This window comes from Gossypium arboreum, chromosome 2, assembly GCF_025698485.1.
Source record: "Gossypium arboreum isolate Shixiya-1 chromosome 2, ASM2569848v2, whole genome shotgun sequence".
Lineage (NCBI taxonomy): Eukaryota > Viridiplantae > Streptophyta > Magnoliopsida > Malvales > Malvaceae > Gossypium > Gossypium arboreum.
The window spans coordinates 23,027,745-23,089,620 of record NC_069071.1 but is presented as its reverse complement, the minus strand read 5'-3'; the positions used below and the strand labels follow the sequence as shown (position 1 = coordinate 23,089,620).

At 34.8% G+C, this 61,876-nt stretch overlaps 2 protein-coding genes and 1 non-coding gene across 17 annotated transcripts; all 3 read left to right on the top strand.

Annotated features, from left to right (window-relative positions):
- The first annotated feature begins 4,486 nt into the window (after positions 1-4,486).
- LOC108467067 (protein MLN51 homolog) lies at positions 4,487-12,120 on the top strand. 15 transcript variants are annotated; one of them, XR_008277490.1, is made up of 12 exons: positions 4,489-5,424; positions 6,955-7,057; positions 7,177-7,379; positions 7,478-8,295; positions 8,786-8,900; positions 9,296-9,418; positions 10,041-10,096; positions 10,199-10,256; positions 10,368-10,438; positions 10,520-10,599; positions 11,331-11,417; positions 11,517-12,120. XR_008277490.1 is itself a non-coding variant. In XM_053024500.1 (10 exons), exons 1-9 carry the CDS (start codon positions 4,892-4,894, stop codon positions 10,393-10,395), a joined length of 2,037 nt encoding a protein of 678 aa, XP_052880460.1. In that variant the 5' UTR covers positions 4,500-4,891; the 3' UTR covers positions 10,396-10,438; positions 11,544-12,120. The 15 variants fall into 15 exon arrangements, 3 of the variants coding, with proteins under 3 accessions (XP_052880460.1, XP_017623034.1, XP_017623038.1); XR_008277500.1 differs by having other exon boundaries at positions 4,501-5,424; positions 7,177-7,325; XR_008277493.1 differs by having other exon boundaries at positions 4,501-5,424; positions 11,331-11,412.
- Positions 12,121-12,525: 405 nt separating this feature from the next.
- Positions 12,526-16,691, top strand: LOC108466241 (uncharacterized). Its single transcript, XM_017766582.2, has 5 exons — positions 12,526-12,734; positions 13,589-14,683; positions 15,185-15,963; positions 16,051-16,107; positions 16,185-16,691. Exons 2-5 carry the CDS (start codon positions 13,738-13,740, stop codon positions 16,458-16,460), a joined length of 2,058 nt encoding a protein of 685 aa, XP_017622071.1. The 5' UTR covers positions 12,526-12,734; positions 13,589-13,737; the 3' UTR covers positions 16,461-16,691.
- Positions 16,692-28,686: 11,995 nt separating this feature from the next.
- On the top strand, positions 28,687-28,793 carry LOC128289843 (small nucleolar RNA R71). The gene has a single exon (XR_008279486.1). It is a non-coding gene; the product is annotated as a small nucleolar RNA R71 (small nucleolar RNA).
- Positions 28,794-61,876: the final 33,083 nt, after the last annotated feature.

The window sequence follows — 61,876 nt, the reverse complement described above, 5'->3', positions numbered from 1 at the left end:
GATTGAAAAGTTTTAAATTTAGATGAAATTTTATGACTTGGCATTGTATGTTAGTTTAAGTTTAAGTCTGGTAATGCCTTGAACCTTGTCCCGACGTAGGATATGGATAAGGCGTGTTACATATAGGCTGTTATAAGATTGGATAAAAATCGGCTTGCATGATTTATGGTTAAAAATGGTGAAATTGCAAGTTTCGGGTTTAGGGACTAAATTGCACAAAAGTTTAAATATTAGGGTTAATTTTTTAATTTTGCAATGGTATGGATTATAAGCTTGAATTAAATATTTTAAGTAATTGAATGGTTTAATTGATTGGAAAATTATTATTTAAATCAAGGCACACTACAATTGAAGTTAAATCGAGGAAAAGCTTAAGTTTCAGATTAGTTGTCGACTCCATTTTAACAGCAGTTCTAGTCGAGGTAAGTTCGTATAAGTATTAAGTTATTATAAGTTATTTTGTATGTCATGTTTATAATTACTCTGTTATAAATAATTATATTTCTAGTTATACAATATTCTGGTAATATAGACCAAAATATGATGTTAATTGAATTGAATGGCATAGTGCTTTGGTTTGGATCAAATAATAGAAAGGGGAATTAAGGTAAAGGAATTGTATATTGGAAAAAATAATCATAGAAAGCAAGAATTATGGTAAATGGATTTTGGATGGATTATTATGTATAACATGGATGATGGTATTGTATTTAATAATTAAAGTGAGTTATGATAAATTTATGAACATGTAAATTTCACGAATGGTTATATAAGAATGAAGGTTAGAGATAAGGATATGGAAAGAGAATCATTGAGCCTAGAGAATACTTAGGATACAAATGATATGCCATTAGGAAGTATATGTATTGGGTGCTAGTTCTGGAGGTCCTACCAATGGCTGAGATCCAGCATGTGTTGCGGATTCTTCACAGCTCGTGTGAGCGCATCAAGTAGCTACTGTCCTGACTAACAGCTCGTATGAGTAAGCCCACTTCATAGCTTGTGTGAGCATTATTGAAAAGGAAAAGAAAAAGGGAAAGGCTACATTTACATGAAAAGGTGTTTCGTGTATATGATGTTATTCAAAAAGTTTCAATGGATGAGAAAAGGTCAATGGAAAAGTATTTATAAAGACTTAATGTTCATATGATATAGATAGATGAATATGCATATACAAAATGAAAATGGATGATAATTTAGCAAGTGATGGATGAAATATGCATGAAATCCATTTCTTAATATATGTCATGTTATATAGATGTATTGTTTATTTATTATCTATTAACCATATGATTTCAATGGAAAGTATGTGTAAAGGATATATGTGTATGGGTGATGGATCATGAATAAAGCCTAAATGTTTATCATGTATATGCCATAGGTTATTTAGGATTTATATGTAATGATATATATTTACTAACCTTATGAGGTGATGTGTATAGGAAAGGAAGTTTGGCATAAGACATGATGAGAGTAGGTTTGGATATTTAATTTAATATGTTTGGTAAGTTTAAGTTTCTGCTTATATGAATTTACTAAGCATTAAATGCTTACGTAATCGTTTCCTCCATTTTGTAGATTATCGGAAAGCTCAGTCGGTTGGAATCTCGTCGGAGTATCATCACACTATCTATTCGTTATTTTGGTATTTATGGTTATTTTGGTTAATGGTTATAAATGGCATGTAATAGGGTTATAAGTGTAGTTTTGGTAATTGGTTCATTTTTAAATGGTCCAAGTTCATTCATTTTCATATCTTTCAATGAAAGCTTAAATGATGTGTATTCATATGAGATATTAGTAACTATTCATGCCCTCATGTGAGTAGAAAGAAGATGATTGTGTGATATGTTTGATATGGTTATTTGGCATGTATAGGACTTTGTGTATTGGTAGTTTTTGGATATGTTAATGGTCAATTTGGTATATATTTGCTTTTGATGTTCATGTTTGGTTTAATGGACTTTTAATGCCTTGTCAAGTTAGGTCATTTTTTGCCTCTTTTAGGTACTTGAAATATAAGGTCCTTTTTGGTATGTTCGGAATGGCTTGTAATTGGTCATATGTGATATCCTTTGGTAGGTAATTGAACTAAGTTTTTATGCTTGAAATATGACAATATTGGCATATTTTGGTTGATGATGTTTTCGTACAATTATGGTGCCTTTTAATGGCATATTGGTTAGATGAATTAGGATGTTTGAAATTGTATGTTAGGTGTGTGTGAATGATGTTTTAAATTCCTTGAATGTATGCTCAAATGGTATAGATGGTTAAGTATGATTTGGTCTTGAAATGGCTTGAATTTAGGGTCAAATTATGGATCACAGGGCCTAGGAAACGATCTGTCTCACGGCTGTGTGACACACACGGCCTGAGGACACGTCTATGTGTCATTTGAAAGTTCTTAGTGTTCCAAGTCAGTGAGTTACACAGCCTGGCACACGGATGTGTGGCATGGCTGTGTGACCCTACTTAGTGAGTTACACTGGTGAGGACATGGGCTGGGACACGACTGTGTGTCCCCTGTTTGAAAGTTACACGGCCTAGGGTGATGTCACACGGTCATGTGGCTCCTGTTTTCCAATTTTTACAACTTTTTCTTAAAACTTCTGTTTTATTTCAAATTAGTCCTGAATTGCTTCTAAGCTATTTTTAGGGCATCGAAGGCTCGATTTAGGGACAAAATGCATGTGAATGAATGATTTTATGATATGTTTAAGATATTTAATGTTATGAAGGTAAATGTTTTTCGTTGTACGATAATGCTTCATAACCTTAATCCGATAACAGAGACGGGTTTAGGGTGTTATAGTCAACATTGATTCTTCCAACTTAGGATAATTCATTGACTGGTTGATTGAAGGTTAACTAACGTTTCTTGTTAAAATTGGACTGATTTGTGGAAAAATCGTTACGTTGAAAGCCTCAATAAAAAAAAAAAAGGTCAATGGCACAAAACCAAAAACACCTAAATGTTGAGGGTATTTTTTACAATTTATGCCTTTAAAAAATATTCTTGACAACTAGGAACTAATTTGTCATATTTGAATTATATGTAACCTAAATAAAAACTTTCAAATAATTTAATGACATACATAGTTTTGAATTGTATGTAACCTAAACTTTTGAAGTGATTTGTCAAATAGGAACTGATTTGCCTCTTTCCTAAGGCTATCTATATGCACGTGGTAGAACATAACTTTAAAAGTATCCAAATCTACCATACACTTTAATAACCAGAGAAATCAAAATCTAGCATACACTTTAATACAAACAATAAACATACACAGTGCATAAACCCTATGCAAATGCAACATTTTTCAACAAAGAAATTTAGAAAACCTTAAACCCAAATCCCTCTAAATCCAAAAAATCATAAACTAAATATAGAAACTTACCCGTTACAGTGGATGCTAAAACATTGTCTGCTTCTCTTCTATTAACAGTTGTGGCCCTAAACCCTACCCATTGATATCTTTTGTGGTCTTCTTTCTCCTTAAACTTGAAACCCAAAATATTAATCCTTTAACCTTAAATCGTTCAATCTTACCCTTATCCTAAAAGTTTCAATCATCCAACACTAAACCCTAAAATGTTAATCCCAATCGATTTTCTTTTCTTCTTCTTAATCCCAATTGATATTTTCTTTCTTTTCCTTAATCCCTAATTCATCTTTTCTTTTTTTTTTCCCTCTAAACCCATCCAAACCTTAAATTGTTTGACTCCTCATCCAATGTAGCAAGTTAGTTGGCCATATCAGCTAGTTAACTGGCCATGTCACTTATCCCGTTAGGCTTATAACGGAAAATGTTAATGGGTGACTGATTTGTCACTTTTCAATAACATTAGTTACGGATTTGTTATTTCTTGAAAGTTGAGTTGACTGTTTTATTATTGAGATCAAAATTGAGTGACTGTTGATGTACTTTACTTTTTTTTATTTTATTTAAAAAATCCCAAACTTGCTTAATTTTCGGTTTGAATTTAACTAGACTTAGATTAAGGAGCATTGGTGGTTTGGGTTGAACTCATTACCAAAACGCCAAAATCTGTATTCTCAAATACCCTATGACCAAGGGCGTAGCCAGGGGGCTGGCATGGGCCTCGGCCCCCTAAAATGGAAAATTACATTTTAAACCCTTAAAATTTTTTAATAAATTTAAATTAGTAAAGCTAAAATTATACTTTATCCCACAAAATTTTAAAATTTAATTTAATTATTTACAAATTATAAAAATATAAACTATATAAAATTAAAATTTTATCTGACCTCCTTAAAAAAAATTTCTGTCTTCACCTCTGCTTATGACCATGGTAAATTATTATTACAACAAAATACGGTGGTAGCTCGGATGACACTTGCTGCCAACTTAGAAACAGAGTAGATAACTCAATTTCATATGCAAACGTGGCAAAACCCCATTGGTTCCTAATCATCAATCGGCCTTTTAACAAACACCTCACGTCCGTATCAGAATCCGACTCCAATCTTACCACTCACTTTTAATTAATTTCCTAAAATGTCCCTGCCAGTATCTTTCCCTAACCCAAAAATTAGAAAATAAAGTTTCATATTTCAAAGCAAACTCCTTGCTCCATTCAATTTTATTATGCAAAAATCCCCATATTTTACAACAACAATAATAATATATAACTATCTAGGGTTTTTCTTCTTCCTAAATACCGCTAGCCCTATTCCATGAAAATAAATAACCCTAATATTTTTCCCTTCAATTTCAAGGCTTCAGGGTTTTGATTCTCTTCTATTTTTTAGACGATTGGCTTTGAATTGTTTTTTTTTTTGCTTCGTTGCAAAGATTGCTTCTTCTTTTTTTTTTGAATATTCCCGGAAGTTTTAGCGACTTGGTCTTTGTTTTCCGATAAAGTGATGGCTACTACGGGAGTAGAGGAGGTGGAATACGAGAGTGATCCAGAGGAGGTGAAGCGTTCTCTGGCAATGCGGAGGAGGGAGGCGGCCAGTGACGATGACGAAGGAGAAAGGGACGAAGAGAATAATGCTGAGGCGAGGATGGATCGAAGGTCTGTGATTCGTTCCGATGAATCCGACGGTCAGGGCGGTGCTGCAGATTACGATGATGGCGTAGAAGAATTGGACTTAGAAGAAGTCGAAGAAGAAGTTTATGATGAATACGAGGAAGAGGAAGAAGAAATTGATGAAGAGGAGATAGATGAAGTTGGTAAAGTAGAAGTGCGAGGCAATGTGAAGATAACTGGAGACGATGTGAAGGAAGCGGTTGTGGAGAATGGGAATGTGGATGAAGGACTGGGCATTGATAATAATCACATTGGAGAGGAACATGGAGAGGAAAAGAAGGAGAATGAGCCCTTTGCTGTGCCCACTGCTGGGGTGTTTTATATGCACGATGATAGATTTCGAGACAACGTTGGCGGTCGTCATAGGTATTAAGCTTCATTTTTTCTCTTTATAGGTTCCAATTTTCTTTTTTTTTCTTTTTTTTTATAGCTGTTTAACTAATTAAGTAGTAAATATCAATTTACGGAAAGGTATATGGTGAATTTTCTATGTGGATTGTCTGTTATGCCTATTGTAGCTTCTTCTGTTTAATGATTGAAATTGGAATGCTCACTTGCCCTACCTTCTCTATGCGGATAATGGAAATTAAAATTTTTATACTCTTGACTAGTGTTACATTTTGATAACAAATGTGTTAATATTGGGTTTTTGACTCCTATGATGTTTATGCTCCTATGCTGCTTTTCTTATATTCTGTTATCTTGAATTTTGATTTGGTCTATGATTAGTCAGGTTTAAGAAATTCGAAGGTTTTAACCTGTATGGGAGCTGCTGCTTACCTGCACTTCTAAGCATGCATGAATGGTGATAAAACTTTAGTTCGTAGTTTTAACATTTGGGTTGAGGAGTGAGGACTTGAAATGTCACAATCTAGATGCCCTTGAATCTTTTTTTTTTTTGCTTTAATTGTTCATTCACCTTAAGATCTTAAAAGGTACCTGTTTTGATCTGGGAATGGGGTAGTTGATCTGGACCTCTGTTATAAAAAACTGAGCAGCCCAATATTATAGCAAATATAACATTATGTGGTCAAAACTTAGGCTCAGATTGTTACCTTGTTTTATTTGATGACATTATAACTTATGACTGCTTATGACTACTATATGAAGTTGCTAGTAATTCTGAACATATATTTTTTCTTTTTCTATATTGTCAGTACTTTGACAACTATATGAGGTTTTAAGAACATAAGCTTTTTCTGGTCTAAATCTGTATTTATATCGATTTTTCTAATTTGTTTACCATTGATATATGTGGGTGTGAGCGTAAAGGCTGACTGCATGCATAGTCTATGTGCATATTTTGTAAAGACTTGGTGTATAATTTAACTGTTGGCCTTGTTAATGGGACTGTTAGTATTGGTACATATAAATGCTGCTTTATTTCATGTTTTCCAATGTTATTTAATATTTTTAATAAAATATATAAACATACAAATACTCTTCCATTACATGCATCTATATGTTTATATGCAGATATAGATTTTAAAAATGATAAACATTTAACATCAGAAAATTTTGGAACCTCAAATAAATATAAAAATTAGTAATTATTGTGATCTAATGAACATGTATTATTTTAGGATGAAATTATGAAAATAATAGAACTGAACATGAAAGGGAAAGCATTAGGAGTTGATAAAAAGAATACAATAAGAGAAAAGATTAAAAGAAAATTTGAAAGAAAAATCTTGTACCAATCAGTATGAGCAGTACAGATTGGTACTAATGGTGGAAAGGTACATAGATTTAGGACTCTGCTTTCATTGCTAATACGTATTATGGTATATCTTTAAGCGTCAAGGTTTGTATTACCATGTCCTTGTCCTGCCCATTTCCTTCAAGTTGCTATAAATGTTAATAAAGTTGTGTATCAACTTGATTTGTCCAATTTAGGCGAACACGTTGTGGAAGGAATTTGTGGGAATCCAAGGATGATAGGAAATGGGGACATGACAAGTTTGAGGAGATGACTTTGCAAGAAAAGCATTATGAAGAGGTAACGATTTAGTAGATTTGTAGATAATCTACTTGCCTTCATTGGTGCTTCTTTTCCTTCTCAATCTCGTTTAATCTTATTTTTTTCCCTTACTGACATGTTTTTTCTTCTGCACTCAGGGACTATCTTCTAGAGGTAGGTATCGAGCTCAGAGTAAAAATCGTGGACCAGATCGTGGTTATCGTAGAGGAAGTGGGTCCAAAGCATTTGGGAAAAACAACCACCAGAATATGGCTCCAAAGGTGGTGAGAGGGAGAGGACCTAGGAGGTATGAACCTAATATGAAAATCAGCAGTCAAGCACCTCCAATACAGGGCAGACTGTGAGTATTCATAATCATGTGCTCTTTCCCCCCTACAATTTTCCATCTCTTCCTTCCATGACAGGTTTGATTGACATTGAATGAGTTAAATGTTTCAGGTCTGGAAAGCCTCTTGAGAAAACATCACAAGCCAATTCAGGTAGAGCTTCCACCCTTGCAACAAATGCCAGTACTGTATCAGATCCTAATCCGAAACATATATTTGCGTCAAGCTTGAGTTCTGCTTCCCCACCTTTTTATCCAGCGGCGTCTTCCAACAAAGACACTGCTTTAACTCAGAAGAAAGATGTGCATGCTGAAAGTGTGAGCGGGAATCTTTGCCCTTCTGTTACAGATGAGAATTTTTCTGCTTCACAATCTAATTCATTACGAGGGAAGAATGTGGTTGATTCTCTCAGCATGGCAAAGCTTTATATTGATGATCCCAGCTTGTCTGCTTCTGCGAAGCCTTTGACCAATATGCAGATGGTACCTTCTGGATCTTCATTGGGTAATACTAGCAAACCCACTCAGTCCAGGGTACAGGGTAGAGTTGTAGCTATCCCAGGATTGAAGGCTTGTCAGCCAGCTCCTCATCAGAACCAAATCAATAGAGTTTCTCCACCAACACAGATCATTGCTGTTCAGAGAAATCCTGTTCAAGGGTACTCTGTGCAAGGGGCTGCTCAGCAGCTGGGCCAGCATACTGGTATGCCTCAAGCTTCGTCTCCACCCAAGACAGCTACGTCAGTCAATTCCTATGAATCTGGAGAGGTTGAATCTTCAGAAACAAGTAAACCCTTGGTGAGCAAGGGAAAAAGCTGTGTTCAAGGGGCTGGAAGAGGCTCTTTTCTGTACAGTGGAGCTCAGGTTATGGGACCAACAGGGACTATGGCTGTCGGCCATGGTGATAAAAACTTTCCTGCCTTTTTGCCAGGTAAAGCTTTTCATATTTTTAGTTTTTTAATTTATCTGGATAAACTAATCTACTGTAATAGGTAAATTGTAATATGGGGAAATTGTCGTACTTGGAAAAGTGCATACTAAATCCTGGGCACCCTTTTTCTTGAATTTTTGTAAGGATTAAATAAAATGCTTTAGTAAATATCAGAGTAGTTTTCATCCCATTATTTTCAATGGCCTTTTGGCTAAATAACAAATGAACTTTTACCTCCTGATCATAGTTTGTTTTGATTAGGGATTTCTGGATTTGCGAGAGGTTGGAGTTTGTTTGACTTCATTTGTCTTCACTGTTAATTTATGGGGTGGGTGCTAGAGAATAGCTTTTATCTACTGAGTTGATTAGATTTAATTCTATTATTTTATATTTTCTCTTGGCTATGCTTTCGTAGTTCCTTGTATTAAATTTTTTATAAGCTGAACTTCTCAATGTTTATTGTTTCTTCTTCTAAATCATTGTTATGCAGTTATGCAATTTGGGGGTCAGCACCCTGGTGGCCTCAGTGTTCCTGCTGTTGGCATGGCATTTCCTGGATATGTTGCCCAGCCACAACTTGGTTTGGGAAATTCAGAAATGACGTGGTACAATAACACTCTAGCCCTGTATATATATATTCTGTGTGTGTGTGTGTGTGTGTGTGTGTGGATTACATCTGGTTTTCTTTGAGAAATGAGTTGTTGGTTAATTCAGTATCTGGCCAATTGGTTTTCTCATGGAGGAAGTTACCTCTCCATAATGAAACATTACTTTGCACAGTGTAAGGCTGCTTTTACACTCACCACATTTCATGTAAAGCCTTTTGCGGTTATAATGATTTTGACTAGTGAAAGGTTAAGGTTGGAATTGGTTTGACCATGGACATAATACCAAAGCAGCGCTATCTCTCTCTCTCTCAATTGGTTGCTTTCATTCTTGTAATTCTTATATATTTATCTGTTTATCTAAAAGCATTAACTATGCTTGTGTTCTTGTTTAGGTTACCAGTACTTACAAGTGCCGCTGGGGCTTTAGGGGCAACATATTGTTCACCTTATATCACTGTTGATGGGGCTTATCATGCTCGTACCTCTGGACAGACATCTTCAACAGGATCCTCAAGGTTAGTAATATGATTTTGGTTTTCCTCAGGTTGATTTTAATAGCCTTGACTATTTTGTTTTCCTCGGGTTGCCAGAATGGGAGGAAAATATTAAGCATCCTAATTAGTATTGGGATCTAGGAGCATTGAACATTTTCCTTTTTGTTGTCAGTGTTGAATGGGAGGGAAATATTAGGTATCCTATTTTGTATTGGGATCTAGTGGGAATGTCTTTGCAGGAAACCCCTTTATTAGGATTAAGACATGATTAAGTTGAGTTGAATTTGTATGGTTCTGTATATTAAATCTTGATTGTATCATTGCACTATCGGCTTTTTTTACATAGATTAACTGCAAAACAGAAAATAATTTTTGAAAGATGTCTAAAAGAGTCTGTTGGCTTGATGTTCATATTATTTTATGTCTTTAATGGCCTACTGATGTATTTACCTTTATTTTGTTATGTTTTATGGTATATTTGATGATAAATGTATCACATTTTCTACATGATTGGGGGGAGGGTTTGAGGGAGTTGAGGTGACAGACAGTATTGCTTTATTGTGTTTTATTCTATTAACAAGTCACATGTGGTTATTCTTGTTGCTTACGGACTGTTTTGATAATATTTAATCTCCTTTTGCAGCAAAGAAAAAAATTCGAACAAACCAAATAGTGAATGGAAGCCATCACAAAGACCTGGTAAGCAGCCCTTTTTTGTTTATCTTAGGTTTGCTGGATCTTTTAACATTTTCTTTTGCCGTTCCTTATTTTAGTGGTTAATCAAGAATGTCTCTTATGCAGAGGCTGTGAGTGATGAATTTGGGCAACGACAAAATAACCCAAATAAGCAGCCTCGCAGGCAAGTTGAAACTCTTAAGCTTTTACCATGGATTGGTGAAAAACAATTTCACTCTGTTTCTATCTTCTAATATATAAACGTTTTAATGTCTTACCCTTCGTTTACATGCAGATACTCCGAGATGAGCTTTAGCAAGTGATTTACTCATTTAAGATGGAGCCTGTAGCAATAAACTGATAAAGGTTAAAAATTTTGTGATTAAAGTCTTTTATTATCTTTGTGGATGTTTGGAATTTCTTATTTGTGAATTACTTGGTGGGCAGGCCTTTCTTTCGGGCCCTTTGTGGTCTCCAGCTTTTGACCTGGACCACTTTGGGCCACAATTTGTTCCAGGATATTGTAGGTAATCAGACTTCATCCGTAGGTAGTGCTGCTTATTCTGTTTTGGATTTAAAAGTTCATTCTCTTTAGAAGAAAGTCATTAGTTCTTGAGTAATTGTTTCACGTCATAAATAGGCATGTGGCAATTGAACTAGCAGAAGTTTTTAAAATCAATGAAAAAGTCCAGTTGAAGTAGCCAAAAGAGGGAAGGCTAACATTTATTGTTTGACACTGTTGCTAGCATGTGGCAAGTCGTAATAATTCTTCCATTATTCCAACTAGACCTTTTATAAAACAACTTAAGTTATAGAACAACTTAATGGTTGTTCCTTTTGGACTTTTTTAATTAATTTAAAATTTTACAGTTGTAATTACAGAAAAATAGAAGATTTATAATCTTATGTACACATTAAAAAGATTGGAGGCTTAATTCCATTTGTTATTTAAGTTGAGGGTGTATTTGGTTATTAAGCCTTAAAAAGAGATCATATCTTTGGTAATTGGCAAAGGTCAAGGTCTTAAGCAATAAAGACAATCTATGGATATGTTGGTGGCATTTTAGAGAACTTGGCCTTGGTGGCCCATTGTTTTCAGGCACTTTGGACGTTTTTTCTAGGCATTTGATCTTAAAGGAGTTCCGATTCAGTATGTTATTATTCACAATATTTATTTTTCACCCATTGATTGTATATGTCCTTGTTCAGTGATTCTAATAAGCTAAAATCACACAGTCTTGCAATTTCTTTCTGGCAGTTATATATGAAATGCCTGGTCATGCTACATTCAGTTTAAGAATCTTATTGTGGCTTGACGGGTAGCATTCCCTCGTTTAAATGTGCGGTATGAATATATATGATATATTAGTAAAAAAAATGTATTTTTCTGCTCTTAGTTACAGTGCAAATATTACTAAAATTGCCGTTAATGTTTCTCAAACAGGTTTTTCTTGTGGCTTGATTTTTCTAGTGAAGCTTGTGAGAAATTTAGGCTGGCTTCCCCATGAAAGTATGAACAAGAATTGTTGTGCGGCAGCTGTTTGGTTGGCGAATTTTAGATTATTATTATTATATGCATAGATGGTGTTGATATTTGTGTTTGGTGAAGCTTACTTGGCTGCTTGTTGATGAGTTAAGTCTGGTGTTGGTGGAGCATAGATGGTTTTGGTATTTGTGTTTCTTACTTTGTATTATTTGAGCAGTGGATCATTTAATTTAATCAGTTAAATGGGGGTGCTAAGTTGGTTTTGAAGCATTATTTTCAAAGCTTCTCCTTGTTTTTCTGTATTGAGTTTGGTTGTACATACGTAACAGGGCAAGCTTAGCTGATGATATCTCTTGGATGTTGTGAAATGTGATTAGCATTGTAGCATATATATATGTATAGCTTTAGATTGAGTCATAAAGTGGTTGATGAGTGAGTCATCTGATCTCTTGTGCTCTCCCTCCTGTATTGGATGTGCTTTAAGTAATCTGCCTTTTTTAAACTTGTTTAACATAATTTTAAAATATAGAAATGGTTTATGTTGACGTTTTGTTCTATTAAATTATGTCCTTCACTTAGCTGGAATGTTGATTCCATTGTATCTACATTTGATTAGAGGGATTGGTAGTTATTTTCATTTTATTGATAATATTAGATGACATATAAATCGATTCGGCTAAAATTATTTTATTTCTCATTATAAAACTTGTTACATTTTAAATTATACAAATCTAATTTTCACTTTTTCATTTTTATACAACATTATAAAACATCAAAGTAATCTAAATTAAAATTAAATGAATTGTAAAAAGTAAAAAATGATCATGGAACCATAAGTGGGAGGAAATAAAAAAAAAAAAAGCGTAATTGTTGCCACCCAAGTCGAACATCCTTTTTTATGAAACGCTCTCCTAAAATTGCCAGAACACGAAGGAGCATGCAGCTGTTTACACTAGAACAATCCCCATCCTACCCGCCAACAGCCAATCTTCAAAAGTTTTTGTTTACAAAACACGTTTAGCAGGTCCGTTTAAAAAAAATAAAAATGAAATTCCAACTATTTTCACTCTTCCACTCTAACATTTTCTTTAATGCAAGCTGAGATCAATCAAGAACAGAGATCAAAATCGAGAAAAAAGAAAGGATAATCTCTGCATTGTCTCTGAATCTTGTATCGTAAGCATGCTTTATTTGTTTTACGTTTATGCTTAAGAGATGTGATCGTTAGCTATAGTGCTCTGTTTTTGCTGTTCTTAATCTCCTATCACAGTTAAAAATTTGATTAGTTGGTTTCTTGATTTTGCTTTACTAGTTTTTATTTTTACTTTTTTTTTTTTTTACACTAAGTTCGCTACTTGTGTTTGGTTGTCAAGAAGATGTGAACGTAATGCAATTTGAAGATCTTTCTTTTTTCTTCGGTTTTTGCACTTCTTTTGTTTCCCAAGAACTGTTTGGTTGCTGAGTGAACATATGAAATATTCTGATCATCCAAAGAATGTAGTCTTGTGATCTTCTTTGGTTGTATCTAAACTTGAGGTTTCCTTCGAATCTGAGGGTATTTTTGAAAGTTTTAACGTGGCTTTTTTTTAGTTTAATGGTTTAGTTGTTGATAAATGCTAGGAAAAGGAAAAAAAAGAAAATCAAACGAACCCAAATTTTGCTTTCCAATCTTCTGGTAGTATTTATTAACTGTAGTCTCAGACGGCTTTAATTTGCTAAACTAATCCCAGGCTGTTGGTTTATGTATCTTTTTCCTTTCTGTTTTCTTACCTACCTATACATTGCTTAGATTCTTCATTATTTTTGAAAGGGTACCTGTGTGTAGCGCATATGCGGACATCGGATATAAGCCTTTATAGGTCTTCCGTAAACTTCAGCAAAAAATTGAACATACTGGTTTCGGATATATACCCTATTCGATGCTCTTAGAGTAAAATTGATGCAACCATATTTTTTACTTTTCACACGTTATTAGATGTTGATGCTGTTGTCTGAAGAATATCAAACCTGGAGTTTATTCATTAATGCAGGTTTGAGTTTAGAAAGTTGTAGAAGAAGGTGCTTTGAGCATTTGGAGCTAGGACAGTATTGGCCTTTAGGTTCTGTGTGTTTTTGGTATTAGCTAATAGTTGAAGAATGTTGATTTACCTTCTCAGCAATTTACTATTGTCGTAAGCTCATGGAGGAAAGTGTCAGCAAGGGAGCATCGTCACTAAGGCAAGGTGGTTTTAAGTCCAGTTTATCAGGAAGATCAACCCCAAGGAATTTTCCTACATTTCGGAGATTGATTTCAAGCTGGACTCCAAGAAAAGAAGCTAGAAATGGTACTGGTGGCATTCAGTGGTTTAGGAGCAACCGCTCAGTGTATTTGCTGCTTTTGATTGCCTTTTGGGCTTATCTTGGGTTTTATGTCCAATCCTGGTGGGCTCACGGTGATAACAAAGAGGAATTTTTGGGTTTCAGTGGTGATCCAAGAAATAAGCTTGTGGATCCTGAACTGAACACACGACGAGATTTGCTTGCTGATGACAGTTTAGTTGCAGTGAGAAATGGAACTAATAAACCTCAGGTCTATAGTGACAGAAAGTTTGATGTGATTTTGGCAAAGGGAAATAACATTTCATCTAGGAAGAAAAGGAGTCAAAGAGCTAGATTTAGTTTGCACAAGATGCATGTTAAACCGAAGGCAACAATGAACATGGAAAATGGTGACGCCGAGGGGCAAGAACAGGCATTTCTGCTGAAAAATTCTACTTATGGATCAATTGTTGGTCCATTTGGGCCATTGGAGGACAGGGTTTTGGAGTGGAGCCCTGAAAAGCGGTTTGGAACATGTGATAGCAAGGGGGACTTTGCTCAGTTTGTTAGGTCTAGAAGATTAGTGTTGGTATTTCACGAACTATCCATGACCGGGGCTCCCATTTCAATGATGGAGTTGGCAACAGAGCTTTTGAGCTGTGGAGCCACTATATCTGCTGTGGTTCTAAGTAAGAAGGGAGGACTGATGTCTGAACTTGCAAGGAGAAGGATCAAAGTCATTGAAGATAGAGCAGATTTTAGCTTCAAAACTGCTATGAAGGCAGACCTTGTGATTGCAGGATCAGCAGTCTGTGCTTCATGGATTGGTGAGAGTTATTTATTGGAAAATTGTTTATGTTTTTCCTTCAAAACCGAGTAATTGACTTCTGCAGATATGAAGATCTGCATAGTGCCTTCTCATTTAGCAAGAAAGTTGACATTATTATGCCATATCTTGTGTGTAATAATGCTTCCATTATGATTAATGATTCATCTTTATACTAAATTTGCATATCATAACATGATCCAAAAGGAAAATCGATTTCTGTTTCAATAATTTTGCAATATTGCTGTTTATTATCGATAGCCATATGCCTTGTTCAGGCCTTCCTAGAAAAGGTGATCATCTTTTATTTCTTTAGAAAATATAGTAAACAATACGCATGCCTTTAGTTAGATGATACGGTATGCCATGTTTCTAAGGCTTGAGATGATACTCTTCCATGGACTTTTTTATTGGTTTTTGTCGGTCTCTTGAACTTATGTCTCATTGTCATTTCTCTTATACCTAAGAGTGGTGTAATGTAGATGCAATGTGTTGGTTTCAGATCAATATATAGCTCATTTCCCAGCTGGAGGAAGTCAAATCGCTTGGTGGATTATGGAAAACAGAAGGGAATACTTTGACCGGTCAAAGCATGTTCTACACCGGGTGAAAATGCTTATGTTCTTATCTGAATTGCAGAGTAAACAGTGGCTTAACTGGTGTCAAGAAGAAAATATCAAGTTGAGATCTCAGCCTTCTATTGTTCCACTTGCTGTTAATGATGAGCTGGCTTTTGTTGCTGGAATCCCTTGTTCTCTAAACACTCCATTGGCTAGCCCAGAAAAGATGATCGAGAAAAGGCGGTTATTACGAGATGCAGTAAGAAAAGAGATGGGTTTGAAAGATAGTGATATGCTTGTGATGTCTCTAAGTAGCATAAATGCTGGAAAGGGCCAACTCTTGCTACTTGAGTCAGTAAACCTTATGATTGATCAGGATCCTCTGGGAACTGGTTCTCAAGTTAAAAAAACATTGGATATAAGGCTAGATGAGTCAGCCTTGGCTAGAAAACATCATTTAAGAGGTTTGGTTAAAAAATCATGCAATGCTGATGCATCTTGTACAAATTTGATGTTTGACAGCAGAAGAAAACAGGAACAAGCTGTAAAAATCCTCATCGGTTCTGTTGGATCTAAAAGCAACAAGGTACCTTATGTTGAAGCAATTCTACGGTTCTTGTCTCAGCATCCAAAGTTGTCAGAGTCCGTACTCTGGACTCCGGCAACTACACGTGTCTCATCACTATATGCAGCAGCAGATGTTTACGTGATGAACTCCCAGGTGGATAGCTTGTTGATGGATGTTTTAGTGTTGGAAGTAAATTAGTATAGATGTGCGCTCAATTTTTGTTATGTTAATAATGTGCAGGGAGTAGGAGAAACATTTGGCAGAGTGACTGTTGAAGCAATGGCATTTGGTGTTCCGGTAAGACAATTATGTCTGATTTCGTTGTTTATTTTAGGGGACAAATTGAAACACATAGTATTAATTTATGGGAACAGGTGTTAGGCACGGATGGTGGGGGCACAAAAGAGATAGTGGAGCAGAACGTGAGTGGGCTATTTCACCCAATGGGCCGTGCAGGCAACTGGCTCCTTGCTGAAAATCTGAGGTATATGCTGAAAAACCCGACAGCAAGGAAGCAAATGGGGAAGGACGGACGTAAACAGGTAGGAAAACGGTATCTGAAGCGGCATATGTACGGGAGATTGGTAGAGGTTTTAACCAGGTGTATGAGACGCCAAGTTGCTTCCTCTCGTTCTTTAATTGGTTTTTGAATCAATGCAAAATACTGAAGATTCCCCAATCTAATTCATTTGATTGATTTCTCTAATTTCTCCCTTTTTGTATTAGAACTGAAAATGGTTTCATTCAACCAGGATTCATTTTAATATAGTTTTAAAGTAGAAGCATAAAAAATAACATTATTTTTAATGTGATTTTGTAAAAACTTTCGGTTTTTTAAGTGTTTCCAATGGAGGTTTTAATAGATGTTGCAACATAAGAAATAGAGCAAGACTCGATATTTGTTAACGCATTTAAGATACAACAATCGTACTTTGTGAAACCTTATGTGAATGATTTTATTCAACACTTGATCCAGATAACTTATTAGGTAAAACTCAACTTACCCTTACAACCATGAATAATTGTAGCCAATAATGAGCTTAATTGTTACATCATTCACTCAAAAATCCTCACTTACAAATAATATAAATTAAGAAACGTCTAACACAAGTGCAAAAATACAAAGCAAAGATAGGTAAGTACTCAACTTGAAGCACTCAACAAGCACACAACATAGTGCGATAGAGTAGCGAAACTGACTTTCTCTACAAAAACATCTCCTTTTTAATTTTCGAAATCTAGCTTCAACACCAAGAAATTTTAAACTAATTCAAAACTTTATGGGTAAGGTTAATATTTTAAACCATTTAAAATTACTCATTCACTCTCCAAAATTCGACTGAAGGATAAGAATAAATCATCAAATGTAAGGGTTGCTTTGTTGCATGAACCATCAATCATTTGTTGTTTAGATACCATTCAAAAAAAATCGTGCAAGTCACAAATGCCAACAAACAAAGACATACTTTGTTTGTCCTAAATTGCTATTCTATTTGATGTTTGAACAAATAATGAAACATGGGATAACCGGCTAAAGTTCCTAACAATATCTCCTTTTGACATTTTGACAAATCCTTTCAGCAAATGGTTATCATAAAACCATTGCAAAGTTATCATTGTACAAAACTAGTAAATGTCTCCCCCTAGTCATACCACCATGCTTCAAATAGAAACCATCCCATTCAACATGCATACTTTGAGTATCACATTATCACGAAAGTGTTCATATTATCATAAGCATGGAGTATAAAGCTTTGAAGAGCAAACTGAATTCATAAATAAATGATCAATCTCATCCACCAAAGCAAGAAAAAGAGTGTTTGAAATATCAACATGAGAAAATAAATTAAAACCTACCAAAGAAATAAGAAAGCAACAACCATCATCATCATGTAGCAACAACCATTAAATAAGCAACAAATAGATACTATATTCCCTTTTTAGGCAAATTGTCAAGTGGGCTACCCTTACAAAGGCGTCTTATATTAATATGCTTAGTTTGTGAATGTAACACTAGATTTTAAGAAATGTTGATTGTGTTGGTATTATCACAATATGTTGTCAGAACATTAGTTGGAACACCATAATTAGACAACATTCGTTTCATCCAAAGTAGTTGTGCGCAACAACTTCCAGGTGTGATTGTTGAAAAAATATACTATTGCAAATGATGGTCGCTAAACTAACTAAAAATTCGACTAAGGCAAGCGCACCTATCGAGCAGTAGTATAGTTAAGGTGAGACTAAAAATATCGTATCCACAAGGACTAAAAGTACTAGTAATTACTATCTTTTTATTATCTAACCTAAGAATTAAAGGGATGTTTTCTAAACTAAACTTAATTATCTAATTAACTAAGAACGAGACAGAAATAAAAGTTGGAAAATATTCTTTGGAAAATCGATGGAGAAAACAATACCCAAGGAAGAATCCACCTAGACTTCACTTATTACTTCTGAATTAGACAATTTATTCACTTGACTCAATCCGTAGAAATCCCTGATTTATGTTATTATCTCTCTCGAGACTAAAAACAACTGACTCTAGGTTGATTAATTGAAATCTCTTTCTAATTAAAACCCCTATTGTCGCATTAACTCGACCTATGAATTCCCTTATTAGATTTGACTCTAATCCGGCAGATTTATGTCGTCCTGTCTTTAGGATTGCATGCAACTCCGTTTAATTATGGAGGATCTACTCTTAAATAGGGACTTTTTCTCCACTGAATAAGCACATCAAAACCTGAATTAATATCCTTAAATATTAAAATAAGGATTAAATCTCACAATTAAGAATAAGAACAAGTATTTATCATATAATTCAAATAGTAATAGGATCCGTCTTAGGTTTCAACTTCCCTAGGTATTTAGGGAATTTAGCTCATAACAATAGAGGAAAACATCTCAAAATTGGGAAAATAACAAAACATAAAGAAACCCAAAGAACTTCTAAGGAAATTGAATGGAGATCTTCAGTCTTGAAGTAGATCTTACTTTCGAGCTGATTCCGATGGCTGTCATTGAGTATTTTCTGCCTTCTACTCTACGTGTCCCCTTTGATCCACCTCTAGGGTCTTTTTATAGACTTTGGAATGCCCAAAATAGCTCAAAATTAGCCTTTTCCGAATAGAATTAGACTTGTGCTCGACAAGGACACGGCCGTGTGCCACGCCTGTGTGAAGGTGCTCAGGCCGTGTGCAATTCTGGCTTGGTTTAATGTCGACACGGCCATGACACACGGGCGTGTTAACTACTCGTGTGTCACACACGGGTGTGTGGTTACCCGTATGGAAATGCCTAGGCCGTGTGAAACACTAAATTAAGCTCAATTTGTCCCTTTTTGGCCCGTTTCTTGCTCTTTTTGCTATCCTAAGCTTTCCTGAGTATAAAACATGAAATTAAAGGAGCATCAAATTCATTAAATCTTATGATAATCCTTCCAAAAATATGCCAAGCATGGGGTAAAAATATGTATATATTATGGTTTATCAAATATCCCCACACTTAAGCATTTGCTTGTCCTCAAGCAAAATTCTCAACTCATTATTAAAATGAATTCTTTTTAAATTATAATTCTCATCAATAATGTTTCGAAGTAATCCACAGATAATCACACATTGAGAATTCAACTAAAAGAACATAAAAGTTTCAAACAATCCAAGATGAGCATTTTAATCATAAAATCATAGGTATCCCCCTTTATCTAAGTAATCACCTTTAATTCCAAATTGACAAGAGTTTACATCCTCACTAAAGATTCACTCAAATCACTCGAAGTGCTTAAGGTTTAATAATTAAGCACTCAATAGTTAGACATGAAAAGTTATTACCATAGGCTTGCATGAAAATCAAATCTCCACCACTATAAATGAGATGATATAAGAATCAAAAGGTCTTTAACAGGGTTGTAATGGGGCTTGGGTTAAATGTGTGGATAAAGGCTGAAAAAGAGGGTTAGAATCTAGATTAATTTAATAAGTTACCCAACTTAGAAGAATAAAGCTAATTGCTGAATTACAAATAAGTACCAGAAATAAAACTTTCTAAGATGAAATGAGCTTTCCCTCAATATAATAACTTTAGCTTATCCAAGCTTTTTTTTTTTAAAATAAGAATAAGAACAAGTGAAATAATGGAAAGTACATAAGAAATAATTCAACAACTGGAATGAATGAACATAGTTAGTTAACTAATCAAATCAAATCTTGATAAAAAGGAGTCAATGAAAAGGGAGAAATTCTTAATGAATCAAAAAGGGTTAAGTTGTGGGTTAACATTAAGGGGAAAATCAAGAAATAATGGTTAAGGCTCAAAGAGGTTCACTAAGGGTCAGTTATATGGGTAGGCTTTTTACAGGGTAAATGGTTTAAAACCTAAGTGCCTTTATCATTTTAGTATATCAAATCAAAGGTGTGGTCTCGACATGTATGATTGATGCAAGTTCTAGAATAGAAAATCAATGTTGACACACTCATAATCAATAAAACAAGTGAGCAAGAGAGATATATGCTCTAAAAGGCTCAAAATCTCGCGAAAATTATGGGTATTTGATGTCAATCCTGTAAACTTAGAATTTCAAGGTAATACCTTAATTTAGGGAAACAACCTAGCAATTTTAATACTCAAAAGTCAACTTATCATGGTTGATTCTCTACTTCCTTAAAGCTAGATGATCAATGCACAATTACCTATGTTTTGATCCAAAACATATCAATAAAAATCATGAATTAATCAAAATTCATTCTAATAGTTATATGAAAAAAAATACTTGGGGATTAGACAAAATTCAGGGGTTTTCTGATAATGATATGACTAACCTCCCCACACTTAAGATGTACATTACCCTTAATGTACAAAGATAGATGATGACAACATAAGCATAATATCATAGAAGAGGGGAAAAGTGAAACTACCCTGAATTTGGATGTAGTCCTTGAAAGAGCGAAAGCGGGTTTAGAGACATTGGAAGTAATGTGTATGTGACATGTAGACAGAGGTGAAGGTGGTGGTAGAGGTTGGACTCCACAATCATAGCACCCAGCGAAGAGTTTATCGTGGTGGGAGGTGTCATGGTGGCTATGGTCGTGATCGACCAGGACATGGCAGTCGTGAATTAGCTATCCCCATAGGATTGTTTGTGTATTCCCGAGTAGCACCAATTGAATGAACCTGTTGAAACTGCGATATCATCAGTAATGGTTTAGGGTGTTATATTAATGGGGTCGTTATGGTTACTCATAGAGAAACAACCATAAAATTGAGATATTCAAAATATCCCAATTAAAGTCTTTTTAAAACATGAAAATTGGAAATAGAAATAAAAATAAAAGAAAAATAAAAACAAAAGGAAAAGCAAAATAAAGTAGAAATAAATGGACTCAAAAGTCCTCGTCGGTAGCTGGATTTTGAGGTGGTGGTGCTGGAGGCGAAATGTGGAAATGTTGACAAATCTGCTGCTGAGTCACCTCTATGTTGTCGAATCTCTGAGTGCAATATTGCTCAAACCGATACAGGTGGGTAGAAATTTCTGTTAATGAAGCAGCCGCATGAACTGGTCGGTGACTCGGCGGTGGCTGAGTAGGTGGGTCCTCATGAAATGAAGAGATATCTTCAAGAATATCCTCGAGGTCATCCTCATCGATAGCTTGTGCTAGTCGGTATTGAGGAGGACCGAACCCACGACGACGCTCTATCATCCTCATATAAAGCATACTTTGGATGCCTTATCGGGACATCTGGCCGACAAGTGTAAGCGATGAGGACTGTGCTGATATGTTTAGGAGCCCAAAGTATCGAGCTAGTCGAGTCACGTAAGGGCCAATGCTGATGACTCTCTTTCGGTGTCATTCGGTCTAATGGTGAAAGGAAAGGGCGATAAAGTATGTGAGATAAAAAATATGCCCTTGCCTCATGCTCCATAGAAAGTATGTGTCGTGAGTGTTAACAATGCCAGTGCTCTATCGTCGCCCTGTTAAGGTGTGGGCTAAAAGGGCATAGAGGTAACGCAATGCTGGAGAGAGAGCCGACGCTTTGGAGTGGCTGGGATCATAGATGCCGGTGGTAGGCATGAGGGCGGCCTAACAAGAGAAGGGGGCATAGTGGATGTGATGGTGGAGATGGTGAAAATTTTCAGCCTCCATGAATTCGTCCGTATAAAGTCCCAAGGCAACTCCAAATTCTGGGACACTCAATTACCGTACAAGACCACCAAGATGGAATTAGACTGTGCCTGGGTCATTGCACTTTGCCATAACCGTCTGTAACTGAAAGGTTGAGCAAAGTTCTAAAGTGAGTTCTAGGTACGTCGGCTCAATAATGTCAAAGAAGCAGTCCCACGGAGCAGTAGTGAGGAGGGCTCAAACCGAATCAGCTAGGTGGACCTAATCTAATGCGGCCCAATTGATGCATTGGCCTACATGAAGGGGTTAGACACGTAGAATCTGAAACAATTCCTCCTAGGGCCTTGGTGGGAATTGGAGGAATGGATGGAGTATCTCAGTCGTGGGACCCGAGGAGGTCGCACCTGATCCTTTTCGCTTTTTAGAAGTGGGGATGAAAGTTTTCTTGTCTCTTGTGTTCGTCATGATATCTGCCAAAATCGATGAAATAAATCACCGGACAAACTAATCATAAAGTAGATATGCTAAAAAATAAAACTCTGAGTGGGGCTCAACACTTTTGACTACACTACTAATGATATTACTTAAATGAAATACTACCTTTAGAAATGAATAATTAATATGAATAATGATCAGAATAAAACAAAAAATCAACTAAAACAACTATAGGCATGATACTGTTGAAAGAAGATAAAAACAACCAGCAACACAAATCAACTAAAATAGTCCAATACTAAATCAAAGTCAAAATGAAAAAGAGGAAAATTTAGCAAGAAACATTGGATGATAATAAGAAATAAACCAATAGTAAAGCTAATGAGAAGTAACAAAGTAACAAGAAAAAAAATAATAATGGAAATAAGAGTATTAATAACAAATGAAAATAAAAGAAGAGGGGAAAGAACTGAAAACCGATGGGGGTGACCGGAGTGGACACGGGTGGTGTTGGATCGGCTTGGGGAGGCTATGGTCAGTGGAGGGGAAGGAGAAAGGGGAAAAAGACCAGAGAAGGGGAAGTAGGAAAGAAAAGAAAGGGAAAAGAAATGGGAAATAAAAAAAATATGGAGAAGGAGAAAAGGGCTAGTTGAGAAAGATGGGGGAATAGTGGAAGGAAGAAGATGGGTGAATAGTGAATTTTTATAGGAATGGGGGGAAATTAGGGTTAGGGGAGGGGAATAAAAGGGGGGCCACGGTTGTGCAAGCCTCGTTTTAGGCCACACGGCTGTGGCCCATTCCCGTGTGGTGTGCTCCTAGCCCGTGTTTTTCGTGAAATTTTAAGTCAATGTCACACACAGTCCCTTAGACACGCCCGTGTGGTGCGCACGACTGCATCGCACGGCTGTGTGCATGTTCGTTCACTTCTCCTACGCTCGTGGTAGGTCCAACATGCCCGTGTTCATGACTTGTGCTTATGATCTGATGATTTAAGTCAGTATCGCACATGGCCTATGGACACGCTCGTGTGTCCCACATGGCCGTATTGTATAGCCATGTGGTGATTCACTCGCTTCTCCCACGCCTATGGTAGGTCCAACACGCCTGTGTCTAGTAATCAGGATTGCACAAGGCTTTCGGTCACAGCCGTGGCATCAGCCCATGTTGTATTTTGACTTGTTGAAAGTTTTAGTTGTTTGTGCAAGTTCCCACACGGCCTCAAGCACGCCCGTGTTCATAATCGTATGACTTCCACTGCTGCCTCGCACTGCCGTGGTGATTTAACGCAAGCCGTGCCTTTGCTAATTTTTTGGGGAATTAAAGTGTAGTTTCACCACGGTCTGGGACACTCCCGTGTCCCTTAGCCACATGGTACACACAGCTGTATCGCACAGCCGCGACTATTTATCGTAGCCCGTGTGTCATCCTGTCTTGGGGAAAATGTTTGTCCTGTTTTAGCACAGCCCTGGACACGCCCGTGTCTCCTACCCGTGGTGATCCCACGGCCTAGGGCACGCCCGTGTGCTAGGCCGTGTGTGCCAAGAATACCTGCAGTTAGATTATATAAAACAAAAATGGAAAAACAAACTAAAGTTACTTAGTGGGGTTAGTGTTCGGGTTGCCTCCCAAGGAGCGCTTATTTAGAGTCTAAGCTCGACTTTACCTTGTGGGTATGTTTAGGCAGGTTCACAGAGCCGTAGCTCCTCTCCATTATCTTTAAAATCTCACTGTTATAACGTTTAAGATGATGTCCATTCACCTAGAAAGTGCCTTGGGTTGGGTGACTTACCTCTACTGTGCCATATGAAAAGATAGTTTGGACTACGAAAGGAGCTGACCGTCGTAATTTAAGCTTCCCAGGAAACAATTTGATCCTCGAGTTATATAGTAGGACAAGGTCTCTAACTTCAAATTGCTTGTATTGCTTTAAACGAGCATCATGGTGGCACTTCGTTGTTTCCTTGTATAATCGTGAGTTCTCATATGCATTAGTTCACCATTCATCTAACTCGTTCAGCTGCATCAATCTCTTTTCACCTGCGAGTTTGGGATCAAAGTTAAGAAATTTAATACCCCAAAATGCTTTATGTTCTAGTTCAAATGGTAAATGACAACTCTTTCCATAAACAAGTCTGTAAGGGGATGTTCCTATGGGGGTCTTAAAAGTAGTTCTATAGGCCCATAAAACATCATCTATTTTCTTTGCCCAATCCTTCCTATTTAACTCTACAGTCTTTTCTAGGATACGTTTAAGCTCTCGGTTTGTGACTTCGACTTGTCCACTAGTTTGAGGATGGTAAGGGGTAGCTGTTCTATGGTAAACTCCATATTTCTTAAGGGTTTTATCAAATTGAGCATTACAGAAATGAGTACCCCTATCACTGATAATTGCTCTAGGTGTTCCAAATCGAGAGAATAGTTTCTTAAGGAACCTCACCACCACTCTAGCATCATTAGTAGGTAAGGTTTGGGCTTCCACCCTTTTAGACATATAATCAACGGCTACTAAGATGTATTTATTCCCAAATGAGCTAGGGAATGGACCCATGAAGTAAATATTTTACATGAAAGCAAGTACGTTTGAGGCATTTCGTCACATTTAGAGATATTACCTGTTCGTTGGCATTTATCACAAGAAGTAACATACCTGTTGGCGTCTTTGAATAGTGTGGGCCAATAAAAACTTGATTCGAGTGTTTTATGTGAGGTTCTAGTTCAACTGTAATGTCCTCCAATCGGTCCTGAGTGGCAATGTTCCAAGATTCTAATTGATTCTGAATTTATAACGCATCTTCTAATGACTTGATCTGCACATATATGAAAAAAAAAGGATCTTCCCAAAAGTAGTTTTTCACATCAGTAAAGAAATGTTTCTTTTGCTGATGTGTCAGCCCTTTCGGTGTGAAGTTAGTAGCTAAATAATTTGCAATGTCTGCGAACCAAGGTTCCTCAGAGTCAGATATAGCAAAAAGTTGTTCTTCAGGGAACGAGTCATTTATCTCATGTTCATCAAGCTCATTGAGATGTGGGTTTTCTAATCTAGATAGATGATCTGCTGCAAGATTTTCTGCTCCCTTCTTATCTTGAATTTCTAATTTGAATTCCTGCAACAATAAAATCCATTTTATTAGTCGAGGTTTTGCATCTGTTTTTGTAAGGAGGTATCGAAGAGCTGAATGGTCAGTGTAAACAACAACTTTAGATAACATTAAATATGGTCTAAATTTATCGAATGCAAAAACCATAGCCAACAATTCTTTCTCAATTGTCGTATAATTCTTGTGCGGCTGTTAATGTTTTGCTAGCATAACAGATCAGTTGAAAGTGCTTGTCTTTCCACTGTCCAAGAACCGCACCCACTGCAAAATCACTTACATCCAAAGGGTAAATTCCAGTCAGGTGCAACTACAATTGAAGCATTAATTAATATATCTTTAAGCATATTAAATGCTTTTAAACATTCCTGACTGAAATTGAAAGGCACATCTTTTTCTAGTAAATTCGTTAAAGGCTTAGCTATTTTAGAGAAATCTTTAATAAATCTTTTATAAAATCCAACATGACCCAAAAAGCTTCGAATAGCCTTAAGTGAACTAGGGGGAGGTAATTTCTCAATAGTTTCTACTTTCACTCTGTCAACCTCGATTCCCTTGCTAGAAATTTTGTGGCCTAACACAATCCCTTCACGAACCATGAAGTGACATTTTTCTCAATTCAGTACAAGGTTCATTTCCTCACATCTCATTAGAACTCATTTTAAACTTTCAAGGCAAAGATGAAAAGAGTTACCGAATATCAAGAAGTCATCCATAAATACCTCCATAATGTCTTCCACGAGTTCATCAAAAATGGCCAACATGCATTGCTGAAAAGTAGCAGGAGTATTACATAATCCAAAAGGCATTCATCGATAAGCAAACGTATCGTATGGACATGTAAATGTCATTTTCTCTTGGTCCTCAAGAGCTATTGGGATTTTGAAATAACCAGAGAGTCTATCTAGGAAGCAATAATACATATGCCCAGATAATGTTTCTAACATCTGATCAATGAATGGTAAGGGAAAGTGATCTTTTCTTGTGGCATCGTTCAATTTCCTATAGGCAATACAAACTCTCCATCCCGTGACTGCTTACATTGGAATTAATTCGTTCTTCTCATTGGCCATAAAAGTCATGCCTCCTTTCTTAGGAACAACCTGTACAGGGCTCACCCAAGAACTGTCAGAAATAGGATAAATAATTCCAGCATCTAGAAGTTTAATTACCTCGGATTTTACAACTTTTTTCATGTTAGGATTCAGTTGCCTTTGAGCTTGTACACAAGGTTTATATTCATCTTCCATTAAAATTTTATGTGTGCTAAAAGAAGGGCGGATCCCTCTTATGTCAGAAATCTTCCAAGCTATGGCTTTTTTATGCTCCTTCAATACTTGGAGTAACTCATCCTTTTCGGTTGGCTGTAAATCTGAAGCAATAATCACTGGTAATATGGAATTATTTCCAAAAAATGCATATTCTAAGTGATTTGGTAGTTGCTTTAATTCCAATTTAGGAGGCTCTTCAACAGAGGGTTTTAATTTTAATTTATTGTTTACCTCAGTACTCTCATAGCTCTTCTGTCTCAGTGAAGGCTTATTGGAATTTAATTCAGATTTTATCTTACCTATCACAGAATCATCATCATTTACCTCCTCTCCTTGGGCAAGATACAGTTCCAACGTGTCTTTATGTACGATTTCCTATAAAGAATCTTGAATAGCATAATCAATAGAATCAATAAAATAACAAGAATCATCTTGTTCCCTTGAAAATCTCATGGCATCATAAATTTTAAAAATAATTTCTTCATCACCTACCCTAAGCACAAGTTTACCGTCACCCACATCAATAACAGCCCTAGCAATAGCTAAAAATGGGCAACCTAAATTAAAGACACCTCAACATCTTTATCCATGTCAAGCATAACAAAATCAACAAGAAATATGAATTTATCTACTTTTTTGAGTACATCCTCGATAATACCCCTAGGATATTTAACAGATCTGTCGGCTAGTTGAATACTCATCCTCGTAGGTTTTGGTTCCCCAAGGTCAAGTTGCTCGAACATTTTGTAGGGCATCAAATTAATGCTAGCACCTAAATCAGCTAGTGCATTCTCAACATTTAAACTACCAATTAAGTAGAGAATAGTAAAACTTCCTGGATCTTTCAATTTGGTTGGCAGTTGATTTTAGAGTATAGCCGAGAACTCCTCGTTGAGTTCCATTATAGACAATTCTTCAAACTTCCTTTTATTTGTTAAAAGCTCTTTCAAAAATTTTGCATATGTAGGCATCTCCGAGATAGCTTCAAAAAAAGGTAAGTTAATATGTAGCTGTTTAAAAAGTTCAAGAAATTTACCAAATTATGCATCCATGCGGTCTTTCTTCAGCTTTCCTGGATACAGGATTGGTGGTTTATATTCCTTTAATACAGGTTTTTTACTTATTTCAGGTTTTACCCACTCTTCCTCTTTTTTATCTGCTTCTTGAGGCAACTTCTTTTAGGATTCAGCTAACACCTTCCCACTCCTTAGGGTAACTGCTTTAACGTGCTCTTTTAGATTGGGTTTGGTGTTGCTAGGTAGAGTCCCTGGTGGTCTCTCTAAAATCATCTTAGCCAGCTTTCCTATTTGATTCTCGAGCCCTTGAATTGATGCTTGCTGATTTTTAAGTGCAATTTCAGTATTCTAAAAACTAGTTTTTGCTACTGAAATAAACTTTTTCATCATCTCCTCAAAGTTCAGCTTTTTCTCTTGCTGGTAAGGTTGTTGTTGGAAGCTTGGAGAGGGTGGTGGTCTTTGATTTCCTTGGCCTCCCTATGAGAAATTTGGGTGGTTCCTCCAACCTGTATTGTAAGTGTTACTGTAAGGATTATTTTGAAGTCGAGGATTATTACCCATATAATTCATTTACTCGTTCTCCATGTTAGGCCCATAAGGTGAATATTCTGAATTGCTCGTTCCACCTCCATTTGCATCGCACTGCATTACTGGATGAACCTGCGTAGAACCAAGTAAACCATCAATTTTTTGATTCAAAAGTTCTACCTGATTTGAAAGCATAGCAACCGAATCAACATTAAAAATGCCGGATTCTTTTTTCGACTTTGTCCTCATGACTTGCCACTTATAATTATTCAGTGACATCTCTTCTATGAACTCATAAGCCTCTTCAGGTGTCTTATTATTAATAGTTCCACTAGCAGCTATGTCGATCATTTGTCTAGTTGAGGGATTCAAACCGTTGTGGAAAGTTTGAACCTGTAGCCAAAGAGGTAACCCATGGTGAGGGCACCTTCTCAATAGATCCTTGTATCTCTCCCATGCATCATACAATATTTCTAAGTCCATCTACACAAAAGAAGAGATATCATTCCTTAACTTTTCCGTTTTGGCTGATAGAAAGTATTTGAGTAAATATTTTTCGGTCATTTGTTCCCAAGGAGTGATTGACCCTTGTGGTAACGAGTTCAACCACTATTTAGCCTTGTTCCTTAATGAAAAGGGAAATAACCGAAGGCGAATGGCATCATCAGAAAAGCCATTTATTTTGAAAGTATCGCAGAACTCTAAGAAGTTGGCCAAATGAGTATTTGGGTCTTCATCCTGCAAACCATCAAACTGAACAAACTGTTGAATCATTTGTATAGTGTTAGGTTTCAGTTAAAAATTATTTGCAGCAATTGTAGGTCTAACAATACTCAATTTAGCCCCCGTTAAATTAGGCTTAGCATAGTCGTACATAATACGAGGAGCAGGATTCTGATTCACTGGATTTGCTGCAACCACAGGAGGCAGCAGATTATTTTGATTTTTAGCCATCTCCACGGTTGTAGTATGGATATCGTCCTCTCACTCTTCCTCTATGTATTATAGACTTCACCTTATTTCTCTTCGGTTTCTACGAGCTATGCTCTTGATCTCACTGTCAAAAAGCAAAGGTCTTGACAGGTTCCTCCTAATCATAAACTAGAGACACCTACCAGAAGCAATTAAAAAGAAAAATATAGAAAAGAAAAATTAAACTAAAAACAAAAAGTAAATTGCAATAAAAGTAAAAATGGCTAAAGTAATAAAAATCAAGCATTCCTAATATCTTAGTCACCGTCAACGGTGCCAAAAACTTGATGGTTGCTAAACTAACTAAAAATTCGACTAAGACAAGCGCACCTATCGAACATTAGTATAGTTAAGGTGAGACCGGAAAGATCGTATCCACAAAGACTAAAAGTACTAGTAATTACTATCTTTTTATTATCTAGCCTATGAATTGAAGGGATGTTTTTTAAACTAAACTTAATTATCTAATTAACTAAGAACGCGACAAAAATAAAAGTTTGAAAATATTCTTTGGAAAACCGATGGAGAAAATAATACCCAAGGAATAATCCACCTAGTTGTCACTTATTACTTCTGAATTAGACGATTTATTCACTTGACTCAATCCGTAAAAATCCCTGATTTATGTTATTATCTCTCTCGAGACTAAAAACAACTGACTCTAGGTTGATTAATTGAAATCTCTTTCTAAGTAAAACCCCTATTGTTGCATTAACTCGACCTATGGATTCCCTTATTAGATTTGACTCTAATTCGGCAGATTTATGTCGTCTTATCTCTAGGATTGCATGCAACTCCGCTTAATTATAGAGGATCTACTTTTAAACAAGGACTTTTGCTCCACTGAATAAGCACATCAAAACCTGAATTAATATCCTGAAATATTAAAATAAGGATTAAATCTCACAATTAAGAATAGGAACAAATATTTATCATATAATTCAAATAGTAATAAGATCCAGCTTAGGTTTCAACTTCCTTAGGTATTTAGGGAATTTAAATCATAACAATAGAGGAAAACATCTCAAAATTGGGAAAATAACAAAACATAAAGAAACCCAAAGAACTTCTAAGGAAATTGAATGGAGGTCTTCAGTCTTAAAGTAGATCCTACTTCCGAGCTGATTCTGATGGCTGTCCTTGATTATTTTCTACCTTCTACTCTACGTGTCCCCTTTGATCCTCCTTTAGGGTGTTTTTATAGACTTTGGAGTGCCCAAAATAGCCCAAAATTATCCTTTTCCGAATAGAATTAGACTTTTGCTCGACAGGGACACGACCGTGTGCCATGCCCGTGTGAAGGTGCTCAGGCCGTGTGCAATTCTGACTTGGTTTAATGTCGACACGGCCATGACACACGGTCTTGTCGACTACCCATGTGTCGCACACGGGTGTGTGGATTACCATGTGGAAATGCCTAGGCCATGTGAAACACTGAATTAAGCCCAATTTGTCTGTTTTTGGCCTGTTTCTTGCTCTTTTTGCTATCCTAAGCTTTCCTGAGTATAAAACATGAAATTAAAGGATTAGGAGTATCAAATTCATTAAATCTTATGATAATCCTTCCAAAAATATGCCAAGCATGGGTAAAAATATGTATATATTATGGTTTATCAGCAAAACAAACTCATTAGCATTGACTAAAAAAATAAACCAAGATTAAATCAATAAAGTATTACTGTGCCGTGGAAGAATCATGGCCTTAGAAACAAATTCGCCTTGTTTGGTGTAATCGAGTAGTGGATGTCGTCCCCCAAGGTTAATACAGTTCTTCAATATTCGTACAACCGGATAAGGAAGGTAGAACTCAATTGATATTGCTCTTATGAAATAATTTGAAAATAAAATTAATCAAAGAAACCACACTAGGATAAATTCCCATGAAAGTTTGGAGGGGTCAAGGCGGTCCCGCTTAAAACTTAAACTGCTAGACAAAATTTCCTCTAATGCAATTTGAGAAAAATTGTAAAGTTTTAGAAAGAATGAGATAGAGTCGAGAGAGAGTTGAAAAAACTTTGTTTTTTAGTTGTATATCAACTAAAAGAAAAATGCCTCATATTTATAGGATTTTGGAAAGGGAAAAAACGTAATTTAGAAAGGGTAAAATGATAAGATTTCCATGTAACAGTTAGAAAAATATTTAATATTTTTGTAACAGTAAAAAACGATTTGTAACTGTTGGAAATAATGGTTTGTAACTGTTGAAAATAAATTTACATTACTAACATTCCCCCACTAATGCAAAATAATTGGAAATTTTGTAAACACAAAAAAATATATGAGAAGAGCAACAACGAAATTAGCCGCTTAAGCAGTAGTATTTTGTGGATTTGAACTAGTACATAGTGAAATGAGTGACTCTTCTCTTTAATAAGTGAATGAATCTTGAACTTGTTAACATATGGGTTAACTCATAACACACAATTAATCTCAAATCCAATTAATGTTCTGCAATAGATCAACAAGTTTTAGCTAATACACTTTCGGGTGCTGGTAAGTGCTTTAGAAAGACTGCCTAATGTCTTTCATAGAAGGTGGCTAGTTCTTCACGCTTACGTAGGTAATTTCAACAAATCTATCTAAATATAGACCATTTCACTCAGGACTATGAAATCATTAAGAATATTTCTAAGCTCATCCTCTCAAATTTAAATTTCGTGAATTCATAAAGCCTGTCTCACTAGTACCACCCAAACTCTGGGATATGAACTCATTAAGAGTAATAAACTCAACCTCACATGTTGGTGAATTCATCAAGTCCGTCTCAATAGGACCACCTAAACCCTGCATTATGAATCTATTAAGAGTAAGAACTCAACTTTATGCATGTACATCGTTCACCATAGGGATAGATAAAATGTACACTATGAGTCTTCCAATCGTTTCGTTTGACCTCATTGAACTTAGAGAAAGAAGTTAGGTATCCACTATGAATTCCTCAACCATTGGGCTTAAGACCCATTCCCCTTGACGAATCAAAATCTATTTTTCTACTTAATGCTTTGGTTAGTGGATCAACTAGGTTCTTTTTTGACCTCATGTATTCCATAGAAAGTACTACATTCTTTATTAAATGTCTCAAAATTCATGTCTTATACGAATATGCCTATTCTTACCATCGTAAGCTTGGCTTTTAACAACGTAAATTGTGACTTGTAAGTCACATAATAGAAATACATGAGGCATCGATTTTTCCCATAAAAGAATCTATAAGTAGATTCTTAAGCTGCTCGGCCTCTTGCACGACTAAGTCAAGAGCTATAAACTCTGACTCCATCGTGGAGCGAGTAATACAAGTTTGTTTAGCAGACTTCCAAGAAAGAACTGCTCCCCCAAAGCAAAAACATACTCACTTGTAGAGCTCACTTCATCATTATTAGTTTCTGGGTTTGCATCAAAATATCCCTTTAGGACTGTAGGGCATTCGATAAAATCTAACTTCCAAGTTATTGTAACTTTAAGATACTTAAGCAATCACTTTAGAGCATTCCAATACTCATTGTTAGGATTATGGGTATATCTATTTTAATCTACTAATTGCATGAGCAATATCAGATCGGGTGTAGTTTACCAAGATCATAAGACTTTTAATAATTTTAGCATACTGTAATTGAGAAACACTATTTCCTTTATTTTTTAACAGTTGTATACCAGAATCATAAAGAGTTTTCACAGGGATTAAATCAAAGCTATCAAAATTTTTAAGCACATTCACCATATAGTGAGATTGGTTTAAAGTAAATCCCTTTTCTAATTTAGTAACCTTAACACCTAAGATTACATCTCCCTCTCCCAAATCAGTCATTTCAAATTTGGTAGATAAGAAGTTTTTGGTTTTATTGAAGACTTCTATATTGGAACTGAAAATTAACATGTCATCTACATACAGACTTATGATGACACAATTAGAACCAAACATCTTAGAATACACACATGCATCTACACCATTAAAAAAAAACCAAAACTAAGAATAGTCTTATGAAATTTCTCATACCATTATTTTGGAGCTTGTTTGAGACCATACAAAGATTTTCTAAGTTTGCAAACTTTATATTCCATACCAGGTGCCAGAAACCTTGGAGGTTGCTCCATGTAGATCTCCTTATCCAAATCCCAATTTAAGAAATTTGTCTTTACATCCATCTGATGTACCAGTAAATTGTGAATGGAAGCTAAGGAAAACAAAACATGAATGGTTGAGATCTTAGTAACAGGAGAGTATGTATCAAAATAATCTATTCCAATTTTTCAAGTGAATCCTTTAACAACTAGTCTTGCCTTATACTTTTGAATTGACCTATCTGGTGTAAGTTTCTTTATAAAGACCCCTTTGTTACTAATAGGTTTAAAACCTTTAGGCAAGTCAACTAGTTCCCAAGTATGATTAGACATAATAGATTCTAGCTCATTATTAATAGCATCTCTTCAAAAAATCGTATCTATTGATTTTATGGCTTCATCATAGGTTTTTAGATCCTCATTTATAAAAAAATGCATGAGCAATATAATCACTTATTAATTCTAAATCACTAATCTCAATTACAAAGGAAGTAAGGAAATCAGGTCCGAAACTGGTGACAACCCTTTGTCTTTTACTTCTCATAGGTTCAATGTCAGCACTAAAAGTATTTCTATTATGTGTACTATAAGAAGAAACATATTCATCTAAATATATATTAATATTTTTGCTAGATTTCTTAAAGGAAAAACTATTCTCAAAGAAAACAACATTTCTAGATTCACTTATAGAATGATCATGCAAAGCATGAATATATATGCGACATTATTTAGAGCATATCCAACAAATACAATATCAATAGTTTTAGATCCAATAGTTTTCTTTTCTTTTTTAAAAAAAGGCAAACCTACTTTTGGTAAACACCCCCACACTCTCAAATATTATAGATTAGGGGCATAACCTTTCCACAATTCATATGAGGTACAATCAAACTTTTTATGAGACACTCTATTAAGAATATGGTTTGCAAAAAGTATAGCCTCCCTCTACATGCTGTCAGGTAAACCATAACTTAAAACTAAAACATTCATCATTTCTTTTAGAGTTATGTTTTTCCTTTCAGCTATGCCACTTTGTTGTGGGAAATAAAAAGCAAAAAAATTCATGTATAATATCGTCTTTCTTACAAACTTCTTTAATAAAATTAGTGTCGTATTCACCACCTCTATCAGATCTAAGATGTTTTATTCTTTTATTAAGCTAATTTTCTACTTCTGATTTATAAAGAAGAAAAGTTTTATTAGCTCTATCTTTTGATCTTAGGAGATAAACCTTTGTGTATCTAGAGTAATCATCTACAAAGGTGATATAGTAACGTTTTCTATTTTTACTTTTGGTGTTTCAAAAATTTGCTAGATAAGTATGAATTAATTGTAATAGTTCAGTCTTCCTATCATTAAAATTTTTTAAGAAAGGTCTAGCATGCTTTGTAACAGCTCATTTTTCAGTAAAATCGGAATAGTGGTTTCGAGACTACAAATTCGACCCAAAAATATAATTTATTTTTATTTTATTATATGGTCCATAATATGATAGACATGTCGTGTGAAAAATTTGATATGAAAATTTTGTCAATTAAGTGTTTAATTACAAGAAGGACTAAATCGCATAAAATGCGAAAGTTGATTCTAGTAGCTATAAGGATTAAATAGCTATGGAATTCAAATTTAGAGGTCCTTATATGGTAATTAGACCATTAAAGAAAAGTATGTAGATTCTTGGTGACTCATCCATGGAAATATAGAAAAAAGGGTAAGGACTAAATTGGAAATTGTAAAATACTTAATTAGTTAAAAGATGAAAAGAAAATATCATCTTATTTTCTCATCATATTTAACCTAAAAACACATGGAAACCCTAGAAGAGAGTGAGAAAAAACTTTCAAGGCCTAATTGGGTAAGTTTTCTTGTCCCGTTTTTAGTAATTTTGATATTTTTAAAATTGGGATAGCTTAATCTCTCTATTTGAGGGATTAATTTGAAAAGTTATCATATGAAAAATGGGTCAAGGATGTATATGCTGAAAATTAGAAATTTATGGTAGAAAATGAAAGGTTGTTGATAGATAAACAACTTTTACAAAGTGATTTTTGGTGGAAACATGATTTAGGGACTAAAATGTAAACTTGTGAAATGAAAGAAAAATTTTGAATTTTTATGTAACACCCTTTACCCATATTTGACGCCAGAATAGGGTACAAGACATTATCAGACTTTAACATAAGAAAACGTACACTTTTGAGCCATAAATTTTCGTCCAAATTAAAACTATTTGCAAATAATCATAAAGTCCCTAATGCGAGCCTATGAGGCCCAAAACATGCATTGAAAGTGGTTCAGGACTAAACCAAGAACTTTAGAAATTTTTTTTTACAACACTTAAATTTTTTTTGCTATAACAGGGGTCCCACGCTCGTGTGGATATGGGACACGCCCGTGTGGGCAAGCCATGTGGTCACAAACGCCTGTGTCCCGACCCCGTATAACTCTCTGACTTGTAACTCATGACCAAATTGAACTTGCCCAGGACATACGCCCGTGCCTGAGGTCATGTCATCCACATGACTGAGATGCATGCCCGTGTGCTCAATTCTGAGCATTTTTTTCTCTAAATTAAGGTGCAGGGGACACACGGCTGGAACACATGCCCATGGGGCAGACCGTGTGTCTACCCGTGTGGACAAAGCCTTTTTGCCACCCTTTTATGCACACACCTACACAACATAACATAGCACCGCACACCTACACAACATAACATAGCACCAATCCAAGCATATACATACAACCAAATCAACCAAAACTAAGACATCAACACATCATTCACATGCTATCATCTATCATACACAAACATCACATACTCATCAACTCAAATCATGTAAATTTCCACATCCATGAAAGGCATCATCATATATATTACTTATACCAATAGTATCCAATTTCAAATGGCCTTATACAAAATGAACTTTCAACTAATATAACCCAACACATTTCGTCAAATCAATTAAGACACATAACAAAATGACCAAGTCCCCTATACATGCCATAACTCAAAATGTTGAAACCATTGGTACAAAAATAATTGTTGATAGTGTGAGTGGATCTCCTATGATCTCCGATTCTCGAGCTAGCTTGGTGACACTATAAGACAAAGGAAAGGAAGGGGAGTAAGCTATATAGCTTAGTAAGTTCCTATGTAAATAATAAGCATCATAACCACACATTTAACATGCAATTAACATGATGAAAATTGGCATAAATGTTATTAAAATCTTATAGTCATAAATCACTTAATCAAAACCTTACCAAGGGATTCATCATATATCGAGCTCATTACGTTTGAGTTTTACGTACATACCTGTACCAACTTGCAACATAACCATAGTCTTTCTCAACTTTGATATTCCCGTTGAATACTCAGAATATTAATGGATACTTAGAAATCTTGCACATAAGTGCTATATATGTAGCCAAAGCTACCTTATTTCTCATAATACATATAGGCTCATTCTCAAGCTATTTACGGGCTTGCTCACACAAGCTGTCAGTTAGGACGTAGCTACACAGTGCTGCTCACACAAGCTGTCAAGTATCCGCAACTCATGCCGGACTACCTAGCCACTTGTAGGACGTACGAGACCAGCACCTGGATTACATAATCATATATACACATGGGTTCCTAGTGACATGTCACTCGTATCCTATTCTATTCCTAAGGCTCAACAGGGAATTCTTGCTTATCGAATCCTAGTGACATGTCACTCGTATCTTATTCTATTCTTAAGGCTCAACCGGGAATTCTCGCTGATCAAAACTTTGTCGAATACGTCCAAAGAGTCAATCACAATTCATACAACATTAAAGCATTTGAAACATAAATATAACAATGCATTATTTACATACAAACTTACCTCGGTGCAAAAATTAGTAGAATTGGACCTAATCATCAAACACTTTGTTTTTCCCTCGATCTAGGTCCGAACCTCGTTTTTCTTGATCTATAGTAACAAATTTAACTCATTTAATATTTACATTGTTCAATTCAGTCCAAAAATCATACTATGAAAAAATTACATTTTTACCCCTAATGTTTCACATTTTTACAATTTAGTCCCTAGGCTCGTAAAAAAATGTATTCCATTTCTTCAAAATCCAAGCCTAGCCGAAACATTTTCATACTCATACCATCCCACATTTTTCATTTAATCACACTTTTACTACTCATTTTTGTAACTTTTACAAATAGGTCCTTTTTGACATTTCCATAAAAAATCACCTAGCAAAAGCTGTTTATCTTACATCTAACATATATTTTCTGCCATTAGGTATCAAAATATGCAAATATCTATCATGGGTAAAAATTTAGATAGGCATCAAAATACACAAATATCTATCATGGGTAAAAATTTAGACTGATTATTTCTTATATTTGTGGTAGAAATAGATAGATCGAGTTACAACAATTTTAAAAATTTAAAGAGCATTAAAAACGGGGCAAGAACAGACTTACAATCAAGCTCTTAGTGATGTTCAACCATGGGAGAAGAAGATGGACAAGATTTTGGCTTTATTTTGCTTTTTAATTCATTAATTACCAAATGACCAAAATGCCCTTCTCTTAAAACACTAAAATTTCTCTTACTCCATGTCCATTTTTGTCTACCAGCTTAAGTAATGGTCTAATTACCATCTAAGGACCTCTAATTTAAAATATTATAGTAAATAAACACCTTTAGCATATAGAACTCAAGTTTTGCACTTTTTTGCAATTTAGTCCTTTTTGCTAAATTGAGTCCTCAAACATCAAAATTTTTGAACGAAATTTTCACATAATCATTCCATAAAATTGTAGACCATAAAAATATAAGAAAATAAATTTTTCTACATCAGATTCGTGGTCCCGAAACTACTGTTCTGACTAGACCTAAAATCGAGTTGTTACATTTTATGAATATATGTGATGTAAAATTTGTAATGGGATTTTGGTTAGGCTTAGAATAGGGATTAAATTGCAAAATTTTCATTTTCCAGGCCTACGGACGAAATTGGAATTTATGGAAAAGTTAGGGGCAAAATGGTAATTTTGCCTAGGACATAAATTGAGCCTAAATAAATTTGAAATATGTGAAATTGATGATTAGAGCTATTTATATAGATCCGGACAACACAAATTCAAGGCTAAACTGAGGAAAAAAAAGGTTTTGGATTAGTAGATTTTATACGCAAACAAGTGTCGAGGTAAGTTCGTGTAACTTAATCGAGCATGTAAATATGTTTAATTGAATGTTGTGTTTGTATGGAATATGATTTATATTAGTGTACATTACTTGAATGTTAAAATGATAAACTTAATACATGCTTGAAATGGTGATAAAGGGTTAAGTCCCGATTGAATGTTGAATTCCAATGATTATATGCGCTTTCCCAAAACCAATAAGGTCTTACATTTGTTGCGGACAGGATTTAGCTTGGACGAGTAATCCTATTAACCTTGTTATAGAAAGGATTTATCCCAGATAGGTAATATCGATATAATACCTCTCGAGCATACGTTATGATTAGGGTTTAGCCTGGTCTGGCATTCCTAATCGAGCTCCTCTGAGCATACGTTATATAGGATTTAGCCTGGACTGGTAATCCTGTTATACAATATGTGGCTCGAGAGAGTGTTTCTTGGTCAAGTGCCCTAATGGGTACCCTTGAATAAGAAATTGACGGATTATTGAATTGTACACTTCGAGGGTACTATTTGAGCATCCATCGAAATTCAATGATTAAATGGAAATATAACTTTTGACATGGCATGAGAGATGAAATGGTAATGTCTTGAAAGAGTATTGCATGGTGAGGTTATCTATGTTACTTGATTGATATGAAGATTTTGGTGACTAACATGTTTGATTGAATGTATGTGTTTAGGCAATTTAGCCAAATGGATGGAAAACATGTTATTGTATGCTTAGATTTCATAAACAGGATTGGTAAGTTTAGTTTCTGTTATACGAACTTACTAAGCATGTAATGCTTACTCCGTTTATTTTTCCCTATTTTATAGTGCTCAGAAGCTCGTGAAAGTTGGAAGATCATTGGAGCATCGTCATACTATCAACTAGCTATTTTGGGTATATATAGTAGAATCATTTTGATATAATGGCATGTATAGGAAAACTTGGCCAATAGTGGCTTGAAAATGATGTTTTGTAACCTAGCCATTGGAATGGCTAGTAATGGTTCCTTTTGGTATTACTAAGTAGGTTATTATGATGCATATATGTACACATGTGCTATGTTAAGTATATGTGATCAAATGTTGTTATTGCCTAAGTTAAACCAAGGTAAGTTTAATAACACTTGTGCTTGCAATGATATGCCATGTTGAATGATGGAATTACTTATTTTGAATGCTTGAAATGGTTGGTATTGGATGTGTGTTTCAAGTGCAGGTTATGGGTGTGATTTTGAGTGAGAAATGAAGCTACAAATGACTTTATTTTGTCCACACGGGCAGACACATGGGCGTGTGTTTAGACCGTGTGTTTAGACCGTGTGTGACACACGGCCTATTAACATGGGCATGTGGTTAGGTTGTGTGTCTCCTGCACCTTAATTTTGAGAAACAAAATGCTTAGAATTGAGCACATGGGCAGAGACACAGGTGTGTGACTCAGTTGTGTGTTCTACATGGCCTAGAACACGGGCGTGTTTCTTAGCCGTGTGAAACCTAGACCTAATTTCAAATTGAATTAATTAACCACACGACTTAGCACACGGGTGTGTGGCACGGCTGTGTGCACAAGTTAGAGAGTTACACGGGGTCGAACACGGCCTCTAGCACGGGCGTGTCCTAGGGTCACATGGGCGTGTCCCTTGGAAAATTTTTGTAATTTCGCAAAAAATTCTTAGAGCTCCCGATTAAGTCCCGACTCGATTCTACTGCTCGTATTGGGCCTCGAGGGTCCAATTAAGGGACGTTTTGAATGATCTCGATAAATGAATAGTGATTTACATAAATTGTTTGTAAAATGTTCTGGAAGTTCTGGTAATGCTCTAAAACCCTATTCTAATGACGGATATAGGTTAGGGGTGTTAAATGCTTGGCTTCAACAAAGATTTTGAATTTATTAAAGCTACTATCATTTAGATTAAGGAGTAAATTCATCGTTATAAGTATTTTTTTAGAGAATTGATATTCACATGACCTAATCTAGCATGCCACATGCCAAAAGATTAAAAACTATAAGCAAAAGTGGTGGTTGTATTATTATTATAAAACAGTCTCAATCACAAATAACCCTCCATTCATATAACCCTTCCTAACATAATCTCCATTATGGGAAAGTACTAGTTTATCATATTCAAAGACTAGTTTAATGCCTATCTTATTCACTAATCCACCAGTAATTAAATCCCTATGTAGGGCAGGTACATAAAGGACATTATTTAATGCTAATGTTTTGCCAAAAGTAAGTTTGAGAAAAACTTTCCTTTACTGAGTGCTTCTGAACTGCTAGAGTTACCCATGTAGGCTTGTTCACCTTTAGCTACACTTTCAAACTCAGTGAACATTTCTCTATTAGTGTAAAAATTTTTAGAGGCACTTGTGTCTACAATCCACTCAACATTATTCTCGACCAAGTTTACTTCAGAAACCACAATAGCTACCACCTCATCTGGATTTTCAACTAGATTTGCTTGTGGTTGTTTTCATTTTGGTGGTCAGAGTGTTGATAGCATTGATAAGCTTTGTTTTTAGCTTTGCCACACACGTAGCATTTCACAGGATTGTTGGGTTTTTTTTTACTCTTTCCTAGTTTCTTAAAGTTGACAGCCTTCTTGCTCTAGTGTTTTACTATCTTCTTTGAACTCCTAAGAGTCTTAAACCTTTTCAATTTGGGACCATAACCAAAACTACATTCCATAATGTTAGCTTTTAAAGGAAATTGATTTGAGGTTATTAAGGCATTATCTTTCAGACAACTGGCTTCTTTAATCTTCGTTGGCTAATAAGTTCTTCTAGAGGAATGTTCTATTTCTTATTCTTAAGAAGATTACGGTAGTCGAACTAGGATTTTGATAGTTTTTCAATCAGGACATTTGCTTGGAGAATTTCACACCTCTCCACCCCTTCAATAACGATGTCGGAGACTAACTTCTCATAGATGTGTACTTGATCCATAATTGGCTTAACATTGGTCATTTAAAATTTAAGCCACTCTCCAATGACATATTTCTTGACCCTAGCACCACCGACTTAATATTTCTTTTCCAATGTATCCTAGATGGACATAGCTAACTTGTTTTTGACAAATAGGTCAAAGAGATCGTTAGCCATATGGCTTAACATGTGACCAGTGACCATTTTGTTTTTCTTTTCAAACTTGACCCTTATGGTACCAACATCTGAGTCTCTAAGAACGACAGAATTTACAGGTTCTTCGGTGACAGGTGGATTGAAGAGGACTTAGTCAACTTCAAGCTGTTCGAAGAATATGACCATCCCTTAGGGCCAACGATGGGTGTTAGTTCCATCAAGAGGCTTGAGCTTGGAGAGATCAGGAATATATTTGTTGGTTAATGCAGACATATTTAACAGCAATAGGAATTTGTTTATAAATTTTTGGAGAAATATACTATTACAAAACAAACTCGTTAGCACTGTCTGGAAAATAAAACAAGATTAAATGAATAAAGTATTACTATGACGAGAAAGAACCACTACCTTAGAAACAAATCCACCCTGATTGGTGTAATCAAATAGTGGACATCATCCCTCAAGGTTAACTAGTTCTTCAATATTCATACACTCGAATAAGGAAGGTAGAATCAATTGGTATTTCTCTTTTAAAATAATTTGAAAATAGAATTAATCGAAGAAACCACATTAGGACCAATTCTAGGAAAGTTTGGAGGGGTCACAGACGGTCCCACTTAAAACCCAAACTCTTAGACAAAATTTCCTCTAATGCAATTTAAGAAAAATTTTAAAGTTTTAGAAAAAATAAGAGAGAGTCGATAGAGAGTAGAAGAAGCTTTAATTTTTAGTTGTGTATCAAATGAAGAAAAAATGCCTCATATACAATTTTGGAAGGGGAAAAAACATAATTTAGTAAGGGCAAAATGGTAATATTCCCATGTAACAAACATAAAAATATTTAATATTTTTGTAACAGTAAAAAATGGTTTGTAATTGTTGGAAATAATGGTTTGTAACTGCTAAAAATAAATTTACATTACTAAAAGTGATATATTTGACTTTAACGGTAGACAATGAAATGGATTTTTTTTCTTCATGTCATGCCATGAAACAAGGTCATTCCCCAAGTAGAAACAAGCACCTTAAGTACTTTTTTAGTCATCAATATTTCCCGCCCAATTCGTATTGCTATAACAAACAAGAGCCAAATTAGTATCCTTAGAAAACTATAGACCAAAATTAGATGTACCTTTCATGTATTTCATGACTTGCTTAGCTGCCTTAAAATGAGACTTTTTTGGATTAGCTTGATAATGAGAACAAACTCCAACACTCTGACAGATATCTGGACATCTAGCTATTAGGTAAAGTAGGCTTCCAATAATACTTCTATATGTTGAATTGTTAATTGAAACACCATCTTTGTCGAGGCTCAGTTTCTCATTTGAGCTCATAGTTTTTTGAGCATCCTTAGCTTGCTCAAGACCAAAATTTGTAACCATGTTCAACTTATTTTTCTTAGTTTATGAAAATGTCATCTTTAAATTATTTAACTTGTAAACCAAGAAAATAAATAATCTCATGAACCGTGCTCATCTCAAACTCTGATTGCATAAACAAACTCATCTTTTGCATTGTTGGATATGGATCCAAAAATTATCCCGTCAATGCTAATTTGCACAATGGTGATGTTACTTTTGATCTTCTTCAAAAATAAGGTTTTGTGCACACTTCCTTGTTTATACCCTTGTTGTAATAAAAACTAGGATAAATGTTCATACCAGACTCTTAATGCCTATTTGAACCCATACAAAGCCTTGGAAAACTTATAAACATAATCATGTTTATGAGAAACCACAAATCATTTCATTTTTTCAATATGCACTTTCTCATTAAGAAATCCATTTAAAAGCACACTTAACATCCATCTAGAAAATTTTGATGTTAAGGTGACATGCAACAAGAAGTAAAAGATGAATGGAATTTGACCTAGTTATTGGTGTGAAGATTTCATCAAAGTCATTACCTTTAACTTGAGTATACCCTTGTACAACCAACTAATGTATGTTTTAAGTGATATTCTCATGTCCATCACTTTTGTTTTGAAGATCCGATTGGTTCCTATTATATTGCCTTGAGGACAAGGAGCAAACGTCTAAACTTCATTTTTGAAAAATTGTTGAAGTTCTTCTTGCATTACATTTAACCAATTTTCATCTTGCGATTCACTTCAACTTTTTTTGGTTAAATAGTTGAGACATAACAGGCCATTTTGATCATGTCTCGATAACGAATCTCCTTTTCCTTTTGTTTGTCTTCCACTAGTAATACTACCAATAATATTCTCAAGGGGATGATTCTTGCAAATTCTTGCTTAGGGTTTCAACTTTGAAGCATCAATAACTTATATAACTCTATTTCATTTGCTATTTTATCTTCTATTGGAAAAGAGACTAGGACATTTGAAATTTCATCAACAAGACAATTTTCTTCAATTCATGAACAATCATTAATGATCACATTAATGGATTCTATGGTTGTTTTGGTATGAGTGTTATAAACTCGATATAAACAATTTTTTGAAGAGTATACCGCGAATATCCCATCACCACTTTGATTGTAATGCCCAAATTTTTTGGTACAACGACACTATTCTAGTACTTGCTGTAGTAAAATTTCAAGAAAAAATTCAAAATGATACCAATAAAGAGAAATTTTAAATAAATTATTATTATTTATGGTTGAAAATTAATAAACAAATTGATAGATGTGAAAATGTATAAAAGGAATAAATTGAAAAGTTAAAAAGTATGAGGACTAAACTGTAAACAGACCAATTAGAGAAATTATAGATTGATAATGATTTGTAGATATTAAGATGGGAGAGATACATATTGATATAAAGAAAAGCGAGTTTAGACTAAATTGAATAAAATGAAAAGTATAGGGACAAAATTGTAAATTTCCTATTTTTGGCTTAGAAAGGGTTAAACAAACAATTTTTGTATGGTTGGTGTAACACCCCTATCCCGTAACCGTTTCCAGAATAGGTAAGGGCATTACCGGATGAACAGAACATTACAGAACAATACAGAATAACAAATATTAAATATCATTAATACAGAGGCATTCATCAACAATTCATTCATTAAGATGGTCTACGAGACCTAAAACATACATTTAAGAAAGGTCAGAACTAAACCGAATACATTTAGAATTTTTAGAACTTAATCAAATCTTTCAAAACTGTTAAGGTCACACGCCCGTGCAACCAGGCCGTGCCAAAATAGAGCAAGCATACTGACTTTCACCCACGGCCAATAGACACGCCCGTGTGCTATGGCCGTGTGATACTTAGCTAGCTGCTGACTTATGCCCATGGCCATATGACACGCCCGTGTGTCAAAGCTGTGTGATTTTTAAGAGGTTACTGCCAAACAAACACGGCCACAAAGCACGCCCGTGGCCTTTGACTGTGTGGTACAAAGTAGGCTTGGTTTAAGCCAATTTTGCCACCCCTTTTTGGGTTCAATCCTACAAGCAATAAAATACATCAATCATACCAAAATTTTCAACCAATTCAATGTTCAAAATGGCCAAATCACATTAGAACATAGCACATTACAAACATAAACTAAAACTACTTATCATTTGTTAGCCAACTCTCATTGCCTAACATATATACAATTCAAAACTTACATACTTAGACATTCTAGCCTATACATGCCATACTTTAAAATATTTACACTTTCAAAAGTACTAAAATGAGATCGATAGTGTGGTGATGATCCTCGACTATCCCTGAGCCTTCAGTAGCTACGATAATTGTAAAATAGACAGTAATCACACAGAGTAAGCTACAAAGAGCTTAGTAAGTCAAATACAATTGGTCTAACTACTAAAGCATATAAGTACAATTTAACCATAAAGATTCATAACCATTTCGTAGAATAATTCATAAACTTAACCATGCTCATTTGTTTGCATATATGTCATGCTTCATTTCCAATTCCATACATATTTCACAGAGACAGGGTTTTTCATATTCTGAAATTTAGTACGATACAAACTTACCTGCATAGATTATACATTTCATATACTCAATCTCAGATTTCGTACGCTATAATCAGACGGGTCAGAAACGATACAAATGCTCATAAACAAGTACAATGCTGACATCCCAGACGTGGTCTTATATGTAATTCAATATCGATGCCTCTATGCCAAACAGGGTCTTACACAAAATCAGATATGATACTGATGTCCCTGACATGGTCTTATACGTAAATCTCAATCGAGGCCTGTGTCCCAGACACGGTCTTACATGATATCTCAGACAGATGTCAACTTTGTTTAGGAATATACAGAGCTTTTCAGATATTATCATATTATCATAATTTACTCCAAAGATATTCATCAGGCACTCAAGGCCATCCAATATAGATTACAATTTATATGTGTAGAATTTATTTCAATTAACACGTAATTGTAATTTGACTTTCCTCGTATTGATTTCGGACGGAACGAGTCGACTATTCAACTATTTTGGACTTCCCTCGATCTAAGTCTGATTTTCTTTGTTCTTGATCTAATACAATTCAAATTCAAGCATTCAATCATTCATTTCATTCAAAATAATCCATGAACACATATTTAGGGGACTTTGTATTTTAGCCCTTACATTTTCACATTTTGGCAATTTAGTCCATTTTTCACAAAATCACAAATATGCAAAATTCACCAAGACTATAGCTTGGCCAAAAATACATAGCTTCCATACAAGTCCAAATAACATAATTAATTCATAATTTAGTCCTTCAAAACCCCATTTTCACAAATTAGTCCAAATGACTCTATTCACTACAGGAAAATAGACTTTTAGCGGCGCTCGCTATATGTAGCGCTGCTAAAATTAGCGGCGTTTTTTAAAAAAGTGCCGCTAAAGACCAGGACTTTTAGCGGGGCTTTTTTAAAAAACGCCGCTAATTTGCCCAATTTTGCAATATGTATGTTGCACCTATATCCAACCCTCATGCAAGAAATTCAACCAAAAACAGCAAATATACCATGAAATCCAACCAAAACACCGCAAATTTAAATAATAAAAATTATATGAAAATATATTATATAAATTGTAAATGAATATTCAAAATATTCTTACAATAATGTTAAAAGTTACAAGAAAACAAATGTCTAAGATGGCAGATTTTGAAATTGCTGGAACATAGTCATCATAGATCAAGTCGTAATGGAGTTCATTGTATTTTCTCTTCGCTCCGCCTCTCTGCTTTGCCTCGCCTCCCTCTCGCCGCCTCCGCTCTCGAGTTGAGAAATTTGCTCATCTGTGCTAGCTTGTATCGAACTATTTGATCTTTTAGCCTCGAACTTGACTTGACTTTGACTCCCGAAGGCATGTATTGGTGCGAGGTGGATCCAAAATATTGGGTCAAGTTAACACCGGATCCTTGAAATCTAACTCGACCATACCTTTCAGACCCAAAACTTCATTAATAATTCATTATCAATATCCTCAAAATTAACAGAACTATCGATCAAGCGATCGCTTCATACTCTACCTTCTTATCTTTTAGTTTCTCCTAATAAATCAGCCAAAGAGTTAGAAACGAAATATACAATAAAAAGAATACAACGTAACATTATTTAAATTAAACAAATAAAAACGATGAATTAAAACATTAGAATTAAGTATTATAAATATTTATAATGAATTAAATTTTATTAAGTAAATATACCATAATTTCTGCAGCCTCAGATGTCATCGGAGTTCCATCCTTTTTCCTGTGCGTAATGTCAAAAAGCTGAAGGCGTCCAACTTTTTGACCAGACGAGGCTTCCTAAAATATAGTAGTAAAAATATTATTTAATAGTAAAAAGTCATTAATACTTGATAGAATTAATAAATCCATAGTACCACGGCCTGAGCTACACAAGCAAAACTTCTCGACCTTGCTGTGTACGTAAATTTTTGTTTTTGCCTGCTGCTTGTTCCAACTCACTCACGGTCCTACATAATGAAATTATTATTACGTATATAGTAAATACTATAAACCAAAAATTTTATAAGATTTTGCAAGTACATAATACCTCTCCTTTCTTTGAATTCCAAAATCGAACTGCATCTTCCCATTGGTACCTCAGCATTCCCGGTGGGACATTTTGCAATTTTTCTTCGAGGCTTATGGGTTTTTTAAAATATTATTTTTTCAAAATGCTTTTATGGTCTCTCCATTTTTTACCCAATGCCTTCTTGATATAGGCATCAGAGACCTCTAAAGCAAACTTCTCCTAAAAAACACAAGTTTAGGAAGTAAATATAAATGAAACTTAAACCAAAGTATTATAAATTACATTAACGTTTTGTTACCTTAATATTAGAGAGCTTGATTTTATTGCTATCGGGCATGTTATGCCATGATTCGTATTTGATGGGCAACATATTGGCATTTCGTGCTATAATGCCCAAATAGCCCGCTAAAAGTCGAGCTTCTTGTCCAACAGTGACCATGGTCATTTCTAGTTACTTTGACATGCTCGATGAATTTAAGTTATATAAATCATTAGGAGCGTATGTCCTCGACCTCTGTCGTCCCACCATTTTCAATTTGAAAAATAATATATTATTACTATATTGAAATTTAAAAATAAATCAGTAATAAAATTTAATACAATTTGTAAAATAAACTTAACATTACTTTGAATTCCAGACTCGTCAAGTGTCTCTCGGCATGCTTGAAGATCCAACAACCTGCTCACTTCAAGACTTACTTCTTCGAATTTGTAATATTCATACAATACTAAGATCTCTTAATCTTCTTCTAGGCATTTTTTCGCAACACATAAATAGTTAAAATTTTAGTAAGAAATAAAAACAATTGTAAATATAAAATAGTTAAATTATATAACATGACCAATGTTAAAATTATAACATTACATATAAATAAAAAATCATAAAATCTTACTACATCATAAATCGTAAATATCTTCGTCCACATCCTGACGAACCCATTGAAATTGTGTACTAATACTAGGGATATTTTCATTTAAGTTTTGTTCTGGAAAAAGAAAAGTTTCTGATCTTTGAACGATGTCATCTCTACTTCCATTCCCCATGTCAAGCAAGTCTCTAGGGGTGTTTCGGAGTACAACGTACCAACCCTCATGAATTGGATCTTTCGAGTAAAAAACTTGTTTAACTTGAGAAGAAAATACATACGGCTCGTCTATCAAATGTTCTCCAGTGTGAATTAATCGAGAGAAATTCACCATTGTAAAACCAAATTGATCATTTTTAATTCCGTGAGCAGTATTAGCATCAGCCCAATCACATCGAAATAAGACAACTTTCTATTTTCCATAGTAATCCAACTCAATAATGTTGGTTAGAAGTCTGTAATACTCCACATTTCCCTCGACAGGATTACTGTCCCTAGCACTAGCGTCACTTGTAATTAAAGAATTAACAACTACTCCACAATTTTGAGTTCTCCTTAATCTCTCACGATATTTGGTATGAAATCTGAATCCATTCATGATGAAGCCACTATATCTTTTTACTACTCGATTTGGACCTTGGGAAAGCCATTTAACTTCGTCATTAATGACATTCCCACTCCAAACCTATTGAATCAAAAGTAAATTGAGAAATTGTAAATGTTATGAGAAAACATTATTATTTGTCAATAAAATGTTGAGTTGCATACCGTTTGGCTTAACCATTCATGAAAAGATTCTGCGAATAACCTATTAATCTTGCGATGTTGTAATCTTCGTGAGCGTGAACGAGATCTTAAGATTTGTTTGTACTCACTATGTTAAAAACATGTTTAATTCGTTAAAAAATAAACAAATAAGAAAAAGATGAATATTTATCATATTCTAGAACTTACTTGCGTAATTGTTCAAGTGCATCATGGTGGAAAAGAACATATCTATGTGCTTGTATCCAAAATCGGTCATCTAGTTCTGCAATTTCAACTTTACCGATTGGTTCTCCATAACTTTGAAATAAATAAGTTTCGGCCAAGTTAGGATCATTGAATCCGGCATTTCTACTTGGTCTATTCAATCTTGTTTCAACATTTTCTAAATATCTAGAACAGAATGTCATACACTCCTCTGCCAAGTAGCCTTCAGCAATTGATCTTTTCGGATAACGCTTGTTACGGCAATAAGACTTCAATTTGCTTAGGAACCTAAACACCATATACAACATTATCAAAACTGGTAACTATAGCTATAAAGGTGAATGCCTTTGAAATAAATTAGCACCTTTCAATTGGATACATCCAACGATAGAAAACTGGCCCACCAATTATTGCTTCATGAGGGAGATGAATGACAAGGTGCACCATAATAGTGAAGAAGGAAGGTGGAAAGATCTTCTCCAAATTGCATAATGTCAAAGCGGCTCGATCTTGTACTTTTTCAAGTTCTTCAACATTCAGAACTTTGCCACAAATTGCTTTCATTATATTCGACAGTTCAATTATACAGGATGTTACCTTCTTTGACATACAACACCGTAAAGCAATTGGAAGTAGATCTTGCATCAAGATGTGATAGTCATGTGATTTTAATGAATATAGTCTTCGATCTTTAAGACTTACACATCGAGATATATTTGATGCATACGCATCCGGAGCCTTTATATCCTTCAACATCGTGCAGAACATTTCTTTCTCTTCATTTGACATTGCAAAAATTGTAGGTGGCAACCAATATTTTTCATTAGGAAGTACTTGGGGATGAAGATAACGCCTAATTCTCATGTGAACTAAATCAAGTCGACTCTGAAGATTATCTTTTGATTTACCATCGACGTTTAAAAATGTATGGATGATGTTCTCGTAGGCATTCTTCTCAATATGCATCACATCAAGATTGTGGCGTAATATGTGATGCTCCCAATAAGGCAACTCAAAAAAACTACTTCTTTTCTTCCACAAGTCCGCCTCATTAGGGTCACCCTCCTCGTCAGATTCATCATCAGATTCATCCCTCGATCGTCTATTTGTTTGCCTGTTAGATGGTTGATTCAGCTTCCCGTAACTGAAATCCATATCTTTTAACATGAATAAGATTTCAGATCCAATCGTCTGCTCAGGAGCTTTTCTCAACTCTTCAGTACCGTCAAATAAAGCCCTCTGAAATCTATAGCTATGATTTTCATCTAACCACCGACGATGCCCCATATAGCAGAACGTCTTCCCATTATATAACCACTGTGAACACGTTTGAGCAAAGACAACAAGGACAAGCATAACGTCCTCGGTACTCCAACCGGATAAATTCGCATATGCCAGAAATCATTAATTGTCCACAACAAAGCAAAGACGTAGGTAAAAGTTCTCCTTTATCAATACATCATATATCTCAACACCCACCCATAATTGTTTTAACTCTTCAATAAGTGGTTGCAGATATATGTCAATATCATTTCTGGGGCCTTTCTCTCCGGGGATAATCATAGATAATATCAAAGAAGATTGCTTCATGCGAGCCATGGAGGCAAATTATAAGGAACAAGGACCACAGCCAAAATCTTGCACGAGGTGCTCATGATTTTAAAAGGATTAAATCCACGGATGCTAAGTGAGCCTTACACTCCGAGGATCACTTGAAAAGCTTGGAAATTTATTGTCAAATGATTTCCATGCTAAAGAATCTGCAGGATGCCTTAATAATCCATCATCTGTTCGTTGATCATGATGCCACGTCATAAACTCGGCTGTCTTTGACGACATGAATAGCCTTTGAAGCCTTGGGATTAGCGGGAAATACCGCAAAATCTTGTTCGACTTCCTTATTGACTGTGGCCCATATTCATCCTCATTAACATCTTCTCCATCTCTATTCATCCAACGAGATTTACTGCAAACATGACAAGACTGTTGATTTCTCTGATCACCCCAATACAACATGCAATCATTTGGGCAACTATGAATTTTGTTGTACCCAAGGCCCAAATCTTTTATCACTTTCTTCATGTCTTTACATGATTGAGGGATTTTTGCAAACGGGAACATTTCTCTCAAAAGCTCTAACAGCATTGTCAAAGAGTTTCCGGTCCACCCTCCCAAACATTTTAAGTGGAAAAGGCGAATACAGAATGACATTTTCAAAAATTTTGATCCCTCATAAAGTTCTTCATTTATTTCACCAAGTAACGTGTAAAACTTCACCACTTCTTCATTCGGTTGTTCATCCGGTACACTTCTTCTCGTTTCCATAAAAGTATTCCCACCGATATTATAATCATCGGATGCAACATAGTTTGGTGGAAATGATTGGAAACCTTCACTCCGCATATTAAATGCATCCCGCATCATACCTTCAATGTCATCTTCTCTAACATATTGATGGTAACCACTATAAGGATAACCCAGATTAATCGTCGAAGAGGCTCCACTAGGTGTACACTCTCCATGGAAAATCCATTTTCTATACCCCCGAATGAAGCCATCAACAATTAGATGTTTGTAGACAACTTCACGATAATGCCAATAGATATTGCCACACTTCTTACACGGGCAAAGAATCATATTCTCTTGGCTTGAATTGTGAAATGCAAAATCTAAAAAAGATTGCACTCCATTTTGATACTCGTTGCTTGCCTTTGAGAAATTCATCCAAGTCCTATCCATTTCGTAGTTGTTGAAGTCTAAAGTTGCCAATAAGTTACACGGGTAAGTTGTTTATTATGTAAGTCTTGATATGATATATTTTTATGTTTTATGTAAGTTATGTAGATTATGTAAGTTATGAAATTTGAACTTTAAACTATATGGTTTTAAGGAAATTATGTGAGTTATGTAAGTTGTTATGTAAATTATGTAAGTTATATGAGTTATGTAAGTTATGTAATTTATTTAAGTAATGATCAATAATTAATACCATTTTGATAAAAATTAGTTATAACTTTTAAAGACATTTAAAATTATTAAATATTAAAATCAAACTTTATTAATATAAAAAATAGTAATTTGAATATAATAATATCAAAAAGAATCGTAGTTTAATTTTTATAAGTAAATTGGAAATAAATTAAGGTTATATAAATATTCAATAGTAAATGAGCTCAATAGAACTTTTTCAAGTCTTTTGAATTTTTAAGATTCATCATACGTGGCATTGTTACACCTAGGAGGATCCATTATATCTTACATTTCGATATAAGGCAACCCGTCAAAGTTTCCAAACCTATATACTTTGAATCTTTAAAATATTTAAAATAAGGTTGGAGAGAAGGTCACTATTGTTGTAATTTTAATGGACAAGCAAGCTACATGGTAATAAAATTAATTCATCTTGATTCATACTTAAGTTGAATCAAATAATAATTAAGTTGAACCAAATATAAAAACTTATTCATACTTATTCAATTCAATTAAAAAGAAAACATATCAAATTAAAAACTTATTATAGTGTAACTAATTTAAAAATACTTTCAAAAGCCAAAATTTAAAATTAATTTGAAACCAAATAGTTCTCGCTCCAAACAGAACCAAGAATTAAATCTTTACAAAATCGCAACCCCAAAATATTAATTTTTCCAAAATCATCATGATAAAACTATTATTAATTTCTAGAAATAAAATGTACCTTAATAATTTGAACAACCTGGTCTACTCCACTCTCACCAGCAAACGTACTTTAATAGTTTTTCTTTCAATTTTCTAAATAAAATTCAAGAAAAGTGGTAACCCTCATATTAGTGTTAAACTTTTTACCTTTATTTGATATAACAAATGGGGTTTGGACTTCTAGCCCAAGTTCTAATGTATGCCTGCAAATTCCCAAACCATGATGATTCTAAAATGTGTAATGTGACAGCCATTCAATTTTTTACCAACACAAATGAATAAAAAGATCACAAAGGGATTTGATAGATACCAAGAAACTAAATGTAAAAACAGCATAAATTGATAAAAGTAAGCATTTCATGGTAATGTCTACCAGAATTGCTTGAGACTGCTTTGAAGAGCTGGATTTGGGCAACATTCATTAAAGTTCATTCCCTTTTACAGTTCTACGTTTTCTTTAAATAATATCATTTTAAAGTTTAAAACTAACTTTATTTTTTTAGTGTGCAATTTGCTGATAAAATTTTCAATATTTAATATAAGATAAATCTGTTCTACTTAAAAGAGTCGAATGGACCTACTATGCCATAAATAGCATGGTGGAATATATGCATGGATATGATGATAATATTTCTGCTACAATGGGGACAAGAGAAACAGTTTTACAAATATACATACCTCTTAAAAATTGTAATTTGGACGGTAGATTCGATTAAAATGGATGGCAATTTAAATTACACCTGCAAACAATGAACAGGAACGAAATTGAAAAATAATCTAAGGATAAACAAGAATAGTAATTTAAAAAATGAAAAAAAAAAGAAAATAAAAGATTAACTAACCTTTTCGCTATCTAGGCTTTCTATGTATTGCTGTAGTGTATGAAAAGAGTAGCAAATGCAGGTCCTGATAATTTGATGCCAAACTGCTAGAAAAGAGCCAATCAAATGGGTTTTCTATGCCTGCCCTCGAATCACCTACAACACCAAGGAAACAAAAATGTAAAAATTAGGGTTTGTTTTAAAAAATGTGGGGTTAAAAAGATCCAAATAAATCAAGCTAGATAGACTATATATACAATCAGATAAGCAACAAGGATTCAAACCAACAGGAAAATGAAGTAGATTTTTTAGGAGTAAAACTCAAATGAAGACCACCGAATTACTTTCTAACCAAAGTGTAAACTTATTAATATTTCATTGACCACGAGTGCAATTCACCCAAATTTTGATAAATAAAATTATTTACCACCGACATTAGATAATAGCTCATAAACATTCTCAATATTTAGAAAAGAAGGCAAATTGATGACTTCATTACTATGCACCACCCAAAATAGCTCAAACAGTAACTGTTAGGGGAAAAAAAGAAGACAAAAACAACGAAAATCACCTACATCATCGTCAAAATAAGCATGCAAAAAGTAGCAAAGCCTGAAATTACATGAAGACGAAAGAAGTGAAGAACAACATTCATTTATAAATAAACCATGCAGTTCGAATGACAAAGTAAAGAGAAAGCAAGAATTATATGTAGGCATCTCAATAAGCTCTATAAGTAGAGTAAACACTTTTTCAATAACATTATGCCATACCATGGAAGGTTTTACTAGACCAACAACATCCAAGGAAGAAACAGCGACATCGGAGATGAAACCCAAATATGCAGAGAAACAGGAGAACAAAGGAAGTTACCAGAGGATTTGCTTCCAAACTTTGGAACAAGGTCAAGCAAAGATTTTTTAGGAGTTCAGAGATGCATAATCAAGAACTGCGGTTAAATATCTTATTGTGAAATCTGGTGTTCTAACTCAGTTGATTCATGTTTTATATGATGACATTCAACAGATCTCAAGTTCAAATCCTTGAACTTGTAATCTCTTTTGTGAGTGTGTGTATGTATATAAATCATATTATGTAAACAATATAATTGAAGATGTGTGATCGACTACAGTTAAATTTCATACTGTAAAACCCAAAATTTCCACCTATTCTCCTGTCTTAAAATAGGTGTGACAGCCCTAATTTGACCCTAGTCGGAATGTGGTTTCGGGACCACAAAACTGAGTCATAAAATTAAGTTAAAATTTTAATTGCATATATTATATATGTGATAGTACTTGTATAAAAATTTGATGTTTTAATTTTATCTTAAGAATGTGAATTTTGCTTGAAAGGATCTAGTTGAGAGACTTAGAAAATTATAATAGGTAAATAAGTAAGGACCAAATAGTATTAAAATAGGAAAGTTTGGGTTTGCATGTCAAAGTGCCCAATTCATGTTAAGTGGCCGGCCAAGCATGGTTCCATTCCTCCAAGTTTATGTTGTTTATTATTTAATATTGGTAAGTAAATTAAAATAAATTAAAGAAAGGAATTAAAAAGGAAAAGATGAATAAAATAAGGAGGGAAGAGGGAGTGTTCATCTTTTTTTTTTCTTCTTTGGCTATTGCCGTGAGTGAGGAGAAGGAAGGGAGATTTGGTTATTTGATTTTGGCTTGAAAGATGGCTAGAATGAGGTATGTATTGAATGATTCTTGAAAATCTATGCATGTTTGAGATGGTTAGTTCAAATTCTACTCATCCTATAGATTAGACTTAGGATTTTGAGGTTGAAATTCGGCCAAGAAGCTTGAAACTCTTAGTATATGTGTTAATGTCATTAAAATGGATAGTAATGTAGGATATGGTGAGTGGTTAATTGCTTTTAACTTGAAAGTTGAGGTTAAAATGGGTTAAGTGATTGCGAATCTAATTTAGGGTGGAGGATTGTGTTCATGTTATATTGGATAGGTAGAGGTTGTAATGAGGTTGAAATTGTTGAATTGTTAGTTGGGTAAAAATGAAGCAATCGGCCATATGGGGTAAAAATGGGATGTTCATTTTAGTTGTTGTTTCATTTTGTGAGAAATGGGTCAAGTGTTCATGAGATGAAATTTTGTGATTAGATGAATTAAAAGTAATAGTATAGTTGATATATATATATATATATATACATATTCGCCATCACTTAGGAGCTTATGTGAGGTTGAGTTTAAGCTTTGCATATTGGCTATATATACATATATATGTAAGCCCATTCGTGATATTACCTTAGGACTATGTATATATAACCGACAAAAAATGGGAAAAACTAGCAAAGGTGATTGCCGAATGTCCAAGTATACATATGCATGTGTGATTGGATTATTGAAAGTATGGTAATTGCATAAGGTTATTAGCCGAATAGCTAAGAACATAAGGTAACAAGATAAAAATTTTACCATGCCGTTCCGTATGTCATAAAATCATTAAAATGTGAATACCAATATATGTAGCAAAGCGGTTGAATGAGTTAATTTATTTGTTTAAGCTCAAGATCCTAAAGGAGAGGCTTCCAATAAGGGGAAATCGAAGGTCATCGAGTAGCCGACTTGGAATTATTTTACCCAACACAAGGTAAGTCATTAAGCATATAGTTGGTATTGATTTAAATGATCGTAATACCTATGCAATTGTGTTTAATGAGATGAAATGTATACAAATGTATACAAATGTATATGTATGTAGAGATGAAATTGTCGAATGTAAAAAGGAAGTGAAGCGTATAGAGTGGCTGGTTTTCGGCACTAAGTGTGCGGGCAATAAGTGTTCACGGTTGTGAGATTGGCACTAAGTGTGCGGGCTTGAAATGCATGGCACTAAGTGTGCGAGTTTAAAGTACATGGCACTAAGTGTGCGTGGTTGATTATTAAGCACTATGTGTGCGAACCCACTATATATATATTTTCTATCAATTATTTATATTAAGGGTGCGACCTTACCGAGTCGATTTCGGACAGCGGAAAGGGTAAGTACCTTGAGTTCATGGCTAATAGGTGCTATGTTTATATTTGGAGTTGAGCGTGGTAAGTTTTGAACCTATGTGATGATTATAATTGAAGTCACGTACATAAGGTTCATCGTGGAATAGGTGAAAGTTCGCTTAGTTGTATGATTGTAACGAAAATAAAATGATGTATGGAAATGCCTCAATTATTCTATTGAATAGCGTATGAAATGTCAATTTAGGACTTGGAATGAGATTGAATCGTAAGGTCTAAGAAACTATGGCATAGTTCGGTATGGATGGAGTACTTAGCCTTATTTCGTTGTTTCCTCTTGTGAAAATTTTATTAATGGATGGTAGTGTAATGCTTATAACTTACTGAGTTATATACTCATTCGGTGTTTGCTTGTCACCTATTTTAGGTTTATTGGACTCGACTTTTTTCGTATTCGGGACCGTCATCGAAGTCATCACACCGGCTAGCAACTTTTGGTATTTTCTTCTTAGTTGGTCTAGGAGAACATTTCGGCATGTATAGGCTATTATGTTTTGTTGAAATTTGGTACGTAAACTTTTAGCCACGCGAAAATGGCATAAATGTTCGGTTGGAATTGGTTCTATGATGTTTGGACACAAGTCTTGGTAATTCGGTTTTGGTTGAGTATTGGTTGAGGCCTACTCGATTATTATGCCATATGTCATGGCTGATTATTTTCGTGTTAAATTCATGATTTGGTAATAGTGTAGTGGGGAGATGCTCGGTGATGATTAGCCTTTGGCATGGCTAGTCATGGTCATAAATTGTGACATGTATGATGAATTATTAGTTAGATCAAGGAAAAATCATGAAATAGGCATAGTTTGTTTTAGTAACAGATGCTGACAGCAGCAGTGATGTGAGATTGAAAAATCACTAAAAATAGTAGAAATGGAATTAAATAATGAATAAATTATGAAATCGAATCTTGATGAGTCTATTTTCATATGGAAGAAACGAAACGACCATATGAGCTGTATGTTAGGAGTTAATTAAATTCTTGTGAAACAGGGCCAGAGCAATTTCTGGATCCCCTGTTTTGGTTTAGAAAATTCACCGTAAATTTTATCGAGATAATTAGAGGTCGTGCCTTATATGTAAAAATTCATTATCGAGTCTAGTTTCATTAGAGACAAACGGCATAGGCATTGAAGCCCTGTACAGGGAGATATTTAAATCGTAAGGTACAGAGGTCAGTGTAGTTGAACCTTGAAATAGGGGAGACTTTAACAAATAAACTGTACTAATTGGCCCAACAAAAAAATTCTAAAAAATTTCCCCCATATAGATATATGAGTCTAGTTTCGGGGAAAATTTACGGAATTGGATTTTGAGTTTCAGAACTCAAAATATGATTTTTAAAGCGACCACGATACAGTAGCCAGCTTGCCTGGAACAAAAAAAAAATAGGGGGAAATAAATGAAGTAAGCCGGTAACACCTCGTGTTCGATTTCCGGTAACGGCCATGAGTTCGGGGTGTTACAATAGGACAATCTCATATCATGCATAGGGCATCAGATCTCGTATTTGAACCCCAATATCTATAATTGCATATAAAATTATTGTATTTATCCATTCCATTATTAGCAACATAACAAGAAAAAAAAGCAAATGTTTGCATGAAATGTGAATTAAGCATCTTATAGAGCCTCGAGTGCCGAACCCTTTCAAGCAATGCCACTATGCTTTTAAATCTTCTAACTTAGAACTACTACAAAAATTTATAACATAAGGCAAAGCAACATAAACAACACAAACAGGAAACTAAAACATATCTTAAATATTTCATTCAAAAGAGAAGGCTTAGTCGAGGGCGATGAAGCAATGGTAGGGTCAGATTCTTACCGATTGACTGCAACAGTGGAGACTGACGACGACGCAACAGAGGGTTAGCCGAGGGCAATGAAGCAGTGGTAGGGTCAGATTCTTCACCAGCGGATCGGTTAGGATTTAGACTTAGGAAAAATTTAGGGATTTGGGGGGAATAGCCTGAATTGGGGATATTGTGCTAAGGGAAAAAACAAGAAGTATCGGGGGAGTGAATTGGAGTTAAACGAATGAAACCAAAATGACACAGTTTTGGATATCAAGAAAATGACATTTGTGGCATTTATAAAGAAGCGCTAGTAACTCAGTTTTTTTGCGGCGTTTTTAGGATAGCGCCACTAATTCCTAAACCGTGCCACATAAAATGACGTAGTTTTAATTCGATTTCTCATATTCTTAGTGGCGTTTATAAGGTAGCGCCACTAATTCCTAAATCGCGCCACATAAAACGATGTAGTTTTCATTCGATTTTTCATATTATTAGTGGCGTTTATAAGATAGCACCACTAAATCCACTACCCGCGAAATAAAACGACGACGTTTCAATACAATTTCTTATACTTTTAGCGGCGTTTATGACCTAGCGCCACTAACTCCACTGTCCCTCCAAGTAGAACGACGCCGTTTTCATTCTTTTAATCATATTTTTGTGGGGTTTTTTAATAAGCGCCACTAACCATGCCACTTAAAACGGTTGCCTTTTTATTCAATTTCCCATATGTAAAACCAATACGACGCCATTTTGTTTAAATTTAAATGTTTTTTGCGGCGTTTTAATAAGTATAATTAATCCCAAAACCAATACACTAAACCCCAATACCCTAAACCCTAGAGACTAAAACCTAAACCAAATACACAATACCCTAAACCCTAAACCCTATAGACTAAACCCTAAACCCAATACCCAATTCCTAAACCTTATAAACTAAATTCTAAACCCAATACCCTAAACCTTAAACTTAAATTTTAAATCTTAACCCCTAAATCCATGCACCCTAAATTCGTTTGATTTTTTCTCATTTTTATCATTACTCCTAATTGTACCTTAAAACCATAATACTCTAATAGTCCCTAATCACAAAACCCACTAATAGTCAAAAAGAACATCACTATTTTTCAACTTTTTGCTAACCATAATTTAAGTGAGATAATTATTAATTTCAAAAAAATAATTTTCATAAACATAAACGTAATCTTCAAATATATGTTGGATTGATATTCCATTTGCCAAATGCATCATTTTGCCATTTCACTTTTTTTCCCTCTTTCATTATTTGTGTTTTGTTTTTTGCTTTTATATTAATATCTATATACACATTAATATTATATTAAAATTTATTTTTAAGATTTTAGGGTTTATGATTTAAGAGTTTAGGATTTATAGTTTAAGGTTTGAGATTTAAGGCCTATAGTTTATGGGTTTAAGGGTTAGGGGTTAGGAGTCAGGGTCAGTGAGTTAGGATTTATGGGTTAGGGGTCTAGTGTTTAGAGTTTTAAGGGTTGAAAGGTTTAGTGATTTAAGGTTTTAGTGCGTTAGGGTTTAGATAAAATCATAACATTGATTAATTTAATTAACAGCTTGGTAACTTAAGTTATCAAATTGGGACACTGTTTCGTAAGTTGTAAACCAATCCTAATTGGGACTCATGTGGATGGTGCAGCCCGAATCAAGGATCCATTCCTCGCTTACTTTAGAATTGTTGACAGAAGCAACTAAAAGTTCATCATCGCTGTAGTCTTCGACAACATTAGCTTCACCAGAAATTTCTGGTTGTTTTCTCTTTTGATTCGCAGCCTCCCTTTTGATCTTGTTCTGTAGCTTATAGCACTCAGATTTAATGTGCCCTTTCTTTTTTTAGAAGTTACAAGTTTTACCTCTATTTGAAGACTTCGATCTACCTTTAAATTTACTATGAGGATTCCGTTCTTGTGTCCTTCTACGATCATCATCAGCATTCCGATCTTGTCTCCCACGAACAATGAGACCCTCTCCCTTAGATTCGGGTTTAATCATAAGATGCTTCATCTTATCATACGAGGTCAAAGAACCATAAACCGCATCAATTGTGAAAGACTCGCGACTATATGAAATCGTTCTTTAAAGGTTGAATAAGACGGGGGCAATGAACAAAGTAGAATCAACCTTAGATCTTTCTTATCATACAGAACCTCCATGGCCTCCAAGTTTGAGAGAAATTTTTTAAACACTGTTAAGTGTTCGTGCACAGACGCACCTTCCTCCAAACGATGAGCATAAAGACACTACTTCATATGCAACTTGCTGATTAGAGTTTTCGACTTACATATTTGTTCCATCCTCTTCCATAATGCAATGACGGTCTTCTCTTTCATCATATCCTACAAAAATTTGTTAGACAAATGTAGATGTAATTGTGCTAACACCTTTCGATCCTTACGCTTCTTCTCTTAATCCGCTAATGTCGAAGGCATCGTATATATCTCTAGCAGGGCATCCTTCAGATCCATCTGCGCAAGAACTGCTTGCATCTTAATCTACCACAACACAAATCTGGTGTTGCGATCCAATAGCAAAATTTCATACTTCAAACACGCCATTACCGTGATCGAGATGAACAACCCGGAAGCTCTGATACCAATTTCTAAAATTAGGATGTCCGTAATGACGATATATCACAAAGAAATGAGAAATAAAAATAAAGAACACAATAAAAATAAAGAACACAACATATTTTTATGTGGAAAACCTTACGGGAAAAAATCACGGGCAAAGGAGAAGAAAGTTCACTATGTTGAATTTGAATAATTTACAAGAGGAGTTTCGACTACATCTATTTATAAGTTGAAAAAAACCTAATTCTAATCAAAGTCAAATATATTATGTTAATAAATGTTAAATATATTATACCCATAAATACTAAATCTTCTAGAAAGAAGATATATTTTGTTTAACTTAACTTACAAGCAATCTCTTAGAATTTGGGTCACACAACTCTAACACTTATTATTAAGATCTTATTGTAATATCTTTTCTCACTCTCAAATCTCTATATTAGAGCTTCAATTTGCAAATAAACACATATTAGAGGTTCATTATTAGTTTGTTGATCTTCTCATTGTTGTAAAAAACATACCTAAGGTTTTATACCTCAAAAACTTTAAGTA

Bases quoted from the DNA above. Each gene is read 5' to 3' on its own strand.
- LOC108467067 (XM_053024500.1), top strand. From the start codon at position 4,892: ATGGCTACTACGGGAGTAGAGGAGGTGGAATACGAGAGTGATCCAGAG. The intron at 5,425-6,954 runs GTATTAAGCTTC...TGTCCAATTTAG, and splicing joins AACGTTGGCGGTCGTCATAG to GCGAACACGTTGTGGAAGGA. The intron at 9,419-10,040 runs GTTAGTAATATG...CTCCTTTTGCAG, and splicing joins TCTTCAACAGGATCCTCAAG to CAAAGAAAAAAATTCGAACA.
- LOC108466241 (XM_017766582.2), top strand. From the start codon at position 13,738: ATGGAGGAAAGTGTCAGCAAGGGAGCATCGTCACTAAGGCAAGGTGGT. The intron at 15,964-16,050 runs GTGGATAGCTTG...AATAATGTGCAG, and splicing joins TTTACGTGATGAACTCCCAG to GGAGTAGGAGAAACATTTGG. The intron at 16,108-16,184 runs GTAAGACAATTA...TTATGGGAACAG, and splicing joins CAATGGCATTTGGTGTTCCG to GTGTTAGGCACGGATGGTGG.